At 34.3% G+C, this 72,089-nt stretch overlaps 1 protein-coding gene across 1 annotated transcript; it reads right to left on the reverse strand.

Moving 5' to 3' along the window:
- Positions 1–14,237: 14,237 nt before the first annotated feature.
- LOC129232444 (dual specificity protein phosphatase 22-B-like) lies at positions 14,238–51,981 on the reverse strand. The gene is made up of 5 exons (XM_054866589.1): positions 51,961–51,981; positions 39,416–39,532; positions 33,938–34,062; positions 24,339–24,510; positions 14,238–14,432 (listed from the first exon to the last, which is right to left on the reverse strand). Exons 1-5 carry the CDS (start codon positions 51,979–51,981, stop codon positions 14,238–14,240), a joined length of 630 nt encoding a protein of 209 aa, XP_054722564.1.
- Between the last annotated feature and the right edge of the window lie 20,108 nt (positions 51,982–72,089).

Consider the following 72,089-nt stretch of genomic DNA (forward strand, 5'->3'; position numbering starts at 1 on the left):
GAAATTCACCATACATTATTTGTAAATATACAGGCAAACCAGACCTTTTAATTTTCTACTACAGGCAAAGCCGTGCAGGTACCACTAGTTTTGAATAAATATAAATAAAATTCTGCCCTGTAGCCATTTTTCATTATTGTTTTAAAAAAACCACCATTCATTCACAAATATTGGGAAAATTCGCGAATATGGCTATTCCCGCACTTTTTGTGCAGTCAGCCGTTTACTGTAATTATTTAGCCTTTATTTCGCAGTCAGACCATGTAAAATTATAGCAGCGTGTATATGTATCTGGACTAAAATCGGGAGAATAATCATGTTTTCAAGTGGTTTTTTTTTCATAACATTTGTTCCCGAAAAAATGTCGGAATTTCTGCTCTGCGTGTAAGTTGACACCCCAAACTTTTAATCTCAATTTTTGTACTAAATTTCTCCACTTATACCCGAATATATACGGTATTCATTCTGCAAAATTATTAATATGAATCTAAGATAATACAAGTTGATAAAAAAACAACGTATCAAATAAAATTGTTCAAGTTCCAGATTTACTCAATGGGCTATCGACAATTTACTGCATTAATAAAGTAACAAAAACTTTAAAACCAATGGTATACTGAAGTGCTAAATTAGACAAAATTGATGCAGGTACAAAAAATAAACTTTAGGGAAAAACTTATGAGTTACTAGCATACAAATATATTTATACATACTTGCATTTCGAATACTTTTGCCAGGGGCGTAGCTAAGGGGGGGGGGGTTTTGGGGACAACCCCCCCCCGAAAAGTTAGTCTCAAAAAAAAGAGAAAAAGAAGAGAGAAGAGAAAGAAAAAAAAAGAAGAAAAGGAAAAAATTCCAAGCGATTATACACACACACACACACATATATATATATATATATATGTGTGTGTGTATATATGTATATATGCGTATATGTATATATATATATATATATATATATATATATGTGTGTATATATATATATATATATATATATATATATGTATATATATGTGTATATATATATATATATATATATATATAAGAAGTAACCCCCCCCCCCGAAAGTCGGGTCTAGCTACGCCACTGACTTTTGCTAATTAAAAGCATTTCTTTTCACTGATAAATAATTTAATTGGTTTTCTTTGGCATGCAAAAACATTTCATTGGCCATTCAAACTTTTACTTGAAGAACAAAATAGTTGCCCTATTAGCTAGAAAAATCGAACATAATTACTCAAACATGGAAAGCTTATGACCAAACGGCACGACCTTGAGGGTCAGAGATTTGGACCAAATTCTAGCTGTGGGTAAATTCATACAAGATATGAGTCCGGGTAAAGCGGTTTGACTGCCTAGGCCCTAGTTTGGCTGCAACGAAGGTCCGAAGTTGCTAGTTTGGCCCTAGAAATGCAATGGCATTTTCATTGGAATTTCAGACTTTGACACTATGCTCGATCTCCCAACACATTTGACATATTTTGTTAGTACAACGAGAGGAAGGTAGAACACCTATTTATATATGGGCATAATTTAAGTCACTTGGAAAATCGCAATGATCTTGTATTTTTTAGGGTTCATACTCTATTTGGATGAAAAAATTCCATGACTTTTCCATGACTTTTCCAAGACTGTTTCATGACTTCAATGAAAATTTTCATGACCTCGTTACACGAAGAGAATAGCACTATTTAATTTCAAACTTGGTAATATTTGGAAATTAGCATTAGCAAAACGTCTAGTATATGAATGCCACAGCCTCCTTGAAGCACTTACTCGTAATGGAAAAAATATAAGTGTACACTTAAAAAACTAAACTATTCTTATTTGTCTTCATCATATAAATTTAAGTAAAATAAAAATGCAGTGAAGCGAATATGATGATGCTTAAATGTCTGATATTTTTTTTAAAGACAGGCAGAATGATAATGAATGGGACAAAGGTTGAATGAGTCACAACTAAGTTTCAATAAATTTGCTTCAAAAGTTACCTTTTAGTGTCAACAGTGCCTTTAATCATCCACTTAACTTGATAGTATTTTGGTTCTTTGAAGTAAAGCCACATAGTTTTGTTCTTTATGTTTCTAAACCAGATCCTTTTTGAAAAAACCATTTAGTAATTAATCAATCTTCTGATTCAAAAGTATATTTGTTTTGTTTACAAATTTGCATAATTTCAAATGCATATAAATTAATAGGTTCAGAAATTCCAGAACACGTTTAATTCCCGACATTGAAGTAGGTCGCATGGATTAGTTTTGCGTGCCGTATGTTGGGCACTACTGTTTTAGAGCATTAGAATTCCTCTTTTTCTGTATTCTATCGCCTGACTTAAGGTCTTTATTTTCTAAAACATTCAACAATCTAAGATAAACTCTGATAAATTTAATAACAAAGTCCTTACGAGTGATGGAATCAAACTCGGATGCAAATGATTGCTTTATTGAGTAGGCATGGCAAAACTAAGAACGTGAAATTTTGCTACTGCAGAATATGAAATATTAAGAAGTGTTGAAAATAACAGTGAATTCAAAATAAGTGATGTCCAGGCAGTAAAATCACATTGCAAAAAATGGCAAGCGGCTGCGACAGAAGTGGATGCAATGAGATTTCAAAATTCAGATTTGATTTTTGGATCGTTCAATTTTCCACTTTTAATAGCTTTTATTTTCTATACTGTTAAATCACTCAAGATTTCTAATGTTCCTTTAGCTACTGTTCCTTTCCCTTTGTCCAGGTAAATTTTTTCATGACTTGAAATAAATTTCCATGACTTTCAATGAGAATTTCAATTTTCCATGACTTTTCCAGGTCTGAAATTCTGTTATTTTTTTTTCCATGACTTTCCAGGATTTCCATGACCCGTACGAACCCTGATTTTTGTGCTTTTTATGTGCCATTTTCTTTACTAATAATAAAGCTGAAAGTCGGTCTGGATCTCTGTGACGCACATAGCGCCTAGACCGTTCAGTCAATTTTCATGAAATTTGGTACAAAGTTAGTTTGTAGTATGGGAGTGTGCACCTCAAACCGATTTTTTGAAAATTCAATGTGATTCTTTTTCTATTCCAATTTTAAGAACAAAAATATCATAAGACGGACGAGTAAATTACGAAATTATCATAACGTGGAACCGTAACATTGGCACAAGCCAATTGGCGAGAAAATTCACCATACATTATTTGTAAATATACAGGCGAACCAAAAGACCTTGTGATTTTTCTATTACGGGGAAAGCCATGCGGGTACCACTAGTGTGCAATAAATTAGAGCTTTTTCTCCTTTCCCACTTTTTTGCTCATCATTGTGGAATAGCTTTGATAGCAGACGATAAATATCCTAGCAGACGATAAATATCCATTTAAAGTAAATGTTTTCATTACCAAATGATGGATACTTATTACTAGTAGAGAATTAATGTTAAACAAAAATAATTATCTTCCTTTTCAAACGATAAATGTCCTGTAACTACATTATTTTGGCGTTCAAGTTATTGAAATCAAAAGCAGTGCCCAAGGGTTCGTACTCAATTTCAGAAATAAAACAAAGGAGTTTTGGAGGAGATTTGAAGAAGTAAAATGAGATTTTGAAGGAGTACTAATGGGCTAACCTTAAGTGGCGTTACTTTGTGTTTTCAATACATTTGACTCCCTTCCACTTTGTCACAAAGTGTCACACTTCACCTTACTACTCTTGTCACATGTCACATTATTATAATAACTAAGTGATGTCACTTTTTGTCACCCTCTCTGTGCCCCTTGTCACAATTTCATGAACCCGTCTCCCCCTCAAGGCTCAACATCACTTGTAGATGTGGATGACCCTTTTTACAATATCATAACTGTGATTTACTAAACAATTGTTTTTTTTAACACAATCACTTAATATAGTACTTTTACTGATGTATCTTTAAATATTTAAAAAAAAATGAAACAAACTGACTTTTCCTACTGAGAGTTTGGAGGGAAAAGCAATAATGATAAAACTTGAAAAATAGCCAAGCACCATTTAAGCATGTTTCACTTCACTTATGAAATGTCTTAGTCATCTAATAATGTTTTCACCTTCAACTTTTACGACTCCTATGCTCAATTTGTAAATCATATTTTCATGAAAAAAATAAATATACGAAATTACTACATCAAAATCATCCGTATACCTTCGCCCTTGTGACGATGTTAAGTTGTCGATCGAAATATTTTATGTTACTGTCAAAGTGGAAAATTATGTAGCCTTGAACTAAAAAAGAAGGAGTTTTGAAGGAGTTTGAACTAAAATGAAGGAGTTTGAAGGGCCCTTCCAAACATTTTCCTGAATGAAGGAGTATTGGAGGAGTTTTGAAGGAGCGTACGAACCCTGCAAACCACTTTTTAAAAATTAGTGTTCAAGGGCGGACCCAGAGTTTTTTCAAGGGAGGGGCGATTGATTTCTATTACATACTTTTTACTATGTATACTGATTTTAAAATATTGATCACAAAAATTTTTGACTTTCATTCCGAAACAGTTCCGGGATTGGGTCATAACCCGCCTCCCCTCCCTTCTCCCAACTTCAATGAAACTCGTCTAAATTTGCGTTTTTTGAACTTCATTTTCGAAAAATTACCGGTGAAGTGTCCCTCAAGGGAGGGGCGATCGCCCCCCCCCTGTATCCGCCCCTGTTAGTGTTCAACGTAATTAATTCAAAGGTAAATGCATGCAAATGGATCATACTGCAGTACAATAGCAAAGAAAGAACTTTGGACCCCCGTTGCGGCTGAACTAGGGCCTATGCAGTCAAACCGCTTAACCTGGGCTCATACCTAATGGCAGGCCCATGTCCAGATTTTCATAAAGGGAGGGGTTTTAATCGTACCTGAGGGCGGGGGGTATTAATCCCTCACAACCTTTAGTTTTACTACAAATTGTCGATCCCAGTATGGCGTTTATGCACCTGTAAGAACTGCTGTACCTCCCCCCCTCTTCCCCTAGAAGAATAATTCTGGCTACTCAAGTGACCAAAGTATTCCTTCATTTTACAGGTTCACTTTTATCAAACCTTGTTTGTTTCTGTTTAATTAAATCTGTTAACTATGTGGTTTATTGCAACAAGTATTTAAAACTCTCCACAAATTCTTTATATGTAAGAGAATGCATATCAGATTTTAGGTTCTGAAATAATGCTTAGAACGAGCTTATTGTAGATGCAAAATTACATTACTAAACACAATCACTAATACATCTTCATAGCTGCAACATATGCCGAATTCATCATTACCTCCTTACAATAAGCAATGCTAATGCTTTGTATTGGTAGATAATTCAACGGTTCTACCACCACAGTATTTCCAAATTATTATTTCAGTCGGCAAAGCTTTAACAGTTGTAAATTACATAACATTTGAATGTTATGCAAAAATTTTTAAGTTATAAGAGAAAGAAATGCAAGCGTTTAGGTCCAACTGAGTTGAATTAGAGGAAAAAAAAAATACAGAATTACTGAGTTAAAATTACAGAAAAACTTCAGAGAGAAAGGGGGGGGGGACGTTAAACGCAGACTTTCACATTAAAGTTAATTTAAGCCGACCGTTTTCTTCATTTGACATACTTTTTTTTTCAATGGGAGGGGTTTAACCCCTAAAATCCTCCCCTTGGACCTGGCTCTGCCTAATGGGAACTGACCTATATCTGGGATTTTGTCTAAATTCGTGACCCTCAAGGTCGTGTCGTTTGGTAGTTAGAAACAAAGCGGAAACAGAAAAAATTTAGAAGTAAAAAATGAAAACATTTATTTCCAAAAAGGAAAAAAGGCTCTGATGGTTATATAACGTATTCAACTTTTAAATTGTTTAACAGCAACATTAGTTATTGTTAAGAAGCAGCGAGAAAACACACAATAAATATCATCTAAACAAAAACAATGCCCACATTTTTCAATTGAGGGAAAAAAAAGACTAGATTGGTTATAACAAAATGTACCCAACAAGAACATGCTACATATTGATAACAGTATATAAATTATGTAAAATTTTTGAAGGAATAGACAACAATGTCAAAAAATTGACATTCAGTCATATGACATCACAAAAGCTTTTGTACAAAAATATTCAGCAATTTTAACTTCTCAACATTTATAATAAACTCTCAGTTTTCTCAACATTTCCATAGCAGGCAACTTTTCCGCAACGAACGTATCTATAGTCCACATTTCTTACATTTCAGTCATTAAACATACAAAATTTTTCTAAGAATCTATAAAATTATTACTTCCTAAATTATACTAACTTCACTACCACATCATATCAAAAAATATTCAAAATGTGTTTCTCAAATATCAAAGACCTTCAATGCAATGTTCCTATCCAGTTGTGTTTTTCTTGTGTTAGTGAAAAACCAGAATCAAAACATTTCACAAGATTGTCAGAATTTATTTTCAAGCTAAGAATTTTTGTTTCAATCACATACTGAGAACCTCAGCCAAACCATCTAGCGACTGCAGTTTTGCCTTTATTTAGGGTTCATCAGCTGTGCTAGCGCAGCCAGAAATACCTTTTGGAGGGGATTTTTTGATCCAAAATACCTTCTGGAGGGGATTTTTTTTTTAAATCAAAAAACCTTCTGGAGATTTTTTTTGAACAGAAATACCTTCTAAAGGATATTTTTTGATCAAATATCCCTACTGGAAGGGTTTCCTTTTTAATCAAAAATACCTTCTGGAGGGTTTTTTTTTGATGAAAAAATACAGTTTTTTTGATCAAAAAATACCTTCTGAAGGGATTTTTCTTTTGATCAATACAGCCCTTTCATATGCATAAACTACTGCATTATAATTTGCATTTATGTTAAAATCAATGCCTCTTGGGGATGTTTTAACTCCCCCCCTCCTTTCGCTGTGCCACTGTCAGTCTGCAATAGCCATAACTGAGCTGCAGGCAAATAACCTCATAAAGAAGCATAGTACCGTATATACTCGCATACAAGTCGATCTCACGTATAAGTCGACCCCCCCCCCCCCACCTTCAGAGAAAAAAACACGGAAAAAATTTGAAACCCGAGCATAAGTCGACCCCCAACTTCCGAAAGAAAATCGTAAAATATTTTCAAACATAAAAAACACATTTATTTACAAAAGAAAAAACAGCAAAATATAAAAATCTATCAAAAGCCTTCAAACTCGGATTCCGAGTCAGATGTGCAGTAAAGTTTGCGAAGTCCTTCTCCCCATCATCGTATCATCATAAACATCGGCCGCGGCAACGTTGGAATCTAACTCCGTGTCACAAAGTGTTGCCACTAACAAAGCAAAAAAGTATTGTTCACTTATTTGAAATTACAGAGGGCGTGATTGTTCACAAAATATTTTTTGATACATTTATTGAAAATAAATATTTAAAAAATGATGAAAGAGAAATGTAAAATTTTCATACCTCTGTATGGAAAGTTTTCCGCGTCAACAAACGTGTTTTCGTATTTTTAATTACTATTTCTCCTAATTGTTGATTTTATTCTTAATAAATATAAAACATTTTTTTTCTTGTTTTGTGAACATTTTTTAGGCTTGTTTTATTATTATTTTTTATTAAATCCGTTTAATTTGTCACACACGATCAACTTTGCGACACATACCTGTAACCTCACGTTGGCGTTTCGCGTTGTGTTTTGATTGGAAAAAATTTTTGGAAATTTTTACTCGCGCATAAGTTGATCCCCCCCCCTCTCGAGCCTTATTTTTTGGACAAAATTTCTCGACCTATACGTGAGTATATACGATATATCTGTACACTGCTAGCTAAAAATGTTGGCACACTAGCAAGAGGTCCAACTCAAAAAAAGTGAAGATGAAAGATAGAGCATGAAACATTCCCAACTGATCAGCCCAAAACAAGGGCTGAACTGCAGTCTCTGGACGTTGCAACCAAGCTGTCTAGTATTTGTTTATCCCTCTACCTTAGCGCTAAGTATTAGAGGTAATTTGTAGCAGAAATAGCACAATGCTTTAAAACCTCTCTCAGATTTCTGAGGAAATCTGCAGACTATTTTCAAATTGGAAAGATTTTTTTCCGCTTCCTGCACGAATTTCCCAAGATCAAAGCAGAAAAATACAGTTCAAAATGAAATAGAAAAAAAGTTTAAAACATCAAAATCTATGTAGAAGTTCCCAGTGGCAAAGAGGTGGAAAGCACTTGCTCCTGCAGCTACCTGTGCCACAGTTTTCTATCTTAATTTGAAGTTTATTAGTCTGCATTTTGCTCGTAACTTTTTAATTTAGCAATTTTTTTTCCAGCCGTTCCTTTTTCTGATTCCGAGTAAGTGTTACAACTTATCTTATGCTGATCCATCTTTGAGACCATTATTGGATCTCTTAATCTTCGTCGCACACTACAGAGAAAAAAAAAATCTGCTACCAGGTTTGTAGCTTTAAGGATTTTCAAGTTTAAATTCATATTATTGCAATACATTCTTTATGATGTCTACTTTTCAACTTAATATAGTCATGTGTGATTTAAAAAGGAAAATATTTAGGCATTTTTACCACATTACTGCATAGTCGATGTAAAAATGGTAACCATTGAACATTTGACGATCATGTACGATCAGCTAAAGTCGACTATTGTAGTAGGTATAATATTGGTTCGATGCCTTTGCAACAGTTAGGTGCATATTATTTGAGAAGCACATTTGTTTGGCTAAAATAACTCATGGTACTTGATTATGCACAAATAACACAATAAAATATGAACAACAGAATCTAGCATCATGAAACATAGATACTTGTAAAAAAAACCAAGGGCAATAATTTCACGTTTAAAGATTTGCTTACAAGTATTGAAGTAAATGCCTTCAAAATAAATTATTTATATGAAAAATCAATCATAATCGCAGTGGTAAAGCATTTATTTCAGGATGTCTACCAACTTTTATAATGCAAACTCATAACTTGAACGATTGAAGGAAAACCTTCCGGTTTAAGAAATTAATTACTGAATTTGGTATGTTTTTGTAAAAGTTTTAAATAAAATATATTTTGATGATGTCGCTGATTATCATCAATCAAGAATTAAGTTCAAACAGCTGAACTTAATAAAAATATTTAAATCATTACATTTTTACCTAATTGTTCACTTTTAGGCACACAGTTTTTTCTATTAAATGAAAAGTAATAACAGGAACTGCATGACAGAGCTTTGAAAATATATTTGGATGCACTTTTTACATTATGCATATATCATCTACTCAGTAACGAATAATTTGAAACTTAACAAAGATCAGTAGTTTAAAGCCTTTTTTGGACACCAACAGGAATTAGGTACTAAAATTTGTTTTGCAATTTCAAAGCAGATAATTCATAAAATTGTCGTTCATTAAAACAAAAATCACCTTTTTAAATAAAAAAAAAATTCATTATCATAATATTTTTATACATATACAACAAGGTTTCAACATTTCCCCTCTATACATTTTGGTTTTTATGTTAGATTCATACAATATAACTTCAACAAAAATAAATGAATGAAAAAAATAAAATGAATTGTAGGAAACTGCAAAAAGAAATCGATACATTAGAGCAGATTGTTTATACTCCCAAAACTAATTTTTAACAAGGATTTCAACATCTGAGATTTTTCATCATTTGAATACAAAAGTGGGAAAGATTCCTGATAGTTGTGAGATATTTTTTCACTATGTAAATCTGAGTCATATACAAATTCAAAAGTCCTGTGCATAACCAAGTTGAGTTATTTACTAAAACACAAATTTTTAAAATACTGATATGGATTTTAAACTCAGAGAAGGCAACCCTTAGGTGGCAGTATCACAATTTGAAATGATAGGACATTTCTAATCCTTGAGGAAAAAATGTTAGATCTAATTTACATACTGCACAGAACGTGTACACTTCTACTTTTTTGTGCCCAAATTTCAATTTCATTGAATTTGATATCTACAGCACATCAGTTTTAACTCTCTTCCTTAGTCATAGATTTTTTTTTTTTTACTTCCTTTTACAAAAAAGGAAGTATTGTATTCATAAAAAAATTTCTTCTGAAAATCAGCCTTAATTTCCATTTTGCCCACCCCAAATGAATGCTGAGTTTTTTTTTTCAACCTGACCACACGTGGATATGTGCCTAGGAACGTAAACACACCCGAAATATCCATTTTGACGATCCCCGAGTTAATTACAACAAGTTTTCTCGTGATGTCTGTGTGTATGTATGCATGTGCGTGTGTGTATGTATGTCGCATAACTCAAGAATGGAATGTCCTAGAAAGTCCAAATTTTGTACGTTGACTTCTAGTGAGGTCTAGTTGTGCACCTTCCTTTTTGGTTGCATTCATATGCTCCAAAGGGGGTCTTTTGCTCCCTTTTGGGGGGAAATCATTGTTAATTTTGATGTAAACTCATGTGGTGTTATAATTTGGCGGGCACTTGGCCAACCTGGCGATTTAAAATTTTTTTTTTTTTAAATCTGGTTTTAATTTGGCCACTGTTGGTGATATTTAGAGAGTAAACAATTAAATCATATTAAAACTGCCAATAATGAGAAAATGACATTAAATTGGAGTAAAGGGAAGTCATGTGATGCACAAATCAGCTTGTTTTTTTAGATTTTACATTTTTGTCTTATAGTCATTAAAACTTTTTCTTTGGTCTCCAGAATTTTTTTTGTCAGTTATTAGAACACTTGTCATTTTTTATTCGTTAAAATTCTTCTTACACATCAGTGCTTTTGAAATTCTCACTTTAATTTTTGTTCATTTCTCAAGATTTCTACTTATGTCATTCCTTTAGTCATTAGAATTTTTCTCTCGATTAAACAAAAAAAGTTTTCGGTTAATTAGGTTTGGTTTAGCTTTTTCCCCTCCTTATATAATAGGGTTTTTGCTTAGTTATAAGAATTTTTCGTTAGAAATTCGAAAATTGCAGTCACTCAGTCATTGTTAAGCACTCAAGTTCCTAGGATTCCCAAGACATTTGAATGATTACTTTGCGAAAGATTCTCTACGATTTTGCTCGAGAGGTTGACTTCTCTGGTTAAAACACATGACCAAAGTACAATTAAATATAACTAATCAAATTCTTATCCAGTCTGAAAGCTTTTTCTTTGAATTGCACATTTTCAGAATTCTTTTCATTTTATGAAAATACCTCAGTGTCCACTTGAGCAATTGCTCAGCGGTGAACAATCTTGTCTCATATTTTCCGTATTTGAATTGTATTTCGCACTCAATACCCTAGAGCTTAGTACTAGTGAATGAGCTAGGAACTTACTCAAATTGTCAACATACAAATACATTTTACTGGAAATTTGCCCCAAATTGTTTATAGATCAGTGCAATGTGTTAAAGTAAAGAGAAAACATTTTAGGTACTATGTATGCTCGTGTATAGGTCGACTGGTGCATGTTGGTATCCCCACTTCCCAGACAGGGCGTTGGAAAAATTAAATTCCCCTGCATAGGTAAGATAGCATGTCTTCAAAGATTTATTTTTGAATTTTAAATCATCCTTGCTTAGAAGCATAAAGTCTTAGAAGACCTAAGCTTTATATTTATAAAGATTCATCAGATTTTAAGCAAAAATCTTCATTTTGATACGATTCAAAGAAAAATTTAAATTTTGATAAAAAACAATTATGTTTTTAAAAACCTTGAGCTCTAAATATTAACTAGTTACCTTTGAAGATCTTGACGATTTGGCAAGAAGAACTTTTTTCTTTCAATAACCTATGCACAAGTTGACCTCCCTCTCGCTTTTCTTAGCTTTCAATTTCGTTTAAAAATGCTTCGACTTATACATGAGTACATATGACAGCACTTTTGTTCACCTAATTTCACGCAAGATATATATTTGAAAAAAAATAAAAATATAATAATAATAAATAAATTTTTCAATAACCTATGCACATGTTGACCACCCTCTCGCTTTTCTTAGCTTTCAATTTCGTTTAAAAATGCTTCGACTTATACATGAGTACATATGACAGCACTTTTGTTCACCTAATTTCATGCAAGCTATATATTTGAAAAAAAATAAAAAAATAATAATAATAAATAAATTTTTCAATAACCTATGCACATGTTGACCACCCTCTCGCTTTTCTTAGCTTTCAATTTCGTTTAAAAATGCTTCGACTTATACATGAGCACATATGACAGCACTTTTGTTTACTTAATTTCACGCAAGATATATTTGAAAAAAAAAAAAAACTTTAGAAATTTTGTGAAAGTAAATGCACTTAGATACTTTGGTGATAGGTGAAATCGGTGCTGCAGCCAAAACCCCTTAGCACATAATTTTTTTCTTCATTATCCATTTGTGCTTTTAGGAAGCAAAGTTTCTATCTATTCTTCGTTGGAGAAATTCAAAATACAGTGAAGCATTGTTTATACATTTCTCTTTTATACATTTTTATCAATTATACATTTTATAAATAGGTCTCTGCAAAGTCTAATACACATTAACCTAAACTTATCATACGTTTTTTCATCTATGCGCTTTTTTCAAACAGTCCCTTCATAAATGTATAAATCGTGCTTCACTGTACTGTAGAACCCCGATAATTCGGATAGGGCCCAATTCGGAATATTCGAAAAATGAAAAAAAAAAATAATAAAAATAATAATGAATAAATAAATAAAATAAAGCACTTACTGAAAATCACCTTAAAAGGAAACATAAAATTACGCATAAGTAACATAACAGTACATTGCACATAGTACTTAGCATAAACAGTACTTTGTTATTATAAAGTCTGTAATCTTGTGCTGTGACAGTTCAATTTTTTTCCCTATAGAGGGGTAAAAAAAAATGATTCAAAAGTTGCATTGCCAAGGAACTTTGGCAAAACTTTTGGTACTCAATCAACGACATAACATGGTCTTCCCCGCAAGAGGATTAAATAAATTAATGTTATGAAAATCTGACAGTCGCTCTTCAAATTAAAAAAAAATCAATCCATCCGGATTATCCGGACTAACGGGGTCCGAATTTGAGGGGTTCTATGGTATCTACCAATCCCAGCTTTGAAACGGGCCAGAGCTGTCAGGCATGGGTGCAGAACATGTCCGATCCGGTGATCTAGGATAGGGGGAAATTTGAATCATCTGGAGAAATTTTGCAGATTCAATTTTTTTTTTTGTTTTATTTTAATTTTCCGATTTTTTTCGCAAGTGTCTTTTGAATGCATTTTCTTTTGCATCACCACTCTTTATATTTTCTTTTAACTATTTGTTGGATAATAATTTACATTTAATAATAAATATTAGATAGGAGATTTTAATTAAAACATACATGTATTACTTAATATACTTTTTAGATACCTAGTTCTACAAGTTACCAGTTCTTCTATTAGTTTTAAAGATGCAATTATTATTATTATTATTATTTTCAAAATTATCTATACTTATAGTAATGAATGTATTTTTACAGGGCCCAATACAGGCTGATTTTGCTACCGTTTTTCGGTACCTTCACAAAAATCTTGTTTTGTAATCGGTACTTTCACAAAAATCAAGTAATAAAATCAGTAGCTTCACAAAAACATCGAAAATTTCACAAAAATTCACATTTTAAAATTTGTTTCTCTTGGTCTGTTGGTTTATATGAACAATCGCTTAAATAGCAACCTTTTTGTGGTATTTTAACTAATTTTTAGCTGTTTCTCGCCAAAGTGTATTTATGCAATATTATCGCAATCTTTAACATGTTTTGAGGAACCGTTTTCCTCATAATTTCCAATATTGTACACAGTACATAGCCCATTAAGCTGAAATTATGATGGTATTTTTGGTACTTCTTAGGTTTTTAGCTCCCCCCTCCCCAAAAAACGAAACCTGTTAAAAATAATACTAGATGACATTTATACTTTTGGAACTAAAATTTCACTTGTTCTACTTCTCTTTTACAAAAATTAGGATGCCTCTAAAAGTTCACAAAAACAATGCTGATAAAAAAAAAAAAAAAACTTTCACAAAAATAGAATGATGCAATACTTTCACAAAAATAGGTAGGGAGAAAAAAATCCTGGATTGGCCCCTGTTTTATCTCAAACATAAAACATATTGTAAAACTTCGGGGAAATTTTCATATAAATTGGGGGAAATGTTGGCAGTAAAAAAAATTTCTGCACCCCTGCTATCAGGCAACCGATTCCACCATTCCCTCCGAGAAAGGTACTTTCAGAGTGGATAAAGATTGAGCATTCTAAGATATTGCTCACTGTCACTTGGGTGCCTTCTCAGGCGGAAACAGTTGTCACGACGACCTGGGGTTGTCCAGGTGAGGAGAACGCCTCTTGGGGGAGGGGGGTGGGCCATAGCGCCTGCACACCCCCCCACACGGCTCCTTGGATTTGGTGGTTGCGTGGTAGACAACCAGGAGCTTCTTGCATTCCCGCTCATCAAGGCGAAAGGACTCTTTGGGATATCGGTCCCGCAAACGACGTCTCTCCTGCAAAGGCAGACGAACATTAAATGCTGGATCACATAGGCAATTGACAGTCGAGGGTTCATACCATTGAGAAGGAATAGATGGAGAGAGTGCAACCCTACTATCCCGATACGGCAACAGTACCATGTGACCTGGGGAGCAATATCGAGTTGAACGTAACCGCTGAAGAAGTTTTCATTAGCTGAAGCCATGTATGATAACAACCTTTAACTGTAGAAGGGAAAAATTAGATTTATAGTAATAGTGCAGTATTCTAGCGTTGTAAACTGTGAGGAAAAAGCCAGGAGGTCCAGTAACTTTTACCTAGCATGTACGAATGTTTTTCACTTCTAAATAAAGAAAAAATAACATTTATATGCATTCAACGAGTGCATATTCCACAGTTGCCTATGTTTTTTAAATTTTTGTACTTATTTTGCCTATAAAAGTTATAAAACATTGTATATCTTGAGTTCAAATAACATTTTAGTTCCATAAAAACACTTTTTACTTAACTAGTAATTATTTTAACGGCTCTTAAGCATTTTGTGTACATTTGCTTTGTTGGCGAGTATCTTCTCGCCAAGCTCCTGTGAACAGCAGATGCGCAAGAATAAAGATTTGCTATTTTTATGCGTCAATTGAAATACTAGTATGCGTTTGCGTGTGAAATCATTTCAAAACATTGATTACAATACATATGAATCCATAAATTTTCAGTCAATAACAGAACACTTTAAACTATTTGTACATGCCCGTCATTTTAGGGAATAAACATCAAAATACATGAAAAATGCAATTACATTATATTTTAAAATCCGGAAAGAGGTGGGGAGAGGGAATTTGAATGATAGGCCTGTATTTGTATCCGTTATTTATTTATTTATTTATCATTATGTGGTAAAGGAGTTGGAGCCAGAGTTGCTCTGATTTGTAGCCCCGACTTCATAATAAGCGCCGTCGCTTTGTAAGAAAAATATTTAATGCCAAAAGAGCGATTGAGTGCCAAAACGCGACAACTTCAAAGCCAAAAAAGTCACCTGACCTGGGAAACATTGGATCCCAAGCTTATTTCACTGAGACATTTGCTATGGCTCCCTCCATTAGTATTCCTTCTGAATGGTTCAGACCAGTATTCAAAAATAAGAACTTAGAAGCTTTTCAGGAAAAAAATACCGTATTACCCCGCATTATCCGGCATTCATTTTGCAACAAAACAAATGTAAATTTCCTTATTCAGTTCCAATCAGAAAGCAAACCATTGTAAGGGAAAAAAATAAATAAAAATAAATCACGAAAGTAACCTTCTTTCAAAAAAAAAAAAAAAAATTGTATTGCATATAATATGTGCTTGTTATTAATGGTAGGTCATTATTAATGGTTTTAATTATATGCCAATAAAGTAATCAATTCAGAAGCAATCATCGTTACTGCGATTTGTTCATACTTTTTTTTAAAATAAATTACTTTAGGTTCCTTTAAGAAAGGTAAGTTTAAATTTTCTTTATTGAATAGCTATATTAAATTCTTTAGCACTGGTTTAGGGGCGGTAACTGACAGCCGAAATGTTTGCTTCGTTTTAATTTAATTTTAATAAAATTATTTGTTATTAAACAATATTTTTCTTGTTAAAATAACAAAAGACATTGTTAGTAAATACTTTTACAAAATTAAACTGTTTATTAATACTAATGGGATATGTATAGAACTTATATTCATTTTTAAGCTGAACATATTTTTTATAGCATTACTTTCTTTTTCCTGACCTCGATTTTTCCGGCATGCCGGAAAGGACCAGGAAAGTGTTATTGAAAGTCTGGTGACCCCGGAATTTCACCGCATGCTGGATAATGCGGGGTAATACGGTACATTTTTTATGACCATGCTTTTTTTTTTAAACTTTAAGTTTATTTGACATTGAACCATATCTACACTACAAATAGTTTAAAAAATTTAAATAAAATGGTTGCAGCTGTTCCCAATGTGAAATTGGATTTTGACCTTTACAAGTCTTAAGGGAACTCGCCGCTCAAACAGTGTCCTCCCATCATTGGTACACGGCCGACAAGCTTGGAATCTTAATTGATTCCAGTCATAGTCGGCGCAATTCTTCATGCTTAGCAAGATTGCATACTGGACACAGCATAAAAATAAAGTTTGTAGAGGGAGAAAAAAAAATTCCCCACCTGTACTTCATGCAATTTACATCCAGCTACGCCCAAACAAATTCTTAGGATTGACAAAGAAGGAACTTTTCTCAACAAACTTTTTACTGACTCTAGACTTTTTAAATGTTTTTGATATTACATAATTTTTTTTTCCGCTTTTTTATGTGTTTTTTTTATATTGTATTTGGAGTTTAGATTTTCTGGGTTTTTTTTTTAAATTCTTCCAGCTGTACTTTATAGTTTCTTCATGGATCCATTTCTATGTTTTGTGTCTTGAATACATGGGATAGTTTAAAAAATAAATAAATAAACTGTGAAAGCAATTCATTACATAATCATAACTTTAAACCCAATTCATAAATTTCAATTTAAAAAACAAAATAAGTACAATAAATTTTCAATATTTTTAATACTACAAAATATAATGTGCTGTACACAGCAATAAATCAATCTCCATTTTGCAAAGAGTTTTAAATGAAGCTGAAATTATTTATTAAGAAATCAAGAAGTCAAAAAACAGTAACTCAATAAATTGATATTCAGAAGTATTTCCCTTAAATATGTAGTAACGAGCTTTGAAAGAGATTGTACCAAATTGTGGAATTTCTGTGGCATAGTAAAGCTTTTTCCTAAATTTAGGATCACACAAATATTGTGTACCTGGAGTGCTGTCACAAAAGAATCAAAACCAATGCCATTACGGCAATCTTAACAGGATAAAGCTCATGTTTGGATTTACTACTAATACATTAAGTATACCATTTTGCAAAACGGATTAAGTTTTTTCCGAGTACAATAGTTGTACCAAAGGAGCTGCCAATTTGTTTGAAAATTTGAGATTCCTGGACAGAGCCTGATTTATCATATAGCTAATGATTCATGGTCAAGGAGCCCCTAGTTTAGAGAGCTGCACAAAAACAAAAAATATAACAAAATATATTTTCAATTTGTTTATTATGTTACGTTAAATCAAAAGCAATACATCAGTAGTACAACAATGTAGCTTTCAATCAAGGGCGCCCATATAGGGGACAAGGCAAATATTTCGGAGAGCCTTCCTACTTTGGCAGTCAAAATTTGTTCCATCATTTAAATTTACACTGAGCATGTATAGTTTTTTGACCTACAAGTTAAAATAAAAAAAATGCATTTTGAAGTTCTGTGAATGCCAAGACAAATTAAGCACTTTTAAGTAAAATTAAGGACCTTTAACGGCCTCACTGAGAAGAAAACCCAAAGTCAAACACTTTTAATAACCTTTAACAATTTACAAATCATGTTAACATACGTGAAATATACCGCCAGCTCAATCAATTCCAGCCGAGGACTGCAGTTTGGTGCTTATTAGCACTCATCAGCCCGGCATAGGAGTGACTGAGCTGGAGGTGAAAAACCTCTTAAGGAAGCCTTACAAAATATATAAGATAATTTTAAACATAAAATTTGAGAGATGGCTGATAGCATAGCAGCCAATAATGAAAGAGGAAAATAAGGGATCCTTATAGCTAAAATTGAGGAGAATTTGCAGGAATAAATTAGGCGATAAAAGTCCCAGTCGAAAAGGGATTTTAAAAAGATAAGTAGAGATCTCTTAAGTTGAGACTATATGTATAGGTCTGGAAATTCAGTGTATGAAAGTACAGCAGGACCAGAAATTCAGAAACTGGGGTTACCAGTTCTACTTTTTTGAATATAAATGCATAAATGAATAAATCTATACTAATATTATAGAGAGAGGGCGGATTTTTGTGTGTTTATATGTTTGAGGTAATCTTTGAAACCACTGCACCTATTTGAAAAATTCCTTCACTATATGAAAGGCGCTTTCTGAGTAACATAGGCTATAATTCGAAAAAAATCTGATTAATAGTTAGTTTTTTATTCCAATTTAGGCCCAAATTTCATGTAAGTTGCCTATTAAAGGGGTGAAAAATTACTTGCACATAATAATATCATGTATCGTTGAAAAGGGTTGAATTTTCAGCGTTCTAAACAATTTGTTTCAATGCACTAACATAATTACGGCGGGAGTAAGTTTGCGTTTTTAGCTCGAACTTTTTTAGGCTTAGCTGAAATTTAGGCACTCCTTTCTTCATTAAATCTATCAATAAAAAGTGAAGGAATTGTCCCACAGTTTTCTTTTTGACAGCATTGGAAAAAGCAACATTTTTTACTCCAGATCTCTCTCGACCTTAGGTCAAAAAAATTAGCTTCTATCTATAAAGGAAAAAAAGTTACCAGTGTTTTTAAATCAAATTCGAAAAATGTTATTTTGATTCAGGTTGTCAACCATTTTATTTTCGCGTTTCCACGGTTACGCTTTTTGAATCCATTGTTTCTTTCCTTATTTTGCATTCAATTTCTTAAACTTATTTTATTTCATGTTTCCATGGTAACGCTTTTAAAATCCATCTTTCGCATTTTAATTTCTTAAGAGTATATTAATATCTCATTATTGTTTGGAAAGGTAATTTTGCATGGTGTTTTTTTTCTTTTATTTAAGCATGATTGTTGAATATATGTCGCTTGACACAATTTTTGTTCTCAAGGTAGACCGGGCAAAGCCGGGCAACGCAGCTCTTAATATATAGAGATTTGAAAGATACTGTTAACGTGATTTTATACCTTTTTGTTTGTTTGGCGAAACATTTATTATTGCCAAAGGAAAAACATCTGCTTCACTCGCAAAAGGGCTGGGTTCCGGTAGCGTGGTCACTTGGCGCGTTAGGCGCTGAGCAGTTCAGTCTAGGATAATTGTTTTAAAGCAACCGTTAATGTAATTCATTGTTTTGACGATTTGTTTTGAAAGAAAAGAAACTTTTGATTTGTTTTTATCCGAGTGAAATGTACGATTTTTTTTCCCTGACGACGATTTTTGAATGTTCCATGGGATGTTTTTTTTCCTGTTCGACGGATCGATTATCATAGCGTGGTTGCTGGGCAAGTTTCGCGATAAACAACAGAGTTTATTTTTACAAATGAAAGATATTATTTGATGGTTTTTAAAAAATTTATTTGGTGAAATATTTTAAATTGCAGTAAAAACCGCTTCACTCGCTAAATAGAGTTTTAAAGCAACTGTAAATTTAATTTAATGATTTGACGAGAAGTTTTAAAGGGTTTTTTTTATTTAACGGACTTCCATTAAATTTTTAGCATGGGCATCGCTGTGCGGGTACTGCTAGTAAATAAATAAAATTAAAAAAAATAAAATAAAGTAAATCTACAAATATTATGTTGGGGGGGGGGGAGCAGAATCTTAAAAAAATGCATAAGTTCTTTTCATTTTCCAGTGCATTCACCAGCAGAAGATTACCCCTTAAGCCAAGCCCTGTGATTGGAATCCTAACAAATAGTTATCACTTATTTAACACAATATCTGACTCTTCGATCTTGTTTAAGAATGAAGATTATAGATGGATATTCTTATCAGCAGCGAATAAAAATTCCTTACAGCAGACAAGAATATAGGTATGATTAAAGTGAAAACCCAACGTAAATAAGGCACAAATTCTGAAGAAAAAGAGCTGTATTTTCTTCAGAATTTGTGCTTCATTTTTGTTGGTTTTTAACTTTAATCATATTGTAGCACACAGCTTATATGATAAATTTTCATTTAAGAATTTAGATAGTTTAGAGAAAACGGGAGAACATTTAACAGCATTTATTGGAAAAAATAAAGTTTCAAAAAGAGAAATGAAATAAATATGCTTCAAAAATGACTAGACTGATACAACTTTCATTCTCATTTATTGAAAGGTTTTGTTTCTGTCATTGCGATTGTTTCAATGTAGGGATTTTCTTAATATCCTACTCACTAAAACTCCCTTTTTGAGGAATTTTGTTGTTTTGTTGAAAATTTACTTTGTTAGGGAATTTGGGAGAAGGCATCAACATTCGGGAATCTTCCAAACAAATTCCGAGGCAGGAATGAGATAGGTATCAGGGAATATCTTTACTTTTATTTACTAATAATAAAGCAGAAAGTCTCTCTGTCCGGAGGATGTCTGTAGGATGTCTGTAGGATGTCTGTGACGCGCATAGCGCCTAAACCGTTCGGCCGATTTTCATGAAATTTGGCACAAAGTTAGTTTGCAGCATGGGGGTGTGCACCTCGAAGCGATTTTTCGAAAATTTGAAGTGGTTCTTTTTTTATTCCAATTTTAAGAAAAAAACTATCATAAATTACGAAATTATCATAACGTGGAACCGTAACATGGGCACAAGCCAATTGGCGAGATACGAAATGATCATAACGTGGAACTGTAACGTCGGTACAAGCCAATTGGCGAGAAAATTCACCATACATTATTTGTAAATATACAAGCGAACCAAAAGACCTTTAATTTTTCTATTACGGGCGAAGCCGTGCGGGTGCCACTAGTTATTAATAAATGCATTTATTCCTGGTTAAGCCTCATCAAGGTTAAGGGTACAAAGCAAAGGTCTATAAAGATTGAGCGTGAAAATGTGGAGCCTGTGTATCATTTGTACACATCTCTTAATTAAAATAGGCAGAGAAGGGAATAGGGGCTTGTGCCATATTTACGAGCTTAGCAATATTTTGGAGATATTAATGTATTTTTTTTAAATTAAGTTATAATATATATATATATATATATATATATATATATATAAAATTAAGCAAACAGAATTACAAATATTAAACAAATTATAAATAACAAATGATGATAAAAAGGAAAAATGCAAACAGCTATTAAGTAGGAACAGAAAAAGAGTGAATCCAGAGCTCTATCAGCCGTGGAGGATTCATTAATTATGGTCAAAAGACCAAAATTTTAACTATGAACTAGAAGAGAATGTTTAAGCTCCAGTACATGCAATATAGAGTAACAATGGGCAAAAGCACCAGTTGTTAAACTAAAAACAATAAACTAGAGCTCAAACCTAAAACTAAAAGCAGGGGGTTTCGCCTCGACTAATTAGGAAAACAAGTTCCGATAATTAGCCATCCACGGGACAGTACCTGCCTATAATAAAATTGTCTTACCTTGAAATCCACGTAACCAAAACCAAATCCGTTGTTCAACCTGATAATAAACATTCCATTATCAGGTTGAACAATGGATTTGGTTTTGGTTACGTGGATTTCAAGGTAAGACAATTTTATTATAGGCAGGTACTGTCCCGTGGATGGCTAATTATCGGAACTTGTTTTCCTAATTAGTCGAGGCGAAACCCCCTGCTTTTAGTTTTAGGTTTGAGCTCTAGTTTATTGTTTTTAGTTTAACAACTGGTGCTTTTGCCCATTGTTACTCTATATTGCATGTACTGGAGCTTAAACATTCTCTTCTAGTTCATAGTTAAAATTTTGGTCTTTTGACCATAACTAATGATTCCTCCACGGCTGATGAGCTCTGGATTCACTCTTTTTCTATTCCTACTTAATAGCTGTTTGCATTTTTCCTTTTTATCATCATTTGTTATTTATAATTTGTTTAATATTTGTAATTCTGTTTGCTTAATTTTATATTTACTTGGCTTTTTAGTTTTGCTGCGTTGCGCATCTATGGGCTCTTGGTGTGGTCTTTTCAATATTTTTCACTTTTATTATTATTATTATTTTTCACTTTTATTATATATATATATATATATATATAAGAGGAAATAATTATTTATCCATATCAGTCCAAAAAAAAAAAAAAAAATCAACATTTTAACAAATTAATCAACATTTACTGTTTGCAACATAAATTTAATTGATTTCATAATTTATTTCAATTGAGCTTGCTATAAATATGTTGAGTGAAATAATTTATAATTCATTGTTTGTTGATGTATATTTTCATTATAAAGAATGACATATCTAGTTTTGATGATTAATACGTAAGATTTTTAGAATGAGTTGAATTAAAAAAAAATGTGCACCAAACAGTTTTCATGTGAGATTATTTATAATCAGAACATTGAAGTTGTAGCAATAACTGCATTTAGTAGGCAAAAATGTAAACATGACGAGCTCTGCGTTCTTTATTGCAACCCTTCTCGCTATTCCCTTTAATATTCCCTTGCACGTTGCACCTTCATGAAAATGGATGCTTCTGAAATAAAGCAAGGTCAAGTGCCAACTCCTGAAAGTCAGACTTTAGACAGTCTCACAAAACAAGCTTTAACACCTTCCCTCTCCCTCCTGTGAAAATGACGGGCTGGGGTTTTGACCTCCATTTCTCGCGCCTGTGATATTGACGTGCTGGGGTGTGCAATATCAACGAGATGAAACGATTAAAACCAATTAATTTCTTTCGCTCGGAATACATTATATTTCTTTTTTTATACACCAGATGGCAGCACTAGTTCATTTTGAATCTTATTTCAGATTTTAAATGTAATTGCAGAAATGCAGGAAGGAAATTTAGTACTACAGTAGAGAACCAATTATCCGGGAAGTTTGGGACCATCGCTATCCTAGATATCTGAATTTCCCGGTTTTCTGGATCGCTAAAAAGCGGTATTGGCCGATTGTTTATAAAACTTAAATTACAATAATAAATAGTAATACATATTACAATGCGAATAAAACAATTCAGAAATGCTTATAAATATCGAAATATTAAAAACTACTTGTGAGAGAATAATCTAAACACTAAAAACCTTCAGTTATTCATAAGACCTGAGACCCTCACATACAGTTTGAAAAAGAAAAACAGCACTTTTTGATATTTTAAAACGAAAGAAAATAAAGGGAAGGGCAAGTAATAAGTTTTTGAACTTAAATCGTGATTTTCTTACTATAGTGTATAAGAGAATTTGTTTTAATAAACACTTTTTTTTTTGTTTTTTTTTTAAATTTTTTGTAAAGATTTTGTATTTGCGATTATGGTAGTTATTGATTACTATTGCTTTTGCAATAAAGTTAATATCAGTATAAATTTGATTTATGAGTTCTTACAACCTTATTACAGTCTTGCATTTAACGATTTCTTGATTCCACAATCAACTATCCGGAAAATTTGAGTATCTGGTTTTCGGCATTTCCCGCACTTTCGCGACGTTAATTACGCTCTAAACGGCTTTAATTAAAGGCCATGCAATAAAATATTGCATTAGAATGCAGCAATATTCATTTCTTTAGTTTTCAGTTGGAATAAAACTCGAAAATTTCAGACTTAGGAGTGTACTTTTTAATTCAAGAAAATATTTCGGAAATGTTGCCCCACGTAAAGAAAAACCCTTTGAAGTTCGTTTTTGTACACATTTTCCCGTGTTATGTGTGAGTAATATGGTATTTATTAAGAAACCGTTCATATTCTTTTATGTATTTTTAAAAAAATGCCTTGGTTTTTCAAAAATTGTCGAAAATGCATATTTTAAAAAAGTAGCGGGATAATCGGCAAAAAGTTGCCGGTTTTCTGGTTTTTTGGTTCCTGGATAAAAGGTTCTGCACTGTACTGTCCAGATTGTGACGTTGGCCTCTGTATCTCATGCTTTGAAATTTATCTCACAAGAAAAACCTACTAATCTTTACTTATATTACACAAAAGATTAATAAAATTTTCTTTAAATGTTTAAAAGACATATTTCTTAAATTTTCGCTGATTGCTTGGGGCTTGCATGTTGGCTTTTCATGACATTTTAAATATTTCAATCTAAAAAATTAAAAATTGAATGCACATGTTGTTCGTACACTTATTTTTATATAATTTTCTTAAACAAAAAAAATAGACACTTTTATGACCGTTTTCTTGAAAATTATTCGATCGTTAAGGGGTCGAACAAAGAGCCGAAGAAGTTGTCCTACCTCTGTCAGCTTCTGGAATTCAAACTGGTGCAGCTGCTTCTGGAATCCACAGTTGGGGTTGGCGATACTCCTGGCCCCACGCAGCACTTTGAGGGAGTCCTTGCAAGAGAGCGAGGATATCGACATCAAGTATGCTGCCGCTATAGTCACGCTGCGAGACACACCAGCAAGGCTGCAAATAAGACAACGCCCAGAGTCACTCCACACATTTTTACAAGAGCTGTTAAATGTTCTTTTGTTTGTGATTATTTGAAAAATATTTTTGGTGAAAACGTTTTTGAGTTCGTGAAACCTGTATTTTCTTTTGTGGAAGATTGAAGACCAGGATGAAGAAAAATATTAGTCTTATCTGACAGTTAATTAATACAAATACAAATACAAAAGTGACGACCAGCAACAGGCTCTGGGCCCAGCTAGACTGGTCCTAGTCAATTTACAATCCCCAGTGAAGATCAATGGCCCTCTTAAAACTGTCCACTCCTTTGCTCGTTACCACCTCTTCCGGTAAGCTGTTCCAAGGTTCCACTACCCTGCTAAAATAATAATTTTTCCCAATATCCATGTTAGCCTGAGATTTAAATAGCTTAAAACAATGACCCCTCGTCCTGTTTTCAGTGCTAAACTTCAGCCCCGTAACATCTTTCGTTTTAATAAATTTAAACAACTGAATCATGTCCCCTCGGTCTCTTCTTTGCTCAAGATTGTACATTTTTAGCCTTCTAAGCCTGGAATCATAATCTAAGTGGGAAAGTCCACTTATTAGCCTTGTAGCCCGCCTTTGAACCCTTTCCAATACATTAATGTCTTTCTTAAGGTAAGGAGACCAAAACTGAACAGCATACTCCAAATGGGGTCTTACCAAACTTCTATATAAGGGCAGAAGAACTTCTTTAGATTTATTTGAAATAGATCTATTGATAAACCCAAGCATCTTATTGGCTTTGTTGCTAGCAATGCTGCACTGTTGGCTAAACTTTAAATCCTGACTTATAATTAAATAAAATGTTTTGAACAATATAAGGTCAAACCTCATCAAAACAACTCAAAGGCAGGGCCTGATTACCCAAAAAGCTCAAGAAGCTTGAGCATCCCCGCAGAATTAACAGGGGCCCCAAAAACAGGGGTCTGTCCAGGATTTTTCACAAGATCCGATTTTGGGAAAAATAAAATAATTTTGTGAAAAGTGAATTAATTTTGTGAAAAATGAAATAATTTCGAAAAAAAAAATTGTTATATCGAAATTTTAGAATTTAGAGCGGGCACAAACTGCATCATTTAAACTTAAAGATATGTGTTTTCTTCTTCTATGTTGAGAATATCATTCTGGGGTGTTTTTCTAGTATTTAGCAGAAGGGGGCGGGGGGGGGGCATCGCTCCCTCAAGTAGCAATATTTATCTACCATTATACATTCTAGTAAAGCATACTAATAATATTTCTGTTCAGCATTTAAAAGAATTGTAACAAAATAAATAAATAAAATTAAGACGAGGGGGTTCAGCATTTAATTTTTTGACCCAAGACACTCTTAAAAAGCACAGAATTTCGTTTAAAACTTATAAATTCTGTGATTTTTACAGGGTTCATACTCAATTCGGATGAAAAAATTCCACGACTTTTCCAAGACTTTTTCATGACTTCATAAAAATTTTCATGACCTCATTAAATGAAGAGAACGGTACTACTTAATGTCAAACCTGTCAATTTTTGTAAGTGGGCATTAGCAAAACTTTTACATGAATGCCACTACCTCATCAAAGCACTTACTTGACTAAAAAAATATCAGTGCACACAGCAGAAACTAATAAACTATAATTTGTCTTTAGCATATAAACTTAAGTTACGTAAAAATATAGTGAATGCAATGCACTGATGTTTAAATGCCTAATAATTTAATAAATAGGACAAAATAGTAATGAATGGGACAGAAGTTGAATGAGTTATTACTTAGTTTCCAATCGCAAATTTACTTTAAAAAAAATACTGCCATTTGGTGTCAACAGTGCTTTTATAATCATCCATGTAATTTGACAGTATTTTCATTCATTGAAGTAAAGTCATGTTAGTCAGTAAATTCATTTTTCTGAACCAGTTATATCACAGCTGGCCACATGGATCAATTTTGCGAGCTTCACGTTGGGCACTACTGTTTGACTATTAGAATTCCCCTATTTGTACGTTCTATCGCCTGACTAAAGTCATCATTTTCTAAAGCTTTCACAAATTAAGATAAACTCTGACAATTAAAAGTGGTTGAAATAAACTCGGATGCAATATAATTGCACTTTTTTAGTGGGCGTGGTAAAATCTGGAACATACTAAGCCCACTACTACAGAATATAACATAAAAGAAGTTCTAAAAATAATGGTGAATTCAAAATTAAGGATGTCCCAGCAGTAAAATCACATTACAAAAAAAGGCGGGAAAGTGTTACAGAAGCGGATGCAATAGGATTCCTAAACTCAGATTTGTTTTTGAGATCGTTCAATTTTCAAGTATTATTAGTTTTTACATGCAATACTCTTAAATCATTCTAAATTTTAATTCTCTACTGTTCTTTACTACTGCCCAAGACATTTTCCCATGACTTTAAATAAATTTCCATGACTTATAATGAAAATATTAATTTTCCATGACTTTTTCAGGTCTGAAATTTGTTAATTTTTTTTCCATGACTTTCCAGGATTTCCATGACCCGTACGAACCCTGTTTTTAACAAAAATAAAAAGAGATTTTATTTGTTTACTTCTTAACAAAGCGTATTAAACATCAAAAATTCAAAAAATCGGATTCTCATAGCGGATGCAAAGAGATCGCAATTCTCAAAGTGAAGGCATCAAAGGTATAAAAACGGCTTGTAAAAGAAATATTTTTGATAAAATTATTTTTAAATAGCATTTTAGAGTCCTATGATAAACATATCATTAATATCTGTTTACACAGTTGAAGCAAAAATAAAATTAAACCATCGATTCAGCATTTTAATTTTTGACTCATAAAGAAAATGGAATTTTGCCTTAAAAACTTGAAATGCATGTTCTAACAAAAATAGAGACTTTTCATTTATTTGCATATTAATAAAGCGAAGTTAGCTTGAAAAAAGAACAAAATATGATTCTTATATCTTATGTTAAAAGATTGTATTTTTCAAAATGTAGACAGCTAAAGAAAAAAAACGGTAATTAAAAGAGTTTATTTAAAGTTAATCATCCTTGTTAGCATCGAAAAATCAAAACCCATATAATTTTCTCCCAAAATAACAATTAAACATCGCACCACACCGCACCTTAAAAACGTTGACCATCTGGTAAAATGATGAGAATATTTTCTAATCAAGTCATTATAAAGGTTCAATGCCAGATGCTAAGTGGTGATAATTTTAAAGTTGGTAACCCTATCTGAAGCGATCATATTTTCCCCCCACCCTTACTATCAATTTGCAGTTCTAAGTTCATTTCGCAGATATATATTATTATTGTTTATTAAATCATGAGAGGAGAAAAGTGCTTACCAATGCCTTTTCAGAAAAGTTTACAACAACACCGCTGCTAATTAGCTGTGATAAAACAAACAACCATTATATTTATTTGGCAGTAGCAATTATTTATTGCTTGGCTTGCAGGAGCATTGCAAGAGTGCCGAGTGCCGATTTTTTTTTTTTTTTTTTTTTCAAAATTGGCCGATTTTGTATAAGCTGATCCCTCTAATTTGACTTCAAAAAAGATTCCAAAAATTATCGGTTTATACACAGAAATATGCATTGTTTTGCTTTCAGATTTGCTCTTTCAATAAACAATTTGTGACAGATCCGATCTTGTTTATCAGAATTTTGTGAAGGGTCCGTTTTGTTTGACCGGGATTTTGTGAAAGGTCCGTTTTGGTTGATCGGATTTTTGTGAAGGGTCCGTTAACGGACCCAAATATCCTCTGGCCAGACCCCTGTAAACAGTTTCTTAATTTAATATGCACTAACCATCTATTCAGCATTTTAATTTTTGACTCATAACAGAAAATGGAATTTTGCTTTAAAAACTTGAAATGAGAGTTCTAACAGAAATAAAGAGACTTTTCATTTATTTGAATCCTAATAAAGCGAAGTTAGCTTGAAAAAAGAACAAAATATGATTCTCATATCGGATGTTAAAAGATTGCATTTTTCAAAATGTAGACAGCTAAAGAAAAAAAACGGCAAGTAAAAGTTTATTTAAAGTTAATCATCCTTGTTAGCATCGAAAAATCAAACTCATATAATTTTCTCCCAAAATAACAGTTAAACATCGCACAGCAACATAAAAACGCAAATATTGACAAGCTGGAAAAATGATGAGAATATTTTCTAATCAAGTCATTATAAAGTTTTAACGCCAGACGCTAAATGGCGATAATTTTAAAGTTGGTAACCCTATCTGAAGCGATCATATTTTTTCCCAACCCTTACTATCCCTTTGCAGTTCGAAGTTCATTTCCGGGGAGAAAAGTTCTTACCAACGCATTTTCAGAAAAGTTTACAACACCGCTGCTAATTAGCTGTGATAAAACAAACAAACAAAATTATTTAAGACTAAACTTATTTTCCGCTGTTAAATTCTTTCCAAGAAACAAACAACAAGCATTATATTTATTTGGCAGTAGCAATTATTTATCGCTTGCAGGAACAGTGACGATTTTTTTTTCTTCAAAATTAGCAGATTTTGTATAAGCTGATCCCTTCCTTCTAATTTGACTTCAAAAAAGGTTCCAAAAATTATCAATTTTATCCACCAAAATATGCGTTATTTTGCTTTCAGATTTGCTCTTTCAGTAAACTACTCGTAAAAGATCCGTGCTTTTTTATCAGAATTTTGTGAAGGGTCCGTTTTGGTTGATCGGGATTTTGAGAAAGGTCCGTTTTGTTTGATCGGGATTTTGAGAAAGGTCCGTTTTGGTTGATCGGATTTTTGTGAAGGGTCCGTTAACGGACCCAAATATCCTCTGGCCAGATCCCTGAAAAATGACTTTAAAAAAAATCAGTTTCTGCTTTTGAACATATTTTTTAAAAGTATTCAAACATTAGAACTCCCCAAAAAAATTTTTGGAAAAATTTTAAAAAGTGAGGAGAACGTTCATAAAATGTGCGTGTGTAGTAGCAAGCTATTTTCATCAATGGAATTTGCCCCAACATGCTACAATATACTTTCATTGCACTTGATAAATTTTATGAAGTGATAAATCTGAAACAGCAACTAACCACCCTTATCTGCTGCGAATGGAAGAACAAAAATACAGTGGAGCAGTCATGGGAGGGGTTTTGGGGTTAAAACTCCTCCCAGAACACAAGCACATTCATTTCCTCCATTAAAATCAAGGGAAAAAAGCAGAGTATTTGAGCTTTTCAAAGCAGAACAGGTTTCAACAAAATATCTTGTTGCTTTTAATGATCAGGAAGCAGTCAGAAATTACTCATCAATTCTTAAGTATAAAAGTTATATTTCATGATGAGCACCCCACGTCCCCCTTGGTATAAGATAGCTAAAATGGTGTTGATAAAGCTCTACAGGGTATCATGGTCCATCAGCACTTCCATCACTGCACAAATCCTTTTTAGGGACATCTATTAGAGAGAGGAAGCCTACCACACCGGATTTTCTGAGGCTCTTAACCAATTCTCATCGAAAGATCGAAACCGTCGTTAGCTAGCATTTGACATTCACATGAGGTTTTAAATGATCTCGCGAAAAACACAAAAAATGAATATGAAATTAAAGTAAAAGTAATATTTTTTTATAGGTCTTTTAAGGATGCCACAACACTCTGCTCTTTTTTTTTGCATTTCACAATGCTTTTACCCTTTTGAAGTTTTCACAAAACTTCATCACAAATACAAGTATTTTTTGGCCATGTTTTAAGTCCATGAAAAAACTTGATAAGCTAGATACTGAAAGTTAATTAAACAGCATATCAGTTTATGAATTTTAAAAGGTTTTTAAAAGTATTTTTCTTTTTGTTAGTTTGATTAAAATGTTATCCAAGTTATTATCAGACAGAACTGCACAGCTCTGTTCTCGCCTTTCTGACACTACTGAATATTCTTTCACACTGTGCATTGCTGTGAGATATGACTAGAATGGAAAGCATAGAAAAGGAGAGCCTTTCATACTTCAATGAACCATTGACATCAGCTAATTTCTTCAAAGCAGCCTACTTTTTATCCATCCTCTCCCTTTTTTAGCACAAAATCGGGCAAATTATGTATTTGTACAGAGCGAAATTCACTTTGGAGCTTATCTTAGGCTCTTCAGCTGCAGTTTCTCTATTCTTCTGAAGCAACATAACCGGAAACTCAAAAAAAGCAATACCAGAGATCTCAAACCTAATTATCTTACAATTATGCCATAAGATCTTACAAACTTAAAATACCTCCAAAAATCCTACAATGTAAGGCTAAATCTTACAAGTTGGCAGCTATGAGATTGTTAAATGGTGCAATCCTTTGTTTGTCTTATTTTGTATCGGGGAACTTGGAGCTCGTTTGAAACCATTCTTCAACTTGGTAATCCAAATCTCTGATAAGTTGTCATGGTAAATCACTACATTTTGCTACTTTACTAGAGTGTTCTTTTCTCTCTATTACTTTTGGCTAATTTTAAAAATTAAAATTTTTGTTATTGTATTAAGACTTTTTTTCAACTTTCATTACGTTTCCACTTATTTTTAACTATTGTGACTAATGTCTTTCCATCCTTTCTTTCATAATTTAATATGAATACTGTCTGATCTCGAAAGCCGCGACTAGCACCGTTGAACGGTTCTATTTTAAAAAGGGGTGACAGCTTGTTGAAGAGAATGCACCATGGTAGCATTTCTGCTAAAAAAAAAAAAAAAAGCCTCAACTCGAACCAACATCTCTAATAAACAAATCCAACGGAAAACAAAAAAAAAAAAAAAAAATCCCCCTCACATTCGTTATCTTTCTTATCAATATCTCCCCTATTTTGATAAAATCAGAAGCGACCTGACGCATGCGCAAATTTGAGGAAGGTTGCGGTTTAAAATGTCAAACAGTATAAATCTGAATTTTCTACATTTTTAACACCATCTTCTAAACCATTGGTTCCCAAACCAGTGGTTCGCGAACCCCCAGGGGTTCGTGAGAGGTATGTAGATGGTGTCAAAAAAAGTTCTTGTGTAAGAAAAAGACTAAAAAGTATTTTTTAAAATGATTCTTTTTTTTTTAAAATTGTATTACCATTTCGGACAACGTTACCATATGAAAAAGGATAAATGCAGAAGGAAATTAATTGCTGAACTTGATGTAAAACTGGCAGATATTTGGACTTCTTCATTCCACAACTGTCTCATTAAGGTTTTTTTTTAAAGCTGACTGAAACTCAACAAGGAATAATCAGCCAGGGTTCGTACTCAATTTCAGAAATAAAATGAAGGAGTTTTGAAGGAGTGAAATGAGATTTTGAAGGAGTACTAATGGGCTGTCATTAAACGATGTCGCACTTTTTTCAACATATTTGACCCCCCTCCCTCCCCCTTTATCACAAAGTGTCACACTTCACTTAACTCCTCTTGTCACATCCCATATTTTTATAAACATATTGTTACAATAACTGTGTGATGTCACTTTTTGTCACCCTCTCTATGCCTCTTGTCAGTGTCATGAACTCCTCTCTCCCTCAAGGCACGACATCACTTTTGGATGACCCTTTTTAAAATATCTTAACTGCGGTTTACTAAACAAATGTTTTTCATTTTAACACAATCACTTAATATAGTACATTCACTTATGTACTTTTAAGTATTTAAGTAATTATTAGCCAACCTGACTTTTTCTGCTGAGAGTGTGGTGGAGGAAAAAACAATAATCATAAAACTTGAAGAAATAGCCAAGCACCATATAAGCATGTTTTACTTCACTTCTGACATTTCTTAGATATCTAATAAAATTTTCACCTTCAACTTTTATGACTTAACTATGATCAATTTTTAAATCTTTATGAAAAGAAAGAAGAAAAAAATAATAAATATACGAAATTGCTACATTAAAACCATCCTTATTGTGACGAAGTCAGTTGTTGATCGAATTATTTTAAGTTACTCTCATAGAGGAAGATTATGTAGTCTTCAACTAAAAAAGAAGGAGTTTTGAAGGAGTTAAAACCAAAATGAAGGAGTTTGAAGGGCCCTTCAAAAAAATTTCCCAAATGAAGGAGTATTGGAGGAGTTTTGAAGGAGCGTACTAACCCTGATCACAGAGTTTGTTTTTTTTATGAATTTGTTTTGAATTCATTTTCTATAGCTATTACTTCAGTTTGTAGAAATATCTCCACTTTTCTATTTTGCAATTATGTGTTCGTTCTTGTCTCGAACTATTGAGCAATACAGTCGACGCTCGATATAACGACCATCTCGGTTCCAGAGAAAAAGGTCTTTATAACGAGTGGTCATTATAAGAGGTATAATTTAAAAATATATATACAGTCATCATTCACGCCCTGTTGTTCCAAAAAAAAAAAACGGTACTTTTTCAAACATTCCAGTTAAATGCTCAAATTATTTTTATCATAGGAATTTTTAGAAAAATCGTGTGCAAAATACTATGACAGAACATTAAAGAAATTTTCGGGTAGAAGATATAGGGAGGAAAATGTTACACACTTACAAATCTGCTACTACTACAGCTACCACTACAGCACTACATTTTCTAAAACTAGAAACAGATGTTTGCCTTTTTAGCAGACGTGATTTTTGCAAAACATTATTTTCTGTTTCAGATATAGGTGATAAATTGTGTTTTTCTTGCTTTTCAAAGAAACATTTAAAAGTCCCTCGAGAACCCCCAAATCTTAAAAACCACTAGATTCAAATACCAAACTACCAACACATCTGTAAACTCCCTTTTCTTAGGAACCTGGAAATTTCTCGATTTTTCCTCCCATTATTTTTTTTGTGCTAGCTGCGGTGAATGGTAATCTCCCCTGCACCCCCTCTCAAAGTTGGATTTGACATTGAAAACTTCAGGCAGATGTCCGTAAACAATAATCAAGGCCATTTCAAGCTACAAATTGTTTTATTGGGAAGAACACTAGAAATAACGTCCGCTGAATTCGGTCGCTGTATTTGATTAGACGATACAGAACGGTTGTCATAACGAAGGCAAATTAACGTAGAGTTGATAGGAACAAAGCTGGGACTTTTACCACTGGTCGTTATAATGGGACGGTCTTTATAATGTGTGGTCGTTATAATGAGCGTCGACTGTATTACTTAAAAAATCCTCCCAAATTTTATCACGTTTTCGATTAATTTTATTATTTTTTTAACTTGTTACTCATTACTTAATTCACAAGGGGCTCGCCAATTTCTTTCTTATTTCGGAAGGGGTTGGCAAAGGGAAAAAAGGTTGGGAACCACTGTTCTAAACTAAACATTAAAATGGTTCTTAGCAGTTATTTAAAAAATTGCAATAGTAACTACAAAAATCAATTACTATTGAGAAAACCCTGCCCTTTCTTTGGTCTGGGAGAAACACTACCTAGTTTCAGATGTAAAATATAAATCTTTAGGAAATCAAATACAGTTAAACTGAAAAAAAAAAAAAGTGACACTCACCAATGTATGAGTACCCCTCCGCCAGCAGTTCGAGCCCTGTGAATGAAATCATTGCACCTGGAGAAGAATTGAGTCAGGTTCTGGCCAGGGGTGTCCGCAGCCTGGATGCAGAGGTATTCCTTATCCTGGAGAGAGTCGACAAACTACTTATAGAATCATACTAAAGTTCTTATCACATACAAAAACTTTTCAAACAACAATTACCTCAACTAAGCTTTCGGCAGGGCCAGCGGAAAGCATTCCTTACTGCACCAAATGCGATAAAATTGTAAATTTGGTGAAAAAATTTCTTAATTGCCGCAGTATTGAAAAAAAAAAGTCATATTGAGAATCAATTTGGAGAGCCCGCTGCGATCAACACCAGTTTCAGCATGAAAATTCAATGTCTTATACACTAAAACCACTTTTAACAAAACCCCCTCTTATGCGGACAATTTTTAATCCCCCAATTCCAAGGTAAGTAACATTATTAAACCCCTGTCCTGCAAACACCCTTCTAGTGCTGACAAAAAAAAAAGTCCCGTTAGTTAGTTGGTTTTTACTGCAGATTGTTATTAAATGCCTTATTATATGTTTGCTGCATGTTTAAAATAGTATGTTAAGCGTTTGCAGAGTAAATTTTCAAAAACTATACTTTGTTTGCTAATTGAAGTTTTCAAAACAAAAAGGTTGTAGATTAAAATTTCATGAAATTAATCTTTGGCTAAGACTTTAGAAATTTGGCTCAATTTACTGGCTAACAGTTTGAAATCCTTAGCGCAGGATCTGTTTTTAGGTTCACCAAACTTGTTAGGATTACTACACCGGAACACAGGGCCGGATTTAAGGGAGGGCAGGTGGGGCTACTGTCCCAGGGCCTCCACAACAAAGGGGCCCCCACAATAAAGTTTTTACAAAATGACGTAACTTTCACAGGACGAAAATATCAGATATCTACATATATATCAAAATATTCGGATATATACAAATACAAATGTGACGACCAGCAACAGGCTCTGGGCCCAGCTAGGCTGGTCCTAGTCAATTAATTAGTCCCCAATGAAGATCAATGGCCCTCTTAAAGCTATCCACTCCCTTGCTCATTACCGCCTCTTCCGGTAAGCTATTCCAAGTGCCCACGACCCTGCTAAAGTAGTAGTTTTTCCTGATTTCCAAGTTAGCCTGAGATTTAAATAGCTTAAAACAATGACCCCTCGTCCTGCTTTCCCCGCAAAAATTTAATCCATCTACATCTTTCATTTTGATAAATTTAAATAACTGAATCATGTCCCCTCTGACTCTCCTTTGCTCCAGGCTATACATGTTAAGCCTATTAAGTCTGGTATCATAATCTAAATCTGAGAGTCCCCTTACTAATTTAGTTACCCTTCTTTGAACCCTTTCCAATACAAAAATATCTTTCTTCAGATAAGGCGACCAAAACTGAACAGCGTACTCCAAATGAGGTCTTACTAAACTCCTATATAAAGGCAGAAGAACTTTCTTAGATTTGTTTGAAATAGACCTATTGATGAACCCAAGCATTTTGTTGGCTTTGTTACTAACAATACTGCACTGTTGACTAAACTTGAAGTCCTGATTTATAAAGACACCCAGATCCATAACATTTTCTGCCTGATTTATGACTGAAACCTGTAGACGATATCTCATACGCTTATTTCCATGACCTAAGTGTAGCACTTGACATTTCCCTACATTAACTGCCATACCCCATTTATCTGCCCACTTAGTAATATGATCTAAATCCTCTTTCAGCTGTTTTACTTGTTCTTCATTTTCGACAATCCCCATAACTTTTACATCGTCAGCAAAACAATTCATGCTTCCAGAAATACTTTCATTGATGTCATTCATAAATATAATAAACAAAAGAGGCCCTAAAACTGATCCCTGAGGAACCCCACTTAAAACATCACTCCAATTAGAATGATTTCCTCTCACAACTACTCTTTGCTTCCTACCAGTAAGCCAATTTCTAACCCAAAGTAAAGTTTTTCCTCCTATTCCAATGTCAGCTAACTTGCTGAGAAGAGCAACATGCGGTACCTTGTCAAAAGCTTTTTGAAAATCAATATAAACAACATCCACACATTTTTTGTTATCTAAAGCTGAGGTAATATCAAAGTATCGGATATTTTCGAAAATATGATGATCTTTTCGAACCCTGATTAGGGGCCTCCACTCCTTCGTTGCCCTGGGGCCTCCACACTTCCAAATCCGGCCCTGCCCGAAAAGCCAAACTCGAATGAGCATCAAGATATTGACTTTTATCTCCACCATTCTTAAAAACCCTTTTTACTGAGATAAAGGGTTTTTACAAGTGGGCTCCCAAGGCACAAGAAAAAAACCCTCCGGGTTTTGATCAGCGTCTGGTTTGGCCAACCTTGACAACTTCTTGTTACAGCTAAAAAAATTGCTATTCCATAGGTTTAAGTAAGCTATAACAGTATAAAACATAAATTTTATTAAACTTATTAAAAAAACTGTTTGCTGCAATTCTGAGAACAAATTAAGGAAACCTTGTAACAACTTCTAAAAGAAAATGAAAAAATCTTGAATTTCATTATTAGTTAGTTGTAACTCATTATTTTTCTAAAAACTTAATTTTAGAAATTAATATAAAAAAAGAACATCACAAATTCTCTATAAATCATTCAGAATCAAAAAATAAATTTTCTTACTATAGTCTTTTTTTTGAAACAACGTTAGCTTGAGAAACTTTGGAGCATTAACATTTTGTCAAGAAAATTTTGAATCGAAACAAAAAAATGTATTACTGCCACAGTTTTTCATTATAGTTAAAAAAAATTGTTATCCCATTGTTGTAAGTGAGCTATAGTAGTATTTCATTTTTATTACTTTACTAAACAAATTTGAAAAAAAAAAAAATCCTTTTACAGCGATTCTGGAAAATAACGGAAAAAAATTTCTAAAAAAATTTTTTTGACTTATGTTTTTAAGAATTGAAGGCTTTAAAGAACCCAATATAATCTTTCCAAAATATAATTACCTTAAGGCATCTTTTCCCAAAAATAAGGCGAATAACAACCTAAAATCAAATTATGAAAAATTAAGAATTTTAAAAGAAATAATAATTTTTGTTTCTAAAGAAAAAAAAAGAAAAAAAAATCAAAACTGAAGACTTAAAAAAAATATCTTTCAAAGATTAAAGCCTTAGGATACATAATCTTACTCCCAAGAATTATAGACAAATCTCTCTCCCCCCCCCCTTCCTCCCCTAATAAAAATCACAGAATTTTCAAGAAAGTATTTGATGGGAACTAAACTGATTGTTTCCTTTTAATAAAAGTAAAATTCTTGGAGATTTAAAATCATTTACCTAAAATTGAAAGACTTTAAGGATTAGGAGACATTAAGAGCTAATGGGATGCAGATTCTAATGAATCTAATGACTTTTAGTGCAACATAAAATGAGTCAATGATTTTGTTGCATATTATAGAAATACTGATACTACACCTTTACAAAACAGATTAGTAAAACCAGTTTACAATTCGCTCTAAGAATACAAATTTTATTTTTTCCTCGCAAAGTGAATATTGCTTCTTTATGTTTTTATAATTAGTTTAAAAACATCTAATGGTTTTCAGGAACAAGTTGAAGTGCTAAATTATTCCCAATATGCTTAGAGCTTGAAAATACCCTGACTATTAAATTGAAACACCAAACTAACAACTTCAAAGAACACTTGGGGGAAGAAAAAAAAGGCACTTGCTTTGAGTTGAATGTGCATAAAATAGAATGATCACAAAAAGAGTTGTCAAATTTGTATTTGTTGCAAAGAAATGCTTGTGATGCTTTTACAGAATCAGCTAATGTGTCCCCTAAAGGAGAAAGGGAAAAATTGAAACTTCCAGCAGTGTAGATAATTAATTCTGAACATGTATTTTGTTGACTGTAATGTAAAAAGAAAGAGAGAGGGGGGGGGAGAGAGTTTATTTGGTAGTCCCTTTTTTATCAATCATTTCTTGACACAGCTTTTTAAGATTTTTTAAATGTTTTTCTTACCTAACACTGTTTAGAAAAAAATTTCTTTTGCAAAGACTACAATAGTTTAGGGAAGTAAACTGAAAAAAAAAAAACTTTCATGGAAAAAAGTATTCTCGATAGCCTTAATTGTAGGAGAATATCTCATCCTAGAAGAATCTCATCATTAAGAACAAAAAGTTTATATGTAGCAAAACATGAACCACGAAGTCCTCTTTTAAGTACGAACAATTCAGCTCACTGAAAACTTATACAGTAGAGAACCAATATCCGGGATGTTCGGGACTATCCTGTTCTGGATATCTGAATTTCCTGGTTTTTGGGATTGCTATAAATCGCCTATTGCCGATTGTTTATAAGACCCAAATTACTGTAATAATAGTAATGCATCTTAAAATATGAAGAAAACTGTTCAAAAATGCTTATAAATAAGAAACTATTTAAACATTTTAATTGAAAGAATCATTTAAAATCCTAAAAAGTTTACATATTCATAACACAGTAAAAAAATGAAAAAAAAAAAAAATCACTACTTGATAATGTTTTAAAATAAAAGAAAATAAAGGGTAAGAAACATGTTTATGAACGTAAATGTTCGATTTTTTTTATACTGGTGAACCAAAAAAGTTTGCTTTTATTCATTCACCAGCTTGTTTCTTCCTCTTTTTTTTTTTTGTGTAGAGATTTTGCTTTTGCAATTACAATAGTTGCATTGAATTAGCATCGATAGAAATTATTTCTATCGAGCATATCTAAGCATATTTCAAATATGCTTTTTAAGTTGTTGCAGCTTTATTAGTCCTCCATTTAAAAATTTTTAGGCTCCGCTGTATCAACTATCAGAATTAGAGAATCTGGTATTCAGCATTTTTGGCATGATCACTTTTACGTTCTAAAAGGTTTTAATTACCAGCATTCAACAAAAAAAAAAAAAGCATTAGAATGCTTCAGTATTTATTTCTTTGGTTTTAAATTGGAATAAAGGAGGGAAAAAGTCGGAATTTTGATTCTTTGTTCGGGAAAATATTTCGGAAATTTTGTCGTGTGTCAAATGACTGACTCCTCAACTTTGAAGTTTGTTTTTCACTAAATTTTCCAAGTTATACTATATTTGTAAAGAAAATGTTTATACTCTTTAAGATATTTTGAAAAAATGCTCACTTTTTAAAAAATTGCTGAAATTGTGTATTTCAAAAAATGGCGGGAAAAATCGAGCAAAAAAAGTTACTGGTTTCCCGCTTTTTTCAATATCTTGGATAAAGGTTTTGTACTGCATATCAAACCTAGAAAAGTGCATTCATTCCCTGATCATTAGGCTTGTATGATTTTAAAAAAAAACACCATAAAAAAAGTGCGCATTAAAGCACTACAGAAATATTTGTTCTTCTGATAGTCACAGAAAAGGGTGGTGCAACCTCACAAGCCAGACTCTCTAAAGTGCTCTTCTATCTGGGCAGCTGAAACAAACTTACCTCATGGACTTTCTTTGCATTGTCATGGATGGATATAATATGGGTGATATTATTGGCTCGGAGTTGTTCCTGGTCCTTGGCGTCTCGAAAGTTGCCGACATAGAGACCGGGAAGAACCTATGGGCAAGATAACTAGTATAAGCTGATTGTTGCAAATTTTCAAGTAAAATATTTATTTACTAGTGGCACCCGCACGGCTTCGCCCGTAATAGAAAAATTAAAGGTCTTTTGGTTCGCTTGAATATTTACAAATAATGTATGGTGAATTTTCTCGCCAATTGGCTTGTACCGACGTTACAGTTCCACGTTATGATAATTTCGTATCTCGCCAATTGGCTTGTGCCCATGTTACGGTTCCACGTTATGATGATTTCGTAATTTATGATGGTTTTTTTTTCTTAAAATTGGAATAGAAAAAGAACCACATCGAATTTTCGAAACATCGCTTCGAGGTGCACACCCCCATGCTACATACTAACTTTGTGCCAAATTTCATGAAAATCGGCCCAACGGTTTAGGCGCTATGCGCGTCACAGACATCCTACAGACATCCAGACATCCTCCGGACAGAGAGACTTTCTGCTTTATTATTAGTAACTAGTCTCACTTAGCGTACTTTTTAAAGAAATATTAAATTTCGAATAAAAATGATTTAAATTTCTTTTCTCCGAATTTCAGATACTTCTAAATTTTGCACTTTTCATCATGTCATTTTTAATCGTTTATCCGTTGTATGATGTGTTTATTTTATTTATAACTAGTGATACCCGTACGGCTTTGCCCGTAATAGAAAAATCAAAAGGTCTTTTGGTTCGCCTGTATATTTACAAATAATGTATGGTGACTTTTCTCGCCAGTTGGCTTGTACCCATCTTACGGTTCCACGTTATGATAATTTCGTATCTCGCCAATTGGCTTGTGCCCATGTTACGGTTCCATGTTATGATAATTTCGTAATTTACTCGTCCATTTTATGATATTTTTTTTCTTAAAATTGGAATAGAAAAAGAACCACATCGAATTTTCGAAAAATCGCTTCGAGGTGCACACCCCCATGCTACATACTAACTTTGTGCCAAATTTCATGAAAATCGGCCGAACGGTTTAGGCGCTATGTGCGTCACAGACATCCTACAGACATCCAGACATCCTGACATCCTCCGGACAGAGAGACTTTCAGCTTTATTATTAGTAAAGAAGATTAACCATGTCTGAATTTTGTAAAAAAAACCAGGGTTTTAAAACATGTGGTGGCCGAGCGAATGGAAGTGAAGAGAAAAAGGACTTGTGGCAGGCGAGTAAATTGAAGTGAAGAGATATTGATGGAACATGATAATCCTATTGTAAATATAAACCATTGCTGTTGCTGAATTGTTGATGAATAAATAAAGTACCGTATTACCCCACATTTTTCGGCATGCCGCAAAATTCGGGAGGTCACCAGATTTTTAACAACATTTGCCTGGTCCTTTCCGGCATGCAGGAAAAATAGAGTTTAGGAAAATAAAATTAATACTTTTAAAAATATATGTTTCGCTTGAAAATGAATATAAGTTCTAGAAATATCTTAGTTTTAATAAACAGTTAAATATTGTAAAAATATTTACTTACAATGTCATTGTAACAAGAAAAATACCATGGGCGCCCATATGCAAAGTTGCAAGGGGGAGGGGGGGCTCAAATATTTTCCCCGTGGTTTAGCTGGATATTTTCCCCATAGAAAACAATTTCAGGACAGATTAGAGTCATTAAAATTAGACATTTTTAATAACTTGTTCATTAAAAGGGATGGAGAAGAAATATTTTTACATTTGTGCAAAGAAAAAAGTACTAAAAGCAAGGAAGTTCTAATTTGAAAAGGTGGGGGGGGGGGGGCTCGAGCCCCCTATATGGGCGCCCTTAAAAAATAATGTTTAATAATATAATAATAGTTAATTTTATAAAAATTAAATTAAAATTAAGTAAGCAAACATTTAAGCAGTCAGTTACCGCCCCTAAACCAGTGCTAAAGAATTTACCATTGGCAATTCAATAAATAAGAATTAAACTTATCTCTCTAAAAGGAACCTAAACTAATTTATTTTAAAGAATTATGAACAAATCGCAATAGCGATGATTGCTTCTGAATTGATTATTTTACTGGCATATAATTAAATCCATCAATAATGACATACCATAAATAACAAGCACATATTATATGCAATACACATTTTTTTTGAAAGAAGGTTACTTTCTGGATTTATTTATTTCCTTACATTGGTTTGCGTTCTGATTAGAACTGAATGGGGAAACGACGCCATTTTGTGGAAAAAATTTTGATTTCAAATCGGCTACGTCCAGACAATTCTACATCCTTGTTTAATGAGAAGTAATCTTAACTATATGTTACAGACTACCTGAAGGATTGGAATCATATCAACCAGGAGATCCCCACCCCCTTTTTTTAAAGTCCCCACTTTGCCAGCCTCCACCAACTTCAATTTTGATTTTTTTTTTTAACTATTATGCATTTTTATATTTTTAAAGTATCAGTAAAAAACTGATATAAAAATGGATAGTGAAAATAGCTAGTTTTTTTTTATATTTTTTATTATGTCCGTAAAACCACCTTAAAATCAAGCCTCTAACCTAGAATACACCCTTAACACTGGTAAATAATTACAATGGATTTTTTGTGTAGAATTATGTTCATATGTCTCCATGCAGACAGGCACGAGAGGGCGTGTCAGCCTAGTCGGAATCTAGGGGCTTGGGGGGGGGGGGGGGCAGCGAGTGATGCAAAAAAAAAAATAAATAAATTAAACTCGGAATAAGTGAAAACATAAAGATTTTTTTTTCTTTTAGCCTTAGAGTTTAGAAATACAAATGTTCTGTACTCAATGATAGGGAGTATGAAAGTGTGGTGAAATAAATGATAATCTTTTGTGCAAGACTTTTTTTAAAGCTTAAATTTTATAAATTGTTTGTTTTCTTTTTGAGTTAATTAAACAAGTAGTATTTCTGAATTAAAATTGTAATTGCTAGTAAAATTTACTCCTTTCGTACTACTGTTGTGACACTTAAAATAGTTATTTGTTTGAAACCGGTTTAAACCGGCCAAAACTGGATTTAACCACCACAGAACAGGCCAAAACTAAATTTCATGAAAATATACTTCTAATTTGTATGTATGTGAAAGCCGAGTGTTTTGCAAACTAATAAATCTGTTAGTTGGAAGTTTTTTAACTAAGCACAGCAATTTTAGTTAATTAAATATAATATTAGTGAAGTAATTTACATTATTATAACAATAGTAGTGAACAAATTTCAAATACAAATATACAAATACAAATGTGACGACCAGCAACAGGCACTGGGCCCAGCTAGGCTGGTCCTAGTCAATTAATTAGTCCCCAATGAAGATCAATGGCCCTCTTAAAGCTATCCACTCCCTTGCTCATTACCGCCTCTTCCGGTAAGCTATTCCAAGTGCCCACGACCCTGCTAAAGTAGTAGTTTTTCCTGATTTCCAAGTTAGCCTGAGATTTAAATAGCTTAAAACAATGACCCCTTGTCCTGCTTTCCCCGCAAAAATTTAATCCGTTTACATCTTTCATTTTGATAAATTTAAATAACTGAAACATGTCCCCTCTGACTCTCCTTTGCTCCAGGCTATACATGTTAAGCCTATTAAATCTGGTATCATAATCTAAATCTGAGAGTCCCCTTACTAATTTAGTTACCCTTCTTTGAACCCTTTCCAATACAAAAATATCTTTCTTCAGATAAGGCGACCAAAACTGAACAGCATACTCCAAATGAGGTCTTACTAAACTCCTATATAAAGGCAGAAGAACTTTCTTAGATTTGTTTGAAATAGATCTATTGATGAACCCAAGCATTTTGTTGGCTTTGTTACTAGCAATACTGCACTGTTGACTAAACTTGAAGTCCTGATTTATAAAGACACCCAGATCTATAACATTATCTGCCTGATTTATGACTGAACCCTGTAAACGATATCTCATACGCTTATTTCCAAGACCTAAGTGTAGCACTTGACATTTCCCTACATTAACTGCCATACCCCATTTATCTGCCCACTTAGTAATATGATCTAAATCCTCTTGCAGCTGTTTTACTTGTTCTTCATTTTCGACAATCCCCATAACTTTTACATCGTCAGCAAAACAATTCATGCTTCCAGAAATATTTTCATTGATGTCATTCATAAATATAATAAACAAAAGAGGCCCTAAAACTGATCCCTGAGGAACCCCACTTAAAACATCACTCCAATTAGAATGATTTCCTCTCACAACTACTCTTTGCTTCCTACCAGTAAGCCAATTTCTAACCCAAAGTAAAGTTTTTCCTCCTATTCCAATGTCAGCTAACTTGCTGAGAAGAGCAACATGCGGTACCTTGTCAAAAGCTTTTTGAAAATCAATATAAACAACATCCACACATTTTTTGTTATCTAAAGCTAAGGTAACCTTGTCGTAGAAATGCAATAAATTAGTAGTACAGGATTTACCTTTCCTGAAACCATACTGCAAACTAGTCAACAGACTATTAGTCTCTAAGAACATCATGATCTTAATTTTGATCAAAGTTTCGAAAATCTTACAAATCACCGAAGTCAAACTTACAGGTCTATAATTCCCAGCAATACCTTTAGACCCCTTCTTGAAGAGTGGCGTTATGTTAGCCAGCTTCCAGTCCTCTGGCACCGTCCCCGAGTTATAAGAAGCATTGAAAATATTCAAAATAACATCCACTAATTCCTCTGCACATTCAACTAAAATTTTTGGACAAATATTATCTGGTCCCGGAGCTTTAGTTGCTTTAATCTTTTTCAAATGAAATAAAACCTCCTCCCTGGAAAATACAAAATCCTCAAGCTGTATAATAGCTTGTGTCTTGTTAGTGTCAACTGTTGAGATACAGTTATCGTTAAACACACTGGAAAAAAAGTTATTTAGAACATTTGCAATATCCCTATCGTTTTGGATTAAATTTCCATGCTCATCAACCAAAGGCCCAATTTGACTGTTTCGAGCTTTCCCGGAATTAGCGTAAGCAAAAAACCTCTTAGGGTTCCCATCAATGTCATCTGCCAGCCTTTGCTCCAATTCCCTTTTCTGAATCCGTACCAAATACTTAAAATTTCGCCTTGCCTTACCATACTGGAGCCTCTCCGCACTCTGACCAGTTTCTTTAAACTTACGAAAAGTGGCTTGCTTATAATTAAGAGCTTCTTTAGTCTCCCTGGAGAACCACATGGGCCAAATTTTGGTACTAACACCTTTTCTCCTAAATGGAACATAGTCCCCAACGGTTTTAGCAAGTTTATCCTTAAATTCCGTCCACTGCTGATCTACGTCGCTATTTTCCAACCCTGACGAAAAAACCTCTTTCAAGCTCTGCCTAAGTGCAACAAAATCGGTGTTTCTGAAATTGGGCACAAACCTAAAATTATCATCTTTGCACACTTCAAATTTAACCCGGAACCTAATGCTGTTATGATCACTATCTCCAATATGCTCCCCTACACTCAACCCCTGAACAAAACTACCTATGTCACAAAAAACTAGATCCAAAATGGCCTCCTCTCGAGTTCCCTGAGTTACAACTTGATCTAAGAAACAGTCACCAATTACTTTTAAAAATTCCTCTTCTTTGCCATTACCAGGATAAAAATTATTCCAATCAATACCCGGAAAATTGAAATCCCCCATTATGATAACGGATCCCTTACTGGACATGTCACTAATAATACGGTACATCTGTTCATCTTGTCCCTGGTTTGAATTAGGTGGCCTATAAATGTTTCCAAAGCGTAGCTTTATGCCCTTACTGCTCATCAACTCCAGCCAAACCATATCAATATCAGTAGGCTTATCATTTATGACCAATTCATTGCAAATAAAATTGTCTCTAACATAAAATAAAACCCCACCACCTCTTTTACCTACTCTATCCTGTCTGAATAAATTATACCCAGCAATATGTAATAACTCTGCATCAGATTCGGTAGCCCATGTCTCTGTAATTCCGATAACATCCAACTTCTCATCCATAACTATGCTTTTCAATTCATCCATCTTGTTCCTAATACTGCGAGCATTGGTATAGAAAACTTTAAGCATGCCTAAGTTGCTTTTATTTAACACCCTGAAATTTCCTAAATTACAATTGTTAACATTACTACTCTTGTTTGTCACTTTATTTCCATTTCTAGCAATACCCAAAAACATATCATTCTCTCGATACCTGGTGCTTGAACCATGCCCCCCATTCCAACTTAGTTTTTTGACTCCAAAGCCCTTAAAATTAATCCACTAACCATTTTGACCCCTGTAGAGCTCAGATGCAGGCCATCCCTAGCAATCCAATCCCGTTTACAGTGACTCCATACATCAATAAACCTGATACTGCGCTTTTCGCAAATTGACTTCAGTAGCAAGTTCATACACCTCGCACGTTGATTTAGCCAGCTCCTATGCACTCCATACCTGGGAAGCAAACCAACCACTTGGACATTCGTCGAAAAGCTGGTTGCTTTATCCAACAGGGATTCCCATTCCCTAGAAAACTCCTCATTTTTACTGTGGCCTACATCATTTGTTCCCACCCACAAAGTAACCATGTCCTCCTTATTCAATACTCCCTTCTTTTCAGCAACCATATTAACGTCTTTTACCCGAGCCCCTGGTAAACAACACCTAGCCACCTTACGCTTTACTCTCCCAACTGTGTTACCCACCTCCCTTACCATAGAGTCCCCCAAAATTACACCCTTAGTTTCCCAATCTAACTCCTCATTTGAAACTTCCCCCTGAATCTCTGGAACATTTATACCCTCTACAACTGGCTTACACCCTAATGCTAACTGGGCTTCCAAAACTAGCATCTTAAGTCTTAAGTCTGAGAGTTCAGCACATTTAGTGCAAATATAATCCTCTTCAAAAACAGACTCATTTTCAACTTTCTTCAAAATTAATAACTGAAATTGCTCACACTAAAACAAAAGACATAAGGAATACAAAATAGCCTGTAACATAAATATAGTAACTTTTCAGTGGTGTTGCTTTTTAATTTTCAAAAGTGTTTCCCCCCTGTACCTTTAGTTTTGTTTGGAAAAAAAAATGCCTATATATGTTGCAAAAAGAAGTTTTTTTTCTCTCTCATTTATTCTTCAAAATTACTTGAAATACTTTCAAATACTTTGTACACTTGTGTGTGAGAATTAAAATCTATCTATTCAACTTACAATGTTTCACTATTATTTTTTTAATGTTACAGCATATTTTTCATATAAACCTTATCTTCCAAACATGCTGTAATTGCTACAAACTGTAAAACATACAATTTAGATAAATAATGAAAGAGATTGGTTATGGTTTGTTTTGCATTTCATTTTAATAAATTATTATTTGGTTTTCATACAGAATTTGAAAATTATCTAAGTGGCCAAAACTGGATAAAACTGATTTTATCCCGGCTGGTTTAAACTGGTTTTATCTATGGTTAAAACCACCACTGGCAGAAACTTTTACAACCCTGTACACTTATCTAGACATTCTTATAGTAGCACAACAATAGGGAAGTTGCAACCTATTAAATGTTCATATTTTGGCTATTGGATATTGTTAATTGACCCTCAAAACTAAAAAATTCACCATCGCCGAATTTTAAAACACCGTGGTTGATTTTTAATGAATTTGTAAAAATCCACGCGCAAAAGTGCACGCTTCTGAAACGTCACGAGCTTACGTCACAGGGCACTAATGGGCAGCCTTCTGCCGAAGATCCCTTGTTTTCGCTACGGACATTTTGAGCGCGCTGATATTTTTATTTTTTAGAAATTCAATAATCCTTTTGAACACACTATGGAGGCCGGATTCGTTAAAGTACAATCTAAATAATCGTCCTCAATTAACATCAATGATGATATTCGAATATTTCCGAGAGGATGAGAGGTTTAATGTTCCAGAAACGCGAGGAGTTAAATGCGAGGAGATAAGAATTTTACGTTTCGTCTTCGAAGTCGAATGATAGACCTTCGGCTTCTCCCCTATTGGAAGAGGGCATGACGTCACTTCCTATGCCATTTGACGTCACAAAAGCTTGAACTTTAAAAATTAATTTAAAAAAAAACTACTTATCGCATCGCAAAAATTTTTTCACCTATGATGTTCATACATGTTACTCTATCATATAAAAATAAAATTGAAAAATCGAAAACTTCCCTATTGAGGAAGTGAGAAGCTAAGGATTGTAAGTGGACATTTTCAAGTTTTGAGTAAAATGCGTTTTAAAGATAAGATAGGCTATCATTGGAATTATTTTCTAAATCATGCTGTACAGCAGCACCTACCAGGTCTACTAGTACCATCTCTTGCCCCAAGATAGCGGAGAGGTTCACCAACCATTTGTACTGGTTATCTCCAAATTTTTAATTTTGCCACTTGCATCCCTTTGCTTCTCACTGCCTCAATCGTAAAAGGGCAATTCCATGATAAGGTCAACCAGATGATCAAATTTTCAAAATGAAAATTTCTAAACAAATGAGGTGTCATTTTAAAGGTAAAGAGTTGTATATTTTGAAATGCCTGTCTAAAATTCAGGGTTGGAAAGTTTCTGCCAAGGTGGTTAAAACCACTGGTAGAAACCGGTTAAAACCGGCATGGCAAAAACCACTTTCTGCCACATATGTGGCAGAAACTGGCAAAAACTCCCAAAATGACAAAAAATTCATTATTGACATACAGTAGAAAATGTAAGGAAAAAATAATTGTTAACCAAAGCACAATTCATAATTACAATATTATCACAATTCAAAATCAAATGTTACATTGTTTGGACTCTGCAGTTGCCTCTTAGAAAAGGTGGTATCTAAAATTTAAACAGTTTCTTAATTTAATATGCACTAATTAGAATATTCTTGCAACAAAAGAGCTACAAGCAATGCTTTAATAAACAAGCAATGTTTGTGAAACTTTCATTTATTGTATATATTTTTTTTACTGGTCCATCATGTAGTAACTGGGATTGTGGTAAATAATTTGACTGGAAAAATAAGTTTCGAGAAATAGTGCGAATTTGTTTTGCAAAGCTGTGACACTATGTACAAAATCTGTGTTAATATTGGCAAGTAAAATTCTGGCATTCTTTTTGAAATACATGGTAATTTCAATCACAAGCAATTTAGATGAAGCATGTAAGCGAGCAAATTACAATCAGTAATGCCTGTTTAATTCTTTATGTCACTTCTCTTCCCTAAGCACCCGTATGATTTTTCGCCCTTTGTTAGATTAATCCAAATATTACAAGCATCTGCAATTGAAAAGTTTCCTTTCCGAACTAAATCAAGGGCCCTAACATAGGATTTTATTTTTTTTAAATGACTGAATGAAGTTAATTTAATTTACTTTTACAAATATTTAGTAATTACTTCAGTTATTAAAGATGCTTTTAAGTTTGCCAGTTTCTGCCGGTTTTTACCGGTTATAACCAGTTTCTGCCACCGGCACGGCAAAAACTAGTTTCTGCCGGCAGAAAACCACCCCTGCTAAAATTTGATCACTTCAGTTATAAATAAGTTATAGGAGATTAAACTAGGGTCAACATCTTGAGTATTTTCAAACCATTTTTGTCGGATGTCTTTTCATCCATAAGCTCATCATTTTTTGCATTGAAAAAGGCGTTCCCTGTAACGCCGAAACACGTGTCTGCTGTAATTGCAAATTTGTGCTTTTTCTAACATTGTTTGTCTTACTTTATATATTTGATGACTCTCGAAGAAATTCTGCTTTTTCCCAAAAAATACATACTAATATTGTGAATTGAGATGAATAACCATTTAAAGATAATATGTTGCTGGTGATGTTGCAAAAATGTGTCAAAATATAATTCATTTTGATTCGTAAAAGAATTCCTTTGGGGAACATTAAGTGTTTTACGTCCGACACCAAAATGTGCAGTTAATTATGCTGAGCCAATGGTTTTAAAGCTACATACATGTATTTTTGGGTACAAAGTAAGATTTTCAATCTCATTGATGTAACCTATTTTCATTTTGTAACAAGTGAATATTTTTTACTAAAATCTAGGTGTCGGACGTAAAATTTTTTTTACGTCTGACACCATTTACGTCCGACACTGTTACATTCCTTTAAACAACATATATTTTCAACTGTGTTTCCCTTTTTTTTTGCCTTTAATTTCTAAGTTAAAGTGAAACATGCATAAAAAAGAACTTAGTGAATCTACTGTATATACATTTAGGGTTGATAGGGGTAAGTAGGACCCCTTTTGAGAAAAGGTGTGTTGAATGAACGTAATACAGTTGATTAAGATCAATTTTGGCAAATTTGCCAAAACTATAAGTGGATAAAGAAATTGGAAACACTAAATGACGGCGTCTGTGTAAAGTTGGCTAAGGAAGAACCATTATCAACATTCAACCCATATAAATCTTGATGGTTTTCTTTCAGGTAAGTTTCACAAATAACTAATCATCAGCTTTTGTAGCTGAACTATCCATTCCTACTAAGTCATCATAGTTGTCTTGTATATTTCACCAATACAAATGTTTCATCAGAGTTGCTTTTGATTTTCAAATACTCACTGTTATGGGGGGGAACCACTTACCCCATAGTGTGGTGACCTCTTATAGCAAAAATTTACGGGATAAGTAGGGCCCTTCCTCTAAAATGGTTTTTAATAATATTTTACGCAAAAATTCTGACTGCAGTAGACATTATAAGTTAATCTGTACATGAGTGTTTAATGATCACAAAAAAATAAATGCTGACCGGGAAACACTTCTTTGAAAAATGCTGCTTAAACTCGCCATAAAATATTTTTGATTTTTTTTTTTTTTTTTGACTAAGTTCTCTGACCTAGAAAAAAAATGCCACGCAACCCTAATATATGCAAAACTAATCACTGTGATGAACCATGACATGATCAATGTAAAAAAGTATAAAAACTATAATGGATATTTCAGTTTTTTGGGGTGACTCACTTACCCCAGTGTTCCACTTCCCCCAATCAACCCTACTTTTGAATTTACTTGGTAAATTTTGTTTCAGTATATGTAACCTACAATTTACATATTTATAACTGTAATCAATGTTATGTATTAACGTTTAAGAGCAATAGTAATAGTTTACGTCCAATATGAACAATTTAGGTCCAACACCAAGTTAAAAATATGTTTTAAATAATTTTATTCCATGTAATATCATTTGAAAACTGAAATATGCTTCAATCATAAGAATACTTTAGAATTATTCTGTTTTTAAAATTAAAATGTAAGCCAATTCACAGACTTTTAATGATTTTTAAGTGAACCATCAATTTTACTATTTGTGTGTTTACGTCCGACACCAACTCTTTAAATTTTTTTAATTTATACTTTAGGGATCTATTTTGAAAAACTAACAGGATTTTTTATTCAGTGCGATGTAGTAAGTATCTTGTAAATAAATTTGATCATTTTGGAACAGTTTATACTTGGTAAATGGAATTTAAACTGAGAAATTTTTCTTCATTTTTTACGTCCGACACCATGGAATTGCCCAAAAGATATTTCCTTTCTTAAAGTTAAAATTGTTAAATTTACAGCAGATCCATCATCTGGAAGGGGAATACCCTCTTGAAAAATTTTTTTTTTATATTTTAAAGGGTTTGGTTTTTGTTGTTTTTTGCTAAAATTTGCATTGAGTATACAATGTAACGTACCTACTCAATGCAATTTTTTTCAGGGAGGAGAGAGGGTGCATACAATACATTCTCTCCGTTCAAAAAATTCGAAATGAAGGGCCTGATTACAGGTAAAAACCTACAATTAGTCTTTAGTCTTGACAATGGGTCAAATTCTACAAAATAGATTGTTTATAATCTACAATCTTGTCAGCAAGTACAGAGGGAATAAGTTTCAAAATGAATGAGAATGGCCACAGGGGACATGGGCTACCTTTTGTCCAAGAAAACAATAATAAATACAAATGTGCCGACCAGCAACAGGCTCTGGGCCCAACTAGACTGGTCCTAGTCAATTAATTAGTCCCCAATGAAGATCATTGGCCCTCTTAAAGCTATCCACTCCCTTGCTCATTACCGCCTCTTCGGGTAAGCTATTCCAAGTGCCCACGACCCTGCTAAAGTAGTAGTTTTTCCTGATTTCCAAGTTAGCCTGAGATTTAAATAGCTTAAAACAATGACCCCTCGTCCTGCTTTCCCCGCAAAAATTTAATCCATTTACATCTTTCATTTTGATAAATTTAAATAACTGAATCATGTCCCCTCTGACTCTCCTTTGCTCCAGGCTATACATGTTAAGCCTATTAAGTCTGGTATCATAATCTAAATCTGAGAGTCCCCTTACTAATTTAGTTACCCTTCTTTGAACCCTTTCCAATACAAAAATATCTTTCTTCAGATAAGGCGACCAAAACTGAACAGCATACTCCAAATGAGGTCTTACTAAACTCCTATATAAAGGCAGAAGAAAAAGATAAGAATTAGAATGAGAGCCCAAAACCTAGACTTACTTTGTTCATACCATTTCCCATGGCAGCTTTTGGGATTAGCACATGGACGTGATAACATCGGACAAACTAATGAGTTGGCAGACGACGAGTGAGAGTTTTTTCGGTTTATTCCTGGTGGTCATGACAGTGGCAAGAAGCAGCATCAGCAATGGATGGGTTGAGCAAAAATCATTGATTGTGAACTCACATTGAAAAGCCGAAGCTTCAGCAGAGGGATGGACATCGAAAAGCACAACGAGCGCGTAGAACCAACAACTACTTTGTAAAAGTGGACACGAGCTTTCAACTCAATACGACAGTTTTAGAAATGGAGGGACTAACATCACAGGAATGACATTTGGACAAAGTGGACGTTGTGTTTTACCACTTTTTAGGTTTTCTGGTGTTTCAAATCGAACAGCAGCTTGGTGTCTTCGCCGAACGGTCTGAAGAATGTCGTCGGGGGCATTGGAACGTTTTTTTTTTATTCCCGAGGATGCTTCGCCAGTCGAACCGAACCACTTGTTCGTACCGCTCTCGGAATCAAACGAAGGGACATTCGTTTCAGTGAAATGTTCGATTGGGGGTGTTGTGACACATAACAGCGGGGGTGAAATTTGCAGCAGGTATTTAAAAGGCCTCTTCTGACCTTGAATTCCGAGTCCAGACGCAGGCGCCGAGTGTCTGTCGCTGCTCCCCCGATTGTTCGATAAACCCCCACAGCAGTCCCGGGACCATACAAGCGAGGGGCATGCGCAGTCGGAGCGAATGCGCAGAGAATTCTCCCGCTGCAAAAGGAGGATCGAAAAGATCTCTTTTCTATTTCATTCATTGATTCGGGGATCGGAGAGTAAGTTGCGAGTGGTGATGAATGTTATTTCGTGTCAAAATTTTCGGAATGGAATTTACTGAAAGCTCGTAGTTTTTAAACACAACACATTAAATTCGAAGCAAACAATCGAGACTGATTTTAAACCTTCCTCAGGCTCGTCATTTTGAATTTTTCTAGGGGGAGGGGGGGGGGTACGGCAAGCAAACAGGACCAGAAGCTCACCAGAAAGAACAAAGATATTTTTTTCAAATCCAAGAGGGAAAAAAAAGGGAGGGGGGGGGGCAATTGACCTCTCTAACCCGTTTATTATTATTTTTTTTTATTATTATTGCTGTCATACACCCCAATTTTCCAAAAAATCGTGAAAATCGATTTTTTTTTCAGAAAACATTTTAATGCAGCCGTTTTTGAAACTCTTCTACTGAAAAATGATGCCATTTTTTGAAGAAATTTTTTATACAATGTTTTGACTGTGTAAAAAAGTCGATATCGAATTCGTATTCCTTCCTCCTGATATTCGCCCCCCCCCCCCCCCCACCCTCACTTATGTCGCAAGCAAGATTTATATATTTTTTAATGAGACACGCGTAAAGCTAAAAAAATAATTGGAATTTTGAAAAACGTAATTTTTTTAAAGATACTTTTATTTATTTATTAAATTAACAATCAACTAACAAATGGAGAGAAAAATTTTTTTTTCTCCCTCCTGGTATTCGCCCCCCCCCCCTCACTAAGTAGCAAGCAAGATTTATATATTTTTTAATGAGACACGCGTAAAGCTAAAAAAATAATTGTAATTTTGAAAAACGTAATTTTTTTAAAGATACTTTTATTTATTTATTAAATTAACAATCAACTAACAAATAAAGAGAAAATTTTTTTTTCTCCCTCCTGGTATTCGCCCCCCCCCCTCACTAAGTAGCAAGCAAGATTTATATATGTTTTAATAAGACACGCGTAAAGCTAAAAAAATAATTGTAATTTTGAAAAACGTAATTTTTTTAAAGATACTTTTATTTATTTATTAAATTAACAATCAACTAACAAATAAAGAGAAAAATTTTTTTTCTCCCTCCTAGTATTCGCCCCCCCCCCCCCCTCACTAAGTAGCATGCAAGATTTATATATTTTTTAATGAGACACGCGTAAAGCTAAAAAAATAATTGTAATTTTGAAAAACGTAATTTTTTAAAGATACTTTTATTTATTTATTAAATTAAGGGGGCAAGGGACCTTATACATTCGGAAAATCAACCAAATTTCACAAAAATTGTTTTTGCGCCAAAAAAATAGAGCTTAGTACCAGCTTTGATAATCCATTTTCATTTTTGCGATATTATGATTTTTACGCATTTTATTTACATTTTTAAAAAAGGGGGCGTGGTATTTAAAGGGATAAAAGTATCAGCTGATTTTTGTTTACACGTTTTTAATCATCATTTTTGGCTCGAAATGCTCCCACCGCATTATTTTTCACTGTATCGCTTCAAAATTTTTTGAGCACATTAACAGTCTTATACTTCATAAAACTGGGCATTACTTTACCCAAATACAAAAATTTACTATTTATCCGCTGTTAGCAAAGTAGCATACGTATTAAAAAAACGTAAAATTCTATTCATAATTTGCTTTTTTTTTTTTCTAGTTTATATACGCACATAGATTGAATTCAATGCCCATTTATGTTCATACGGATAAACTACATTTGGGAAAAAAATATTGTTGGTTTTCGTTTACATGAATTGCGCCTGGAGTGTTTTCAATTCTGTCCATGTTGCGTTCCATATGCCTCACAAAACACCTTTTTTAACCCTAAAATTTTTAAATTAACATTTAAAATGTCTAATATTGATATGAAAATATTATTTTTGTTCTATTACTTCAAATACATGGTGTAAAATTATAAAATTGAAAAGTAAAATTCAAAAGTCCCTTGTTCCCTTAACAATCAACTAACAAATGGAGATAAAAAAAAATTCTCCCTCCTGATATACGCCCCTCCCCCTCACCAATGTAGCGAGCAAGATTTATATAACTTTTAATGAGACACGCGTAAAGATAAAAAAAAATAACTGTAACTTTGAAAAACGTAATTTTTTTTAAAGACGCTTTCATTTATTTATTAAATTAACAATCTACTACCCCTCCCCAAATGGCGAGAAACATTTTTAGTTTAATAATTATTATTCCCTCCTTGCTTTGGTATTATTTTTGGCTATGGAAATACATTGTGGAAATTCTTTAAGGAAAGGGGCGAATTCCTCATGTGTGCGTGCGTTCTTAGGAGGCTCCCCCCCCCCCTTTCGAATCGAAATTTTCTGGAATAAAGTGGACTCTCTCTCTCTTTATCTGATATCTGAACACTCCGTAATGTGAATATCCTGATATTCTGAATTCATTTTGATGGTCCCGGAGAAATTCCATAGACTTAACATCTGACCTATCTGTACTCTGAACACAATATAATATGAACACCCCTGTGTTATGAACGCAATTTTTAAACCCCTGCAATCTCTCTATGCAATGAACATGCTCACAATAGGGCCGTTTCCATGGACACTTTCGACCCCGGAAAAAATCTGCTTTTCACCGCATTCCGGTTATTTGCGGGGTTTATGTGGAATCTTTCTACTCCTGCTAGCTTCTGGAGTGAAAGCGGGGTTTTTACCCAGTATGCATTACGCGAAACAAGTTCGTCTACTAACCGCTAAGTATACTGGGTAAAAACCGCTTTCTGGGGAAACCTCTTTTTACATGGAAACGGGAAATTTTTCAATTGGTTTTTTGTGGAGCCAGAGCGGGAATTTACCGGGTCGAAAAGTGCGTTATGACCGCAGCCAATCACTACTCGGGAATTCTAATGAACCAAATTGGTAAACCTGAAATACCCTCGCAATTTTGTCACAATGATTGAAGAGCATTAAGAAGATGAAGAGAAGAAGAGGAAATTTTTTTTTTTTTTTTTTTTTTTTTTTTTGCGGATATTGCTGCATTTCATAAAATCATTCAGCTGAGAAATATGACTTTTTTTTCAATAAGTTACCACCCTATAGTCTGGGCTAAGGCAGAAATACATGAAATACACTGCCAGCTCAGTCATTCCAGCCGAAGACTGCAGTTTCGTGCTTTTTAGCCATCAACAGCCCGGCTTAGGAAGTGACTGAGGATACGGATACGGATCATGATTTTTCTTCGGTGGAGAGCGGGAGCTCTTTTGCCGGATGTGAGGGTATAGGGTCATTAATGGAACAGAGATCATTGATGGTATGAGGGGAGGAGGCGGATAATAATCATTTTAAAAAAAAGGAATCTTTTCAGGGCCACTTGAATATATACAATATTTACAAGCACATGTGAAATAAGTTGACAAGTATGAAAATCGAAGGATAAATATGAGCGTTTAAATAGTGTGGAAAAACCTCTTAAGGAAGCCAAGAGTGCCAAACAAACTGGTAGCTAATACAGAATCAGCACTGACCAGTATTGTCTTTCGTGTATTTCGGCCTTAGCCCTGACTATAAGACTGTAACTTACTGAAAATACCATGCCTTGCCGGCAATCTTCGCGTTGAACCGAACCATTGCTTCGGTCACTCGTCTGGTCAGTGCTAATTCTATTTTAGCGCTCAGTTTATTTGGCACTCTCGGCTTCCTTAAGAGGTATTCCACCTCCAGCTCAGTCACTTCCTAAGCCGGGCTGGTGAGTGCTAATAAGCACGAAACTGCAGTCCTCGGCTGGATTGACTGAGCTGGCAGTGCATTTCATGTATTTCTGCCTTATCCCTGGCTATAGGGCGGTAACTTACTGAATATACCATGCCTTGCCGGCAATCTTCGCGTTGAACCGAACCATTCCTTCGGTCACTCGTCTGGTCAGTGCTAATTCTATTTTAGCGCCCAGTTTGTTTGGCACTCTTGGCTTCCTTAAGAGGTTTTCCACCTCCAGCTCAGTCACTTCCTAAGCCGGGCTGGTGAGTGCTAATAAGCACGAAACTGCAGTTCTCGGCTGGAATGACTGAGTTGGCGGTGTATTTCAAGAGAAATATGAGCCTGAAGTTTCTGCTACTGAACTGTGTATTTCAAGAACCCTTATTGACCCCTTAAATGACGGGTCTGAGTACATAGATTAAAAATTTTTGTATGTGTTCTGGTTCCCAAGGTTAATCTTAATTAAGTGCAGTTCTCTGTTAGAAAAGGTTGGGCACCTGTTACAGATGAACCCTTACCGTCGCAACACAGACGAATATGTTGCGACGGCAACAGATGAACCAATATTTTTATCTCAACATTTTAAAGAAAAGAAGCTTTTATGCTAGCTAGTTTTTAAATCATAGAGTAAAGAAATATACATAGAGAGGCCCCGTCTATGGTAAAAATGAGATGAAATTGAAGCCGGAATTATGGGATACAGCGGTGCAATGATGAGCGGGGTTATGATAACATGATCGCTTCGCGAGAATAGTTTTTACCAATCTCGCAAAGGGACCGTATGAAGTAGCTGGCGGATTGGTTTGCATTTTAATTCATGTTTTAATGCAATTTCGAAAACGTGCTTCATAAACTTGCAACCATATCTAAGTTTAAATTAACAACTAATTGAGATTCACCAATGGAGTGTTTTGAATCAAGATGTATCTCAAGAAGCTAAGGATCTTGGGATACAGCAGTGCAACTTCCGGCTTACACTTCTTGGTATAGCTGGGCCTCTCTATGTAATTTCTTTACTCTATGGTTTAAATTTGCCATTGCGATGCAGCTCGTATGATTTATGTATAGCATTATTTTTTACAAAAGAAAAACCGGACTAAAAATTGAGCGCATTTTTTGTACAGAGCCCTGTGATGAATGGAAAAGCTTTTAAGTTTCATTTAAGATAAATACTGCCAATAAGGGTGTTTTTCGTCTTGCCATCAATTTTTTCGTGGGCTAATTAACGGATTACCGCTTCTCTTAATTTTACCTCATTTTTCATTTCGGAAAAAAAGAGGAAAGTTGGGAAAGATACTATTTATTAGTGATTTTTGTATCGGAAAAAGGAGCGACTTGTATTAAACCAGCGTTTCCCCCTCCAGGTTCCACCGGACATTATTGGTGATTCTGGAAGAACTCAAGTCCTGAATGTAGCAGTAAGAAAAAAATTAATTTTAATTTTGTTATCTTGAATTCAAATTATGTTTTTTGCAATCATGAGTGTGTGTGTGTGTGTGTGTTTGTGTGTGTGTTTGGGGGGGGGGTATGTGTGTTTGTGTGTGTGTGTTTGGGGGGGTATGTGTGTTTGTGTGTGTGGGGTATGTGTGTTTGTGTGTAGGGGTATGTGTGTTTGTGTGTAGGGGAATGTGTGTTTGTGTGTAGGGGTATGTGTGTGTGTGTGTTTGTGTGTGTGTTTGGGGGGGTATGTGTGTTTGTGTGTGTGTGTTTGGGGGGGGGGTATGTGTGTTTGTGTGTAGGGGTATGTGTGTTTGTGTGTAGGGGTATGTGTGTTTGTGTGTAGGGGTATGTGTGTTTGTGTGTAGGGGTATGTGTATGTGTGCGTGTAGGTGTGTGTATGCAGGAGTGTGTGTAGGTGTGTGTAGGTATGTGTGTTTGTGTCTGTGTGCAGGCATGAGTGTTGGTAGTTGTGTGTATGAGTGTTTGTGTGCGTGGGGGCGGGGTATGTGTATGTGTGTGTAGTCATATGTGTTTGTGTCTGTGTGCAGGCATGAATGAGTGGGTAGTTGTGTGTGTGTGTGTGTAGTTGTGTATGTATGCGTGTGTGTGTGTGTAGGGTATGTGTGTTTGTGTGTGGGGTATGTGTGTTTGTGTGTAGGGGTATGTGTGTTTGTGTGTAGGGGTATGTGTATGTGTGTGTGTAGGTGTGTGTATGCAGGAGTGTGTGTAGGTGTGTGTAGGTATGTGTGTTTGTGTCTGTGTGCAGGCATGAGTGTTGGTAGTTGTGTGTATGAGTGTTTGTGTGCGTGGGGGCGGGGTATGTGTATGTGTGTGTAGTCATATGTGTTTGTGTCTGTGTGCAGGCATGAATGAGTGGGTAGTTGTGTGTGTGTGTGTGTAGTTGTGTATGTATGCGTGTGTGTGTGTGTAGGGTATGTGTGTTTGTGTGTGGGGTATGTGTGTTTGTGTGTAGGGGTATGTGTGTTTGTGTGTAGGGGTATGTGTGTTTGTGTGTAGGGGTATGTGTATGTGTGTGTGTAGGTGTGTGTATGCAGGAGTGTGTGTAGGTGTGTGTAGGTATGTGTGTTTGTGTCTGTGTGCAGGCATGAGTGTTGGTAGTTGTGTGTATGAGTGTTTGTGTGCGTGGGGGCGGGGTATGTGTATGTGTGTGTAGGCATATGTGTTTGTTTCTGTGTGCAGGCATGAATGTGTGGGTAGTTGTGTTTGTGTCTGTGTGTAGGCATGAGTGTTGGTAGTTGTGTGTATGAGTGTTTGCGTGCGTGGGGGCGGGGTATGTGTATGTGTGTGTAGGCATATGTGTTTGTGTCTGTGTGCAGGCATGAATGTGTGGGTAGTTGTGTGCGTGTATGTGTGTGTATGTGTAGGTTTCTGTATGTATGCGTGTGTGTATGTGTGTGTAGGTGTATGTGTGTGTAGGTGTATGTGTGTGTATGTGTTTGTGTGTGTGTGTGTATGTGTATGTGTGTGTGTGTGTAGTTGTGTATGTATGCGCGTGTGTGTAGCATATGGATGCAACCTGGAGAGGGTTTTCGCTAGAGGAGCAGCATCCTGAGGAGCCGGTCGACGGTGACAGGGTGCGGAGGGTGGCGGTGGGAAAATAAAATCATAGGACATCAAAACAGTCAAGTGAGAACAATAAGCAATCGTGATTGCTCAAAAAAGGTCATTAAAAGAAGACAATTCGATTTTTCCCCCTTGAATTTAAGTTTTTGAAATCAAGGAATGGAACCAGGTTTTGAAACAATGTTGCGCTTTTTTAAACTTCTTTTTCGACTTTATAAACTCTATAGTTGATTGTTTCTGAAATTGCAACGGGGTCGTTTCCAAAATTTTAAAAGTATTTTTTTCTGAAAGAGCATGCTTAAAAACGTATGATTTGAAAATTTTTTAAATCATTTGTTGAAGTTTAATATTTTTAAAAGATTACTTTTCCCGGTGCGCTTTCATTGTTTACGCTTCTGCCGATGACATCACAAATGATGAAATGTCATTCGCTGTTGCCATTCACAGGGCAAAATATTTAATTCGCATCTTCACTCACGTGTATTGGCAACGATAGGGTTGATAGCAAGCGTAGAGTGCGATATTTGATTCGCTTTTTGTTTATCATAACGTGGAAACGTGGTAGAAAGATGCGCCAAAGTACATCATTTGTGACGTCATCAAGACCACGCCTTGTTTGAAAAATCGGACATTTAAAAAAATTAGTTAAAAAAAAATGTTGGGAAAATGAAAGTATTTTCTGGGTCCATATTATTTGTTTCTGCTCATTCCATCCATTTCAATGACTAAAAGTAGTACTTTTGACTGAAGGAAACCATCCCATTTTGCATACATTTCAGTTTCTCTTTTCAGACTATATATTCATACTGTATATTATTACAAAAAGAACACTATAAATCGCTATGTTTGAAAAGTTATATCGTAATACACAAAGTAATTTAAAAAATGAACATCCAGCATTCATTTGAATTTTGACGTCTTGAATTCAAATTATGTTTTTCGCAATCACGAATCGCGATAGGACCCTAGTCGTTGGGTTTCTTGTTTCTACAAATGGCATGGAATGGAAATGGTCCGGAGATTTGCACCCGTCATATTATGACTAGTAATTTTCTAGAATAGGAGACATATCCATAACAAAAAGAAATGGTGGTTAGGAAGTGGTAATAGAGATAATGATTTTATGACTGATATCACCCAGTACACTTATTACGATTATTTACAACGTATGATATTATGTATTTTATTTCTTATCAATCTTAAATGATGGGAATGAGTAATCTGAAAATTTTGTGTTTTGCTGTTTAAATTCATCTATATAGATTTCTTTCCCGAAAAAACGTAATTTTACACAGGAAACTTTTTTTTTATTGCAAAGTCTACTTGAGTTAAGCCCTCAAAAAGTATGAATAAAATCAAACCACAGACGATTTGTAACTATAAGGACGAAAATTTCGCTTTTATGTTTAAAACTAGAAAATTGCTCGTCATGGCATGACGGGTGAAAATTGTTTCTACATTTGAACGGAGCAATTGCCTGTTTAGTGATGTTTTGATCGTTGAAATTTAACCCTAACACCAATGGGTTAACCCTAAGCTCCAGTGGATAGCTTTAATTGTTTTCGTTTCTTTGTTTTCCTAAAATGACAGTCTTACCAGTAAAACAATCAAGTTATCGGATCCAGTTCAGCCTTGTCACAACAAAGTCTTTCCCCTCATGTGTGCATGTAAAACATTATCAAAACATATTATTAAATTACCATGCCGTGGCGCGAGTTTCATTGTTGAAACACTCGGGTTACTCGATCATCGGCTATTATTTATATGAAGTCAATTATAATTTTACTAGAAAGTAACCCGTCAAGGAATGACGGGTGAAGCCTTGCTTCTACATTTGAACGAAGCCATTGCCTGTTTGGTGATATTTTGATAGTTGAAATTGCAACCCTAACTGCAGTGGACTAACCCTAAATTCCTGTAGGTAGCGTTCATTGTTGACCGCTTTTTCGTTTCTTCATTTCCCTGAAATGACACAGTCGTACCAGTAAAACAGTTAAATGATCGGATCGAGTTCAGCCTTGTCACAATAAATAAGCCTTTCCCTGCATGTTAAACATCATCAAAACATATCAAATATCATGCCATGGCGCTAGTTTCATTGTTGAAACACGCGGGTTACTCGATCATCGGCAATTATTTATATGAGGATAATGCAAGCAATAGCAAGTTGGCGAAAAATTCATCATCCATTTTTTGTAAATATACAGTCGATCCAAACGACCTTTTGATTTTCTACTACGGGCAAACCCGTGCGGGTACCGCTAGTAAACAAATAAATTAATAAAATAACAATAACAATTAAAAAAAACTTTCTATGCGTAATGCTTAAAACAGAGAATGAAAATGTCCATATTTCGATCAATGATTTCAAAGGCGAGTAAAATGGCGAACAGAAATGGGTTATTTAAATGCAAATTAAAAAGCAAAGATTAAAAAAATATATAAAAAAAAATACATTCCAATTGGAAGCGAATTAAAAATGGCGTCAAATTACGAGAATCCGATTTCAATTCTGCTTTTCATTTTCCGATATGGGACATTACCCAAATAAGGTAAAGAAGCCATCAGACGTTCTAATGCAGTTTTAACGACGGATGCGGATTATTATCGGTGTTTTAACGGTTCTGGAATTTATTAGAGGATATCGTTATTGGAGATTTGCCTAATTCGAGATTTGATGGTGTGTGTTTTCCTTGTTTGATTCCGAAAATCACTCGCTCAAATGAACATAGGCTTGTATAAATAAATTCGTTTCCTTGGTGACTGAAATAAACGGAATTATGACTCAGCCGTACTATTCGCAATGTGGTTCCTGCTGTAGTTGTTTAATTATGCTACATGCTATTTTTGACCAGCAAAATCTTTTTTTTTTTATCTTCTTTATCTTTATCTTTATCTTTACTAATAATAAAGCAGAAAGTCTCTCTGTCCGAAAGAATATCTGGATGTCTGTAGGATGTCTGGATGTCTGTGACGCGCATAGCGCCTAAACCGTTCGGCCGATTTTCATGAAATTTGGCAAAGTTAGTACGTAGCATGGGGGTGTGCACCTCGAAGCGATTTTTCGAAAATTCGATGTGGTTCTTTTTCTATTCCTATTTTAAGAAAAAAAACTATCATAAATTACGAAATTATCATAACGTGGAACCGTAACATGGGCACAAGCCAATTGGCGAGATACGAAATTATCATAACGTGGAACTGTAACGTCGGTACAAGCCAATTGGCGAGAAAATTCACCATACATTATTTGTAAATATACAGGCGAACCAAAAGACCTTTCAATTTTTCTATTACGGGCAAAGCCGTGCGGGCACCACTAGTTACTAATAATAAAGCTGAAAGTCTTTCTGTCTGGAGGATGTCTGGATCTCTGTGACGCGCATCGCGCCTAGACCGTTCAGCCGATTTTCATGAAATTTGGCACAAAGTTAGTTAGTAGCATGGGGGTGTGCACCTCGAAGCGATTTTTCGAAAATTCGATTTTGTTCTTTTTCTATTCTAATTTTAAGAACATTTTCCCGAGCAAAATTATCACAACGTGGAAAAGTAAATTACCAAATTATCAAACGGTAAGATGGGCAAGCATAGCAAATTGGCGGGAAATTCATCATCCATTATTTGTAAATATACAGGCGAATCAAATGACCTTTTAATTTTCTACTACGGGCAAAGCCGTACGGTAAATAATAAAGCTCAAAGTTTCTCTGCCTGGATATCTGTGACGCGCGCAACGCCTAAACCATTCGGCCGATTTTCACGAAATTTGGCACAAAATTAGTTCGTCGCATGGGAATGAACACCTCGAAGCTATTTTTCAAAAATTCGATTTTGTTCTTTTTCTCTTCCAATTTTAGAAATATTTTACCAAGCAAATTATCATAACGTGGACAAGTAAATTACGAAATTATCATAACGTGGAACCGTAACATGGGTGAGCAAATAGCCATAGCAAACGGGCGAGAAATTCATCATCCATTATTTGTAAGTATACAGGCGAGCCAAATGACCTTATAATTTTCGACTACGGACAAAGCCGTGCGGGTACCGCTAGTTAATAATTAAGCGCTTGCGTGACTATGTTTTACTCTAACGCTTCTGGCCATTTTCTGGAAAACAGTAATTTTGTCCCGCACGTGGCGCTTCACACATTTCATTAAAAATAATTATTTAAGAAGGTAATGGATAAAATATTGTAGATTAAGAAATCACAAACGTATCTGTCACTTCTTGAGCAAAAGTTTCATCATTACCTTTTAATACTATTTCTCTTTTATGAAATACTAGCGGTACCTGCACGGCTTTGCCCGTAGTAAAAAATTAAAAGGTCATTTGAATCGCCTGTATATATTAGCAAATAATGGATGATGAATTTCTCGCCAATTGGCTATGTTCATTCGTTCTTCCCATGTTCGGTTCCACTTCATGATAATTTCGTAATTTACTCTTCCACGTTATGATAATTTGTTGGGCAAAATGTTCTTAAAATTGGAATAGAAAAAGAAAGAAATCGAATTTTCGAAAAATAGGTGCACACCCTTATGCTACAAACTAATTTTGTGTCGAATTTCGTGAAAATCGGCCAAACGGTTTAAGCGCTGTGCGTGTCACAGAATTCCAGACATCCAGAAGAGAGAGATTCAGATATCCAGACAGAGAGACTTTCAGTTTTATTATTAGTAAAGATAAAGATTCATGCTCGCGATGAATTCTCTGATCGAAGGTATAATCCCCCCCCCCCCGCCGCTTCTATATCTATCTTATGACTTCTTGGATCGAACGTATAAGCTCCCCACCCCCTTCTATATCTATCTCATGAATTCTTGGATCGAACATATAAACTTTCCCCTTCTATATCTATCTTATGAATTCTTAGATGAACGTATAAACTTTCTTCTATCTTATGAATTCTTGGATTGAACGTACAAACTTCTCCCTCCCCTTCTATATCTATCTCATGAATCCTGGATCGAACGTATAAACTCCCCCCCCCCCCCTTCTGTATCTAATGAATTCTTGGATTGAACGTATAATAGTCCAGTCAATAGGTAGAAAAAAACGGGCTTGCCTTACAAAAAATGGGGTCAAAGATTTTTTTTTTTAAATTTGTATATACTAATGCCAATATGAAAAAACCAAGTTATCCAACACGAAAGACCTCGGGAGAACTTTTGGGGGCCGAAAAACCCCCAAAATTTGTGACTTTTTGTGTTATTTTCAAAATATCTCAAAAATGGTTAAAATTACAAAAAAACTTCCAATACAAATGTTAAAGAGGAGTAAATTTCCTTCAACTTTTGTCATTACAACATTTTTGTAGCATGAAAAGCAAGCGAGTTACAGCTTCTTGAAAGTCACACTTTTTCTGAACCCCTTAGCGAAGTGCGTGAAAGCGCATCGGATAACGGAAGAAAAAAGGAGAAACGCCGGCAATCTGACCTTGGAAATCATTTGTCTTTCGCAGCTGAGGGTCAATGCCTCTGTTCCCTTTAACTTAAACAAAACACCTTCATTCTATCCCCCCCCCCCCCTTCTTTTTCTCCAAATGCGATGTATCGACTCAATAGCTACTCATGTTGATCTCTTCAGAGTTCGAGCAAGAGTATGTTTTATCAATCTGTGTGTTCTGTATTACAATTTTTTTCCAGAAATGATTACGCCTGACCAAGGTTGGTTTTTTTTTTTTTTTTTTTTTTTTTTTTAATTTGCGAAATCAGTTTGAATGAACGCGAAATAAAGATTGTCAAGGAGAAGGGAATAGAAAATCTTCAAAGATGCAGCGCAAAACGTCAAAATGAAGAACATCAGCGTTTTTTGCAGGACTTAAAAGGAGTGACAATTCACACTGCCTGTCACAAATGCTATATCAATGAGCAATCAATCTCTTCCCTTGAAGTAATGGTTGAACCTAACATGTTGACTAAATTCCTCAAGAAAGATTTCTGGCAAATTATAACAAGAATCGTCTTATTCAACTTCTTGAGACATATGTATTTCGAAGAGTGTGGCATTGAAGTCAGGCAGACTCAAGAAGATGCCGACTTACTTACTGTTCTTTCAAAGGCGAAGGAAATTGAAAAGGTTGTTATAGTGGGCGAGAGGATATAAATCTGTTGGTGCTGATGACAGCTTTAGGACAGCTTTTCAGCAACTTGTTCTTTTTAAAACCTGGAAGAGAGAATGCTTGTGATTTGTTTTTTTTTCCCACTAAATCCTTTAATGACCCCAGCAATATTTTTTTCATCCATGCATTTAGTCGGTGTGATACGATTTCGGCAATCTTTGGCCAAGGGAAAATTAAGTTGTACAGCATAGTCAAAAAAACTCCTGAAATTAAGGAAGCTATTGAAGTATTTATGAACCCAATCAGTCATCATGATGTCGTAGCTGAAGATGGAGAAAGCATTTTGAAAATATTATACACAGGTGACTTAAAGTATTTGAACCTATCTTTGGATACTTTGCGATTTAATCTTTTTAGAAAACTAGTATACAGGGCCAAAATAAATCTTGCAGGGCTACCTCCAACTTTCGAGGGGGGTGGGGGATGCTGGAAATTATCACTCATATCGGTGCTACCACCAAATTCAAAGTTGGTTGAGCAACATAATTGATCCAGAGAAATGGGGTTGGGAACGCAGAACGCAAGGTCTAATGCCTGTTGACACGAAAAGGGATTCAGTTCCTCAGACTCTTTTGAAAATTGTACCTTGTACCTGCAAGAAAAATTGTACTGGAGCCTGTTCCTGTCGCAAGGCAGGTTTAAAATGCTCCAGCACGTGCAAACACTGCAGTGGCACAAATTGTGAAAATGTTGCAGAAATTTCATCTTTGGATGAGACTGCCGAAAAAGATGATTTGTTCCAGGAGCTTTAAGAATCACCGCAACAAGGAGATGAACAATTAAAGGACCACAGCTTCTTTCTACCCCCTACAGATTCTGAACCGGGAGAACCTGGACCTTCAAAACGGCTTCGAAGAAGATAAACAGCGTATTTTGTTGTCATTTCTCTCTGTTAAGGGGGTCCGGGACACAAAAATCCTCAAATTTTGCAATTTTTTTTTATAATTTGAAAAATTGCTTCGTTTTTTTCTGCTTAAGAGGACGTTTGAATCTTGTTTCTACCTTAAATAGAACGAAAGTTATAGTTATTTTTGTTGCATGCATCTAACGAATGTGTACATAACTTTGAAACTTTAAACGCGTTTTTCTCCATGATGCAATTTTTCCCGATTTCTTGCATTCAAACTCTTATAAGTCAGGAACCGATACAGATAAAGTAATGAAACTTGGAGCATATCTTTTTCAAGCAATTTACTTTAATTTTTATTCGGCGAATTTGAAAAAAACGTTTACTGCAAAAATTATGATTTTTTTTAAAAAAAGTATCTTCGAATTTTTCGAAATTTTTCTTCAAATATTTTTTATTTTTTATTGAATCAATATTTTTAAAATCGCCGAATAAAAATTAAAGCTTAGATATTTGTGCATACTTTTTTGAAAAAAAATTGAAAATTGACCAACAATATTTTGAGTTATAGCAATTTAAAGCAACCCCATTTTTTTGAAAAAAACTAATTAAATTTAAATAAAAAAATATTTTTTTTCATATTTATGTTATGATTTTGCTTATTAAATAAATGATGAATCAGTTCAAAAAATTTCAAAACTCTAAAGTACATAATAAAAAAATTTTCAAAATGTGTCCCGGACCCCCTTAATTTAGATATATGTATTAATCTTCTACAGTTGGATTTTCATTTTGTAAGGTAATTCTTTTGGGTTTTCCATGCCTCAAAAAGTCAGTTTCTGCAGAATTTTTTCAAAGTGTTCATTACTTATTACTATTGTACCTTTAGTTATTCATTATTATGTCTATTGTTTGCTTATTATCACCCTAATATTTATTCATTCACATTAATATTTAAAAATCGCATCTTGGTTTGCAATAATTAGACTAGAATGAACGAATTATATCCCTCAAATGAATGTATATATTGTGTAATCCAGTTACAAACAACAATATATCATCTATTATTGGAGTCTGATGAAGACTACCTCTGTCAGATCAGAAAAGTTAGTTCGTGAGCAGTGGGGAAGGTTTTTTTTTTTTATTATTATTATTATTGCATCGTCGTATGTGCTTTAAATGAATGCGTATTTATGTATTTCAGTTTCATAATACATCGTTCGTTTTTGGAGTCTAGTGGGGACTAATCTGTCAGCCAGAATTGCTACTGTGCCCAGGGGGGGGGGGGGTGAGCAAGAAACTCAAACTACTCTAACTGTCGATAAACTCTCTGAAACTAAAGTTTCTATTCAAGTTCTAATAATTATGACGCCTTGCTTTCAGTGTGAAAGCTTTTTTTTTTTCGGAGTGGAGGAAAACTGCCTATTTTCAAAGAGCTATAGCAAGCTTGTTATTTGTGCTACAAAAAAGTTGTAAATACAAAAGTTGTAGGAAATTTTATGTTCTTTAAACTTTACATTTAAAACTTTTTTCTAAGTTGAACCATTTCGGAGATATTTTGGAAAAAACAAAAAAAGTCATAAATTTTTGTGGTTTTTCGGCCCCCAAAAGTTCTCCCGGGGTCTTTCGTGTTGGATAACTTGGTTTTTCCATGTCGGCACCAATATGTACAAATTAAAAAAATAAAATCTTTGACCCCCATTTTTTGCAAGGTAAAATGTATCTATTGACTGGACTATAACCGCTCAAGCACTTAGTAATCGCTCGAGCTTCCATTTGCAAAGCTGTAAATCGGGTTTCCTTACAAACAAACATTGTGAACAGTGAAGCGTGCCGCACGGATGCTTCCCAATTGGGTGAAAAGATTTTAGTTTTTCTTATCAATATGGTTTACCGCGTGAAGATTGAAAGCAAGATTCCAAATTACTACTTAAAGGAGGGATTATGATTAATTTTTTTTATTATTGGGTTATTTATTCTGAGTTTTTGGAACTGTGCTACTTGGAGATTGATAACACTCGGACAAAATTTTACTTTTTTTCTATGTCACTGATAAAAATAGCTGATATATGTCAAGTTGGGCTTGCCAAACATAAATATATAAACTAAATTCTTGTAACACGCACCATTTTAAAGTTAGGACAAATTTAATTTCCGTAAATGGCTAAAAAATCGAATTTTTCGAATGTGGGGTCGTTTCCAAAATTTTAAAAGTATTTTTTTCTGAAAGAGCATGCTTAAAAACATAGGATCTGACCATTTTTTAAATAATTTATTTAACTTTAATATTCAAAAAAAAATTACTTAAATCTCTGCGCTTTCATTGTTTACACTTTTGTCGCGTGACATCACAAATGATGAAATTGCTATTCAATGTTGCCATTCACAGAACAACATATTTAATTCGCATCTTTACTCATTTGTATTGGCAACGGTATGGTTGATAGCAAGCGTAGGGCACAATTTCAATTTGCCGCTTGATTATCGTAACGTGGAAACGTGGTAGAAAGATGCGCCAAAATGCATCATTTGTGACGTCATCAAGACCACGCCTTGTTTGAAAAATCGGACATTTTAAAAAATTAATTAAAAAAAAAAAAAAACTGTTGGGAAAATGAAAGTATTTTCTGGGTCCATGTAATTTTTTTTGCTCATTCCGTCCATTTCTATGACTAAAAGTAGTACTTTTGACTGAAGGAAACCACACCATTATTTACCACCACATCTTAATGCAAATATAGTAATAATATACCTTTATACATACATTGTGAGGAGAAATAGCACAGATTTTTTTTTACCATTGAGTAGAAACTAAGTCACATGCTATGAAAGGAAATGATGAAAAATTAACTTTTCTTCTTGAATTAGAAACGAACAGTGGTCTCCCAACATTTTTGTGTTCCATTTTGCTTGGTAACGTTCTTCTATACGTTTAATATCTTGGTGAAAGCGTTCACCTTGCTCATCACTCACCATTTCAAGTTGGGGGGGGGGGGGGAGAATCGAAATGAGGATGGCAAGAAATGTAACTTTAAAGACATTCGGCACCACATCGTTTCAAAAATTTCACTAAGAATTTGGCAATTTTAATTTTATGACTGACTGAAAATCCTCTAGCTACCTCCTTTAGAGACAACTAAGCTGTTAATTGTTTTTGGGTGAGATTTTAATCTAGGTCATTGCTCTTCATAAAAGTTCTTATTTGTCAGCCAAAAAAATGCCTTCTTTTAATTAAGCATCACTCAATTTGAGAAAAATCTTTCCAAATACAAAAATGCTACGATTTTTATCCATAAAGTTTGACAAAATGTTTCGCCAAATCGATTTGGATGGAAGAATCATTTTCTTGCTTATTAAGGGTTAAATTGAAATATTGATTGTTGCCACTTCCGAAACTTACAGCAATTCTAATCGAAATAAAATATTCTATTAAACAGTAACTGTTAGAGATGATATTTTTCACCGTTTATACTAACAGGCTGTTTTATGCTTCTAATTATTGAAATATATATATGGAATTAAATTCTTTTTTATCACTACGCGAGGGTGTATGAAAATGTTATAAAGGCTATAACTAAGAAATATGACGTGTTAGATGCCCATATCATTTGGCAGTTTTGGTTACAATTAATTTAATACACGTAATAGTATTTATGTTGGAAAATCGTGTCACACAGTGTAATTATATTTATTACAAGTGGTAGCCGCACGGCTTTGTCAGTAGACGAAAGTTAAAAGGTCATTTCGTTCCCCTGCATATTTACAAATAATGGATGATGAATTTCTCGCCAATTTTCTATGCTCATTTGATCGCCCGTGTTATGGTAATTCGCTCGTCCACGTTATGATAATTTCCTCGGTAAAATGTTCTTAAAATTGGAATAGAAAAAGAACAAAATTTAATTTTCGAAAAATCGCTTCAAGTTGCTCACCCGCATGCTACGAACTAATTGTGTGCCAACTTTCACGAAAACCGGCCGAACGGTCTAGGCGCTATGCGCATAACAGACATCCAAACAGAGAGGCAGAGATCCAGAGACACTCTTACTTTCTGCTTTATTCTTAGTAAAAATTCTTATTTTAAGGTTATTCTTATACTGAGGTGAAATCCCGATTTTACATTTCTCAAGGGACTGGGTGTAAAAAACGCAAAATACGGGAAATACGTAGAAAGAAAAAAAGAAAAAAATAAAGAAAAATTATAGGTGGTAAAAATACCTCTTTTGAAAGGTATAATATCTATATTTTTATAAAAGGAATATCATTTTCTTTATCATTAACCGTTTTAAGATCATTTCTTTTAAATATTTAATAAAGAGTAACTTAATTTTGAACACATTATTATTAGAGCACATGAAATCAAAGGATAAAAAAAATCTGTATACAGAATTTGAATTCAGACATTTTGAATTCAATTTATGTTTTTCGCAATCGCGTGATGCGACAGGACCCTACTCATTGGGTGGCTACTGTTTTTAGAAACGACTCCGGTCCTCCCAAGACTGTCCCTCCTCCTGGATGGTTTCGCGTGTGCATGTGTGTAAGGACATGTATGTGTGTAAACGTGTGTATGTATGAGTGTGTGTGAGTGTGTATGACATGGTCGGCACCGCCCTGGAGGATGGGATTGCGGTAGACAGTGCTACTAGTGGAGGCTCATGACCAAAGGAGCAGCTCCTGGATGGGCCGGTGGACGGCGGTGCTGCAGAGGCCCCTGGTCCTGTCTGAAAAAAGGACCGGACATCAAGGATCACGGTCAAATGAAAACAATAAGCAATTGTGATTGCTCAAAAAACTATTATGTAAATTAATTTGAGGTAATCCGGGATTTAGGTGAGGTTGGCAGGAAGTACCAATCACTTTTATAAGATCTATAGGAGGGCGTTCATAGTTTGTCCTTGACAAGTGCTTGAATATTTGGTTGTAACTGTGATAAAGTCTCATGTTACTTTCAATGTTAATCTTTCTCGATAGTTAGACTTAAAACAGCGTGTCCCCATTTAATTTTTTTCACGCCTTTATTTTATTATACCTCAGCGGAAGTAAAATAAGCAAAGCTACAAATGCATAATTATGCAAAAAAAAAAAAAAAAAAAATCAGGCGCGTGTTTCAAGGTTTCGAGGGATCCCTTCTTCAATGCAAAAAAGGGTGAGAGCTTATGGGTGAAAAGCCATCAGGAAAAAGCAATGAAGTAGATGAACAAATAATTTAAATTGTAAACATAGAGGATTAATCAAGCAACTAATATGAACATTGTAAACTTACTTTATACTATTACGTAACGTTTTTCCAGTTTTTAACTAAGTTTTCGGTGTTTTAAAAAAAAAAGTATATTTTTTAAAAAATATTTTTTTCCTTCTAATGACTTGAAGCCTCAATAACAAGAGGGGAAAAAGTAATTCCCAAATTATTTAGATTTGAATCTATAAAATACAATTGAACTTAGAGGACATATCCTCATATGTATAATACCGAATGATCGAGTAACACTGACGTCATCAACAATAAAACTTGCGCCACGCCATGATCATTTGATAATATGTTTGGTAATGTTTGACGTGAAGGGGAATGCTTTATTTTGGCAGGGCTGAATTGGGTCCGGTAACTTGACTGTT

This window comes from Uloborus diversus, unplaced genomic scaffold, assembly GCF_026930045.1.
Source record: "Uloborus diversus isolate 005 unplaced genomic scaffold, Udiv.v.3.1 scaffold_12, whole genome shotgun sequence".
Classification (NCBI taxonomy): Eukaryota; Metazoa; Arthropoda; class Arachnida; order Araneae; family Uloboridae; genus Uloborus; species Uloborus diversus.

What these genes read in the sequence shown, in the direction of transcription:
- LOC129232444 (XM_054866589.1), bottom strand. Translation starts at nt 51,981, where the DNA reads ATGGGAAATGGTATGAACAAA. An exon ending in GGAGGGGTACTCATACATTG is followed by an intron (nt 24,511 to 33,937) that starts GTGAGTGTCACT and finishes TCTTATTTGCAG; the next exon opens with CCTTGCTGGTGTGTCTCGCA. An exon ending in AATTCCAGAAGCTGACAGAG is followed by an intron (nt 14,433 to 24,338) that starts GTAGGACAACTT and finishes CTGCCTTTGCAG; the next exon opens with GAGAGACGTCGTTTGCGGGA.